The 72,089-nt window shown below is 42.1% G+C and overlaps 2 pseudogenes; both read right to left on the bottom strand.

Moving 5' to 3' along the window:
* Nucleotides 1–358: 358 nt before the first annotated feature.
* On the bottom strand, nucleotides 359–2,847 carry LOC137765401 (protein CDV3 homolog pseudogene; annotated as a pseudogene).
* A 12,723-nt stretch (nucleotides 2,848–15,570) lies between these two features.
* Nucleotides 15,571–18,059, bottom strand: LOC137765400 (protein CDV3 homolog pseudogene; annotated as a pseudogene).
* Nucleotides 18,060–72,089: the final 54,030 nt, after the last annotated feature.

The following is a 72,089-nucleotide window of genomic DNA, read 5'->3' as shown; positions in this document are numbered from 1 at the left end:
TTTTTTTTTTACATATTTACTTTTTATTGAATTTGTTAATGTTACAGAGTTTTTGCACTGCCAAACCATGCCTGAGAATTCAAAGAAAGAAATGGTACAATGGACAGCCTCATCCACCCATCATACAGCATATTAAAACTTGATTCATGTGCATTTTGATAATTTCACAATCTTTTAAAAAGTTATAACAAGGGTTGGAATTTTTAAATCTCCTGCAGGTCTTCAGATTTCTATGCCATTAAGTAACATTTCCACATATTCATCTCATTCCTCAATAACATAACCCCCAACAAAGTTTTGCTGGAAAAAAATGCATACTTTTTAGGGGAAATATGTGGCTCAAGGTCCAAGAGGTTACTTGTTAAAAGGTTTCTGGTTCTCAAATGAAGTCTTCAGATTAACCAAGAATCCTTTCTCACTCATCCAACCTCTCCTTGGCTGGCTCAGCTACTCACCCAAGTACACCAGAACGTAGGCATCCTGCCTGCCACTTCAAATAATGCCAACATTATTGCCCAGATATGGTTTGCATCTGACAGCAGATGACTCTGTAACACTCCTAGGAGTGCGATTCCTGCACTGACACTTATCAAGACTGAACTCCTAGAGGAAAATGCTCCCACATCAGGAGTTTTACTCACCCATTTGCTTCACTCTTGCCAGTAGCAAGTCTGCAACTCCTACATTTGGCAAAGGGATTTTATTATAGAGAAACCCAGACTCTGCATCAAGTGGTCACAAGCCACTTTGAAATATTTCTATTGAACCGAAGATACAAAACTAGGAAATTACCAGACTATCTCATTAGATGGAAAGACTTTTCAGTAATCCTGGGTAGCGTCCTGATGTCCTTTTCCAGGACTAAAAATTACTGGATAGTTTAAGCTGTAATCATTAAAAACAGAAGTGCTACATCACCTGTCTTTCGCCCCCGACTCTCCAAATGAACACCATAAAAAGACACACCAGGAGGTTGATGACAGAGCTAGGCTGGGACAATCACTGCGTCTAATACCTTAAACGTTTGGGCACAAGTGCATCTGGAATTCTTGTCAGAGATCATGCAAGATCCATGAAACTTCAGTGGGTTTTAGGTTGAGGTTCTGCTCTCACTGCTTTGAATTTATAAGGACACATCTGTGACTCCCTTGGCCTGAGCAGAAAATATACTCTTTCCACCAGTTTACTATACAACTTAGACCTGATTAGAGGAAGCTTTAGCAGCACCTGAAGTAGAGCCCCCTGCATCTACTGCCCTTTACATCAAAGGCCATCTGGTTCTGCTCTAGGGATTGGCAAATTCACGAGACGTTTCACAATTCCAATGCATATTTCAGGTTACTTAGCCAAGCAATATGCTCTGTCAAAGAACTATTCCAAGTCAAAGCAAAAAAAAGAAAGAAAAAAAAGAAAGAAAAAAAAAAGCCTTAATATGGAACACAGAAAAAGCACTACCCAAATAAAAAATTACTAAAAAAAATAAGATTATTCCCTCCCCACCCCTTTTCCCACTTGGTGACCCGAGTTTGGTTGAATTTAATTTGTGGTTACCTCAGAATACAACTCAAAGTTTAAATTATAAATCACAGCCCTACACAGATTATCTGAACACATCAGTTCTTTTGAGAGCGGCATGTTCCGGGAAGTCTAATACCCACTACAGAGTGTTCCTTATGAATGGGGCACAGGACAGGTTAATTAAGGTCACTTAAATCTTCATCTTTTACAGCAGATCAGAACCCAGATGGCTGACTTTCTGCAGAATTTCTGATAGGAATCCAGTAGAGCTGGTTTCAAGTTTCACATCGACACTTAAAAGCTGTAACCTTCTTATCCAGAAGTTGTGATCCACATGAAGTCCACAATGAATGCAGCAAATCTGAGGTAGTCAACCCTTACGAAGGCTCAGTATTTCCGGCTTTCTACATGCTTGGCAGTGGACTGCAGGGATGGGAACTGTGTATCACTGTAGATTTCTGGTGGTCCTTGGGGGGCTTTCCTTGTTGTGGTCAACCTGGCCCCAGGAGGCCTATACACGCCACTAGTCATTGTCGGTTCTGGGGTTTCTGTAACAACTACTGGAGCAGGAGGTGCTTGTACCGAAGCTGTTTTATTCCAGGGACCTGAAGATTTTTCTACACCACCACCACCTCCTCCGCCTTCTTCCCAGTTATCACCTGGATCTTCTCTTTTTTCATTTTCATCTTCTTCCTTTTCACTTATTTGCATTGCTTGAACTCTTAGGCCGCTGTAATCAACCTCTTTTTGCTCAAATTCTTTCCACTCATCTTCATCCTTTGTCACAACCTTGGTGGCGGCCCCAGGGCCCGTGGCCCCCGCGCCCGCGGTCCCGCTGTCGCCCGGCCGGGTCCCCGCGCCCGCCCCACCGCCCGCCGCGCCCGCGGCTCCGCTGCTCCCGCCGGCGCCGCCCGCCGAGCCCGTGGCGCTCGCCGCCCGGTTGCTCCGCTCCTTCTTCTTCTTCTTGTCTCTCTTGGCGAAGAAGTTGTCCAGGCTCCGCTCCTCCATCTCAGCCATGGTCGCGGCCTCCTCGGCCCGGATGGGTGGGGCCGGCGGCGGGCGCTGCCCGCGGGGCTCCGAGCTCGGGGTCGAGGCCGGCTCGGCGCTCAAGCTCCCGGGCGCGGCGACGCCTCAGCCCCGCGGGGTCGCCGAGGCGTTTGCGTTGGGGCGAGCGGCTCCCCCCGCGTGCTGGCGAACGGTGGTACGGCCCTCCTTGGGGCTCGCGTGCCGCTGCCGCCGCCCCGCCCGCCCGGGCTGCAGCGACAGCGGTGCAGGATCCCGCCCGCTCCGCAGCCGGAGGGCAAAGGGAACGTGCGGGCCAGAGGTTCCAGTCAGCACTCGTGTTTTAAGGAACAGGTTAAAAAGAGAATCCTAATGTGATTTCTTTGTAATGGGTGTGTTCCTTGTCTTATCCTAATGTCTAAACTCTTCTACATGGCTAGACCCCAAATAATATTCTTTATGTGCTAAGTGGTATCTAGAGAGTGGGATAGGTTTAATAAATACCCTAAACCTAATGCGTACACTAACCCTAACCCCTACCCTAACCCTAACACCTACACTAATCCTAATTCGTACCCTAAACCGAGCCCTAACCCTAAAACTAACCCTAACCCTAACCCTAACCCTAACCCATACTCGAACCCGTTCCCGAATCCGTACCCTAAGCCGTACCCTAACACTAACCCTATCCCTAACACTAACCCAAAGCTACCCTTGACTGCTTATGCCTCAAATAGATTTCCTAAGCCCTAGTGTTTTAAGGAACAGGTAAAAAAGAGAATCCTAATGTGATTTCTTTATAATGGGTTTGTTCCTTATCTTTTGCTACTGTCTAAACACTTCTCCATGGCTGGAACCCAAATAATATTCCTTTACGTGCTAAGTGTTATCTAGAGTGTGGGATAGGTTTAATAAATACACTAAACCTAATGCGTACCCTAACCATAACCCCTACCCTAACCCTAACACGTACCCTAATACTAAGCCGTACCCTAAACTGAGCCCTAACCCTAAAACTAACGCTAACCCTAACTCTAACCAATACCCTATGCCGTACCCGAATCCGTACCCTAAGCCGTACCCTAACCATATGCCTAACCCTAACCGTAAGCTAGCCTTGACTGCTGCTGCCTCCAATAGATTTCCTAAGCCCTAGTGTTTTAAGAAACAGGTTAAAAAGAGAATCCTAATGTGATTTCTTTATAATGGGTGTGTTCCTTATCTTATCCTAGTGTCTAAACTCTTCTCCATGGGGGAACCACAAATAATATTCCTTTACATGCTAAGTGGTATCGAGAGAGTGGGATATGTTTAATAAATACCCTAATCCTAAAGTGTACCCTAACCCTAAACCGTACCCTAACCCTAACAAGTACACTAATCTTAAACCGTATCCGAAACTGAGCCCTAACCCTAAAACTAACCCTAACACTAACCCATACCCTACGCCGTACCCGAACCAGTACCCGAATCCGTACCCTAAGCCGTAACCTAACACTAACCCTAACACTAACCCTAACCCGAAGCTACCCTTGACTCCTTCTGCCTCCAATAGGTTTCCTAAGCACTAGTGTTTTATGGAACAGGTTAAAAAGATAATCGTAATGTGATTCCTTTATAACGGGTGTGTTCCTTATCTTATACTAGTGTCTAAACTCCTCTCCATGGCTGGACCCGAAATAATATTCCTTTACGTGCTAAGTGGTATCTAGAGAGTGGGATAGGTTTAATAAACACCCTAACCCTAACGCGTACCTTAACCCTAACCCCTACCCTAACCCTAACACGTAACCTAATCCTAACCCGTACCAAAAAACCGAGCTCTAACTCTAAAACTAACCCTAAACCTAACACTAACCCATACGGCACGACGTACCCAAACCCGTACCCTAAATAGTACCCTAGCCCTAACCCTAACCCTAAGCTACCCTTGACTGCTTCTGACTCCAATAGATTTCCTAAGCACTAGTGTTTTAAGGAACAGGTTAAAAAGAGAATCCTAATGTGATTTCTTTATAATGGGTGTGTTCCTTCTGTTATCCTAATGTCTAAAGTCTTATACATGGCTGGACCCCAAATAATATTCCTTTACGTGCTAAGTGGTATCTAGAGAGTGGGATAGGTTTAATAAATAGCCTAACCCTAACGCGTACCCTAACCCTATCTCCTACCGTTACCCTAACACGTAGCCTAATCCTAACCTGTACCCTAAAACCGAGCCCTAACGGTAAAACTAACCCTAAACCTAACCCTAAACCATAACCTACGACATACCCACACCCGACCCGAACCCGTACCATGAGCCGTACCCTATACCTAACCCTAACCCTAAGGTACCCTTGACTGCTTCTGCCTCCAATACATTTCCTAAGCACTAGTGTTGTAAGGAACAGGTTAAAAAGTTAATTGTAATGTGATTTCTTTATAACGGGTGTGTTCCTTATCTTAACCTAGAGTCTAAACTCTTCTCCATGGCTGGACCCCAAATAATATTCCTTTACGTGCTAAGTGGTATCTAGAGAGTGGGATAGGTTTAATAAATACCCTAACCCTAACGCGTACCTTAACCCTAACCCCTACCCTAATCCTAACACGTAACCTAATCCTAACCCGTACCCAAAACCGAGCCCTAACTGTAAAACTAACCCTAACCCTAACCCTAACCCATACTCTGCACCGTACCAGAACCCATACCCTAAGCCGTACACTATCCCTAACCCTAAACCTAAGCTACCCTTGATTGCTTCTGCCTCCAATAGATTTCCTAAGCACTAGTGTTTTAAGGAACAGGTTAAAAAGAGAATCCTAATGTGATTTCTTTGTAATGGGTGTGTTCCTTATCTTATCCTAATGTCTAAACTCTTCTACATGGCTAGACCCCAAATAATATTCTTTATGTGCTAAGTGGTATCTAGAGAGTGGGATAGGTTAAATAAATACCCTAAACCTAATGCGTACACTAACCCTAACCCCTACCCTAACCCTAACACCTACACTAATCCTAATTCGTACCCTAAACCGAGCCCTAACCCTAAAACTAACCCTAACCCTAACCCTAATGCTAACCCATACTCGAACCCGTTCCCGAATCCGTACCCTAAGCCGTACCCTAACACTAACCCTATCCCTAACACTAATCCGAAGCTACCGTTGACTGCTTATGCCTCAAATAGATTTCCTAAGCCCTAGTGTTTTAAGGAACAGGTAAAAAAGAGAATCCTAATGTGATTTCTTTATAATGGGTTTGTTCCTTATCTTTTGCTACTGTCTAAACACTTCTCCATGGCTGGAACCCAAATAATATTCCTTTACGTGCTAAGTGTTATCTAGAGTGTGGGATAGGTTTAATAAATACCCTAACCCTAACGCGTACCCAAATCCTAACCCCTACCTTAACCCTAACACCTACACTAATCCTAACCTGTACCCTAAACCGAGCCCTAACCCTAAAACTAAACATAACCCTAACCCATACCCGAACCCGTACCCGAATCCGTACCCTAAGCCGTACCCTAACACTAACCCTAACCCTAACTGTAACCTGAAGCTACCCTGGACTGATTATTCCTCAAAAAGATTTCGTAAGCACTATTGTTTTAAGGAACACGTTAAAAAGATAATCGTAATGTGATTTCCTTATATTGGGTGTGTTCCTTATCTTATCCTAGTGTCTAAACTCTTCTCCATGGCTGGACACCAAATAATATTCCTTTACGTGCTAAGTGATATCTACAGTGTGGGACAGGTTTAATAAATACCCTAACCCTAACGTGTACCCTAATCCTATCCCCTACCTTAACCCTAACACATACCCCAATCCTAACCCGTACTCTAAACCAAGCCCTAACCCTAAAACTAACCCTAGCCCTAACCCTAAACCATACCCTATGCCGTATTCTAACCCGTGCCCGAACCCGTACCCTAAGCCATACCCTAACACTAACCCTAACCCTAACCCTAAGCTATCCTTGACTGCTTCTGCTTCCAATAGATTTCCTAAACACTAGTGTTTTAAGGAACAGATTAAAAAGAGAATCCCAATGTGATTTCTTTATTACGGGTGTGTACATTATCTTATCCTAGTGTCTAAACTCTTCTCCATGGCTGGACCCAAAATAATATTCCTTTATGTGCTAAGTGGTATCTAGACAGTGGCATAGGTTTAATAAATAACCTAACCTTAAAGTGTACCCTAACCCTATCCACTACCCTAAGCCTAACACGTAGCCTAATCCTAACCCGTACCCTAAACCGAGCCCTAACCCTAAAACTAACCCTAATCCTAACCCTAAGACAAAACCTACGCCATACCCAAACCCGTACCCTAAGACGTACCCTAACCCTAATGCTAACCCTAAGCTACCCTTGACTGCTTCTACCTCCATTAGATTTCCTAAGCACTAGTGTTTTAAGGAACAGGTTAAAAAGAGAATCCTAATGTCACTTCCTTATTATAAGTGTGTTCCTTATGTTATCCTAGTGTGTAAACTATTCTCAATGGCTGGATCCCAATTAATATTCCTTTACTTGCTAAGTGGTATCTAGAGATTGGGATAGGTTTAATAAATACCCTAATCCTAACGCGTACCCTAACACTAACCCCTACCCTAACCCTAACAGGTACACCTATCCTAACCCGTACCCTAAACTGATCCCTAACCCTAAAACTAACCCTAACCCTAACCCTAAACCATACCCTATGCCGTACCCGAACCCGTACCCGAAACCTTACCATAAGCAGTACCCTAACCCTAATCCTAACCCTAACCCTAAGCTACCCTTGACTGCTTCTGCATCCAATAGATTTCCTAAGCCTTAGTGTTTTAAGGAAGAGGTTTAAAAGAGAATCCTATTGTGATTTCTTTATAATGGGTGTGTTCCTTATCTTTTCCTACTGTCTAAACTCTTCTCCATGGCTGCACCCCAAATAATATTCCTTTACGTCCTAAGTGTTATCTAGGGTGTGGGATAGGTTTAAAAAATACCCTAAACCTAATGCGCACCCTAAGACTAACCCCTACCCTAACCCTAACACGTACCCTAATCCTAACCCGTACCCTAAACTGAGCCCTAAACCTACAACTAACTCTAACCCAACCCTAACCCATGCCCTATGCCGTACCCGAATCCATACCCTAAGCCGTACCCTAACCCTAACCCTAACCCTAAGCTACCCTTGACTGCTTCTGCCTCCAATAGATTTCCTAAACACTAGTGTTTTAAGGAACAGATTAAAAAGAGAATCCCAATGTGATTTCTTTATTATGGGTGTGTTCCTTATCTTATACTAGTGTCTCAACTCTTCTCCATGGCTGGACCCAAAATAATATTCCTTTATGTGCTAAGTGGTATCAAGAGAGTGGGATAAGTTTAATAACTAACCTAACCTAAACGCGTACCCTAACCCTATCCCCTACCCTAACACTAACACGTAACCTAATCCTAACCTGTACCCTAAACCGAGCCCTAACCCTAAAACTAACACTAATCCTAACCCTAACACAAAACCTAAGCCATACCCGAACCCGTACCCTAACCCTAACAATAACCCTAATCTACCCTTGACTGCTTCTACCTCCATTAGATTTCGTAAGCACTAGTGTTTTAAGGAACAGGTTAAAAAGATAATCCTAATGTCATTTCTTTATAATAGGTGTGTTCCTTATGTTATCCTAGTCTGTAAACTATTCTCTGTGGCTGGACCCCAAATAATATTCCTTTACATGCTAAGTGGTATATAGAGATTGGGATAGGTTTAATAAATACCCTAACCCTAATGCATACCCTAACCCTAACCCCTACCGTAACACTAACACGTACCCGAGTACTAACCCGTACCCTAAACCGATCCCTAACCCTAAAACTAAACCTAACCCTAACCTATACCCTACGCCGTACCCGAACCAGTACCCGAAACTTTACCATAAGCAGTACCCTAACCCTATCCCTTACCCTAAGGTATCCTTGACTGCTTCTGCCTCCAATAGATTTCCTAAGCACTAGTGTTTTAAGGAACAGGTTAAAAAGAATTCTAATGTGATTACTTTATAATGGGTGTGTTCCTTATCTTTTCCTACTGTCTAAACACTTCTCCATTGCTGGACCCAAAATAATATTCCTTTATGTGCTAAGTGGTATCTAGAGAGTGGGATAGGTTTAATAAATAACCTAACCTTAACGCGTACCCTAACCCTAACCCTAACCCATACTCTACGCCGTTATCGAACCCGTACCCGAAACTTTACCATAAGCAGTACCCTAACCCTATCCCTAACCCTAAGGTACCCTTCACTGCTTCTGCCTCCAATAGATTTCCTAAGCACTAGTGTTTTATGGAACAGGTTAAAAAGATAATCGTAATGTGATTTCTTTATAATGGGTGTGTTCCTTCTGTTATCCTAATGTCTAAAGTCTTATACATGGCTGGACCCCAAATAATATTCCTTTACGTGCTAAGTGGTATCTAGAGAGTGGGATAGGTTTAATAAATAGCCTAACCCTAACGCGTACCCTAACCCTATCTCCTACCGTTACCCTAACACGTAGCCTAATCCTAACCTGTACCCTAAAACCGAGCCCTAACGGTAAAACTAACCCTAAACCTAACCCTAAACCATAACCTACGACATACCCACACCCGACCTGAACCCGTACCATGAGCCGTACCCTATACCTAACCCTAACCCTAAGGTACCCTTGACTGCTTCTGCCTCCAATACATTTCCTAAGCACTAGTGTTGTAAGGAACAGGTTAAAAAGTTAATCGTAATGTGATTTCTTTATAACGGGTGTGTTCCTTATCTTAACCTAGAGTCTAAACTCTTCTCCATGGCTGGACCCCAAATAATATTCCTTTACGTGCTAAGTGGTATCTAGAGAGTGGGATAGGTTTAATAAATACCCTAACCCTAACGCGTACCTTAACCCTAACCCCTACCCTAATCCTAACACGTAACCTAATCCTAACCCGTACCCAAAACCGAGCCCTAACTGTAAAACTAACCCTAACCCTAACCCTAACCCATACTCTGCACCGTACCAGAACCCATACCCTAAGCCGTACACTATCCCTAACCCTAAACCTAAGCTACCCTTGATTGCTTCTGCCTCCAATAGATTTCCTAAGCACTAGTGTTTTAAGGAACAGGTTAAAAAGAGAATCCTAATGTGATTTCTTTGTAATGGGTGTGTTCCTTATCTTATCCTAATGTCTAAACTCTTCTACATGGCTAGACCCCAAATAATATTCTTTATGTGCTAAGTGGTATCTAGAGAGTGGGATAGGTTTAATAAATACCCTAAACCTAATGCGTACACTAACCCTAACCCTAACACCTACACTAATCCTAATTCGTACCCTAAACCGAGCCCTAACCCTAAAACTAACCCTAACCCTAACCCTAACCCATACTCGAACTCGTTCCCGAATCCGTACCCTAAGCCGTACCCTAACACTAACCCTATCCCTAACACTAACCCGAAGCTACCCTTGACTGCTTATGCCTCAAATAGATTTCCTAAGCCCTAGTGTTTTAAGGAACAGGTAAAAAAGAGAATCCTAATGTGATTTCTTTATAATGGGTTTGTTCCTTATCTTTTGCTACTGTCTAAACACTTCTCCATGGCTGGAACCCAAATAATATTCCTTTACGTGCTAAGTGTTATGTAGAATGTGGGATAGGTTTAATAAATACACTAATCCTAATGCGTACCCTAACCATAACCCCTACCCTAACCCTAACACGTACCCTAATACTAAGCCGTACCCTAAACCGAGCCCTAACCCTAAAACTAACGCTAACCCTAACTCTAACCCGTACCCTATGCCGTACCCGAATCCGTACCCTAAGCCGTACCCTAACCATATGCCTAACCCTAACCGTAAGCTAGCCTTGACTGCTGCTGCCTCCAATAGATTTCCTAAGCACTAGTGTTTTAAGAAACAGGTTAAAAAGAGAATCCTAATGTGATTTCTTTATAATGGGTGTGTTCCTTATCTTATCCTAGTGTCTAAACTCTTCTCCATGGGGGAACCACAAATAATATTCCTTTACATGCTAAGTGGTATCGAGAGAGTGGGATACGTTTAATAAATACCCTAATCCTAAAGTGTACCCTAACCCTAAACCGTACCCTAACGCTAACAAGTACACTAATCTTAAACCGTATCCTAAACTGAGCCCTAACCCTAAAACTAACCCTAACACTAACCCATACCCTACGCCGTACCCGAACCATTACCCGAATCCGTACCCTAAGCCGTACCCTAACACTAACCCTATCCCTAACACTAACCCGAAGCTACCCTTGACTGCTTATGCCTCAAATAGATTTCCTAAGCCCTAGTGTTTTAAGGAACAGGTAAAAAAGAGAATCCTAATGTGATTTCTTTATAATGGGTTTGTTCCTTATCTTTTGCTACTGTCTAAACACTTCTCCATGGCTGGAACCCAAATAATATTCCTTTACGTGCTAAGTGTTATGTAGAGTGTGGGATAGGTTTAATAAATACCCTAACCCTAACGCGTACCCAAATCCTAACCCCTACCTTAACCCTAACACCTACACTAATCCTAACCTGTACCCTAAACCGAGCCCTAACCCTAAAACTAAACATAACCCTAACCCATACCCGAACCCGTACCCTAAGCCGTACCCTAACACTAACCCTAACCCTAACTGTAACCCGAAGCTACCCTGGACTGATTATTCCTCAAAAAGATTTCGTAAGCACTATTGTTTTAAGGAACACGTTAAAAAGATAATCGTAATGTGATTTCCTTATATCGGGTGTGTTCCTTATCTTATCCTAGTGTCTAAACTCTTCTCCATGGCTGGACACCAAATAATATTCCTTTACGTGCTAAGTGATATCTACAGTGTGGGACAGGTTTAATAAATACCCTAACCCTAACGTGTACCCTAATCCTATCCCCTACCTTAACCCTAACACGTACCCCAATCCTAACCCGTACTCTAAACCAAGCCCTAACCCTAAAACTAACCCTAACCCTAACCCTAAACCATACCCTATGCCATACTCTAACCCGTGCCTGAAACCGTACCCTAAGCCATACCCTAACACTAACCCTAACCCTAACCCTAAGCTATCCTTAACTGCTTCTGCCTCCAATAGATTTCCTAAACACTAGTGTTTTAAGGAACAGATTAAAAAGAGAATCCCAATGTGATTTCTTTATTACGGGTGTGTACATTATCTTATCCTAGTGCCTAAACTCTTCTCCATGGCTGGACCCAAAATAATATTCCTTTATGTGCTAAGTGGTATCTAGACAGTGGCATAGGTTTAATAAATAACCTAACCTTAAAGTGTACCCTAACCCTATCCACTACCCTAAGCCTAACACGTAGCCTAATCCTAACCCGTACCCTAAACCGAGCCCTAACCCTAAAACTAAACCTAATCCTAACCCTAACACAAAACCTAAGCCATACCCGAACCCGTACCCTAAGACGTACCCTAACCCTAACGCTAACCCTAAGCTACCCTTGACTGCTTCTACCTCCATTAGATTTCCTAAGCACTAGTGTTTTAAGGAACAGGTTAAAAAGAGAATCCTAATGTCACTTCCTTATTATAAGTGTGTTCCTTATGTTATCCTAGTGTGTAAACTATTCTCCATGGCTGGACCCCAATTAATATTCCTTTACGTGCTAAGTGGTATCTAGAGATTGGGATAGGTTTAATAAATACCCTAACCCTAATGCGTACCCTAACCCTAACCCCTACCCTAACCCTAACACGTACACCTATCCTAACCCGTACCCTAAACTGATCCCTAACCCTAACCCTAACCCTAAACCATACCCTATGCCGTACCCGAACCCGTACCGGAAACCTTACCATAAGCAGTACCCTAACCCTAATCCTAACCCTAACCCTAAGCTACCCTTGACTGCTTCTGCATCCAATAGATTTCCTAAGCATTAGTGTTTTAAGGAAGAGGTTTAAAAGAGAATCCTATTGTGATTTCTTTATAATGGGTGTGTTCCTTATCTTTTCCTACTGTCTAAACTCTTCTCCATGGCTGGACCCCAAATAATATTCCTTTACGTCCTAAGTGTTATCTAGGGTGTGGGATAGGTTTAAAAAATACCCTAAACCTAATGCGCACCCTAAGACTAACCCCTACCCTAACCCTAACACGTACCCTAATCCTAACCCGTACCCTAAACTGAGCCCTAAACCTACAACTAACTCTAACCCAACCCTAACCCATGCCCTATGCCGTACCCGAATCCATACCCTAAGCCGTACCCTAACCCTAACCCTAACCCTAACCCTAAGCTACCCTTGACTGCTTCTGCCTCCAATAGATTTCCTAAACACTAGTGTTTTAAGGAACAGATTAAAAAGAGAATCCCAATGTGATTTCTTTATTATGGGTGTGTTCCTTATCTTATACTAGTGTCTCAACTCTTCTCCATGGCTGGACCCAAAATAATATTCCTTTATGTGCTAAGTGGTATCTAGAGAGTGGGATAAGTTTAATAACTAACCTAACCTAAACGCGTACCCTAACCCTATCCCCTACCCTAACCCTAACACGTAACCTAATCCTAACCTGTACCCTAAACCGAGCCCTAACCCTAAAACTAACCCTAATCCTAACCCTAACACAAAACCTAAGCCATACCCGAACCCGTACCCTAAGCCGTACCCTAACCCTAACAATAACCCTAATCTACCCTTGACTGCTTCTACCTCCATTAGATTTCGTAAGCACTAGTGTTTTAAGGAACAGGTTAAAAAGATAATCCTAATGTCATTTCTTTATAATAGGTGTGTTCCTTATGTTATCCTAGTCTGTAAACTATTCTCCATGGCTGGACCCCAAATAATATTCCTTTACATGCTAAGTGGTATATAGAGATTGGGATAGGTTTAATAAATACCCTAACCCTAATGCATACCCTAACCCTAACCCCTACCGTAACCCTAACACGTACCCCAGTACTAACCCGTACCCTAAACCGATCCCTAACCCTAAAACTAAACCTAACCCTAACCCATACCCTACGCCGTACCCGAACCCGTACCCGAAACTTTACCATAAGCAGTACCCTAACCCTATCCCTTACCCTAAGGTACCCTTGACTGCTTCTGCCTCCAATAGATTTCCTAAGCACTAGTGTTTTAAGGAACAGGTTAAAAAGAATTCTAATGTGATTACTTTATAATGGGTGTGTTCCTTATCTTTTCCTACTGTCTAAACACTTCTCCATTGCTGGACCCAAAATAATATTCCTTTATGTGGTATCTAGAGAGTGGGACAGGTTTAATAAATAACCTAACCTTAACGCGTACCCTAACCCTAACCCTAACCCATACTCTACGCCGTACCCGAACCCGTACCCGAAACTTTACCATAAGCAGTACCCTAACCCTATCCCTAACCCTAAGGTACCCTTCACTGCTTCTGCCTCCAATAGATTTCCTAAGCACTAGTGTTTTATGGAACAGGTTAAAAAGATAATCGTAATGTGATTCCTTTATAACGGGTGTGTTCCTTATCTTATACTAGTGTCTAAACTCCTCTCCATGGCTGGACCCGAAATAATATTCCTTTACCTGCTAAGTGGTATCTAGAGAGTGGGATAGGTTTAATAAATACCCTAACCCTAACACGTACCTTAATCCTAACCCCTACCCTAACCCTAACACGTAACCTAATCCTAACCCGTACCAAAAAACCGAGCTCTAACTCTAAAACTAACCGTAAACCTAACACTAACCTATACTGCACGACGTACCCAAAACCGTACCCTAAATAGTACCCTAGCCCTAACCCTAACCCTAAGCTACCCTTGACTGCTTCTGACTCCAATAGATTTCCTAAGCACTAGTGTTTTAAGGAACAGGTTAAAAAGAGAATCCAAATGTGATTTCTTTATAATGGGTGTGTTCCTTCTGTTATCCTAATGTCTAAAGTCTTATACATGGCTGGACCCCAAATAATATTCCTTTACGTGCTAAGTGGTATCTAGAGAGTGGGATAGGTTTAATAAATAGCCTAACCCTAACGCGTACCCTAACCCTATCTCCTACCGTTACCCTAACACGTAGCCTAATCCTAACCTGTACCCTAAAACCGAGCCCTAACGGTAAAACTAACCCTAAACCTAACCCTAAACCATAACCTACGACATACCCACACCCGACCCGAACCCGTACCATGAGCCGTACCCTATACCTAACCCTAACCCTAAGGTACCCTTGACTGCTTCTACCTCCAATACATTTCCTAAGCACTAGTGTTGTAAGGAACAGGTTAAAAAGTTAATCGTAATGTGATTTCTTTATAACGGGTGTGTTCCTTATCTTAACCTAGAGTCTAAACTCTTCTCCATGGCTGGACCCCAAATAATATTCCTTTACGTGCTAAGTGGTATCTAGAGAGTGGGATAGGTTTAATAAATACCCTAACCCTAACGCGTACCTTAACCCTAACCCCTACCCTAATCCTAACACGTAACCTAATCCTAACCCGTACCCAAAACCGAGCCCTAACTGTAAAACTAACCCTAACCCTAACCCTAACGCATACTCTGCACCGTACCAGAACCCATACCCTAAGCCGTACACTATCCCTAACCCTAAACCTAAGCTACCCTTGATTGCTTCTGCCTCCAATAGATTTCCTAAGCACTAGTGTTTTTTTTTTTTTGTTTTTTTTTTTTACATATTTACTTTTTATTGAATTTGTTAATGTTACAGAGTTTTTGCACTGCCAAACCATGCCTGAGAATTCAAAGAAAGAAATGGTACAATGGACAGCCTCATCCACCCATCATACAGCATATTAAAACTTGATTCATGTGCATTTTGATAATTTCACAATCTTTTAAAAAGTTATAACAAGGGTTGGAATTTTTAAATCTCCTGCAGGTCTTCAGATTTCTATGCCATTAAGTAACATTTCCACATATTCATCTCATTCCTCAATAACATAACCCCCAACAAAGTTTTGCTGGAAAAAAATGCATACTTTTTAGGGGAAATATGTGGCTCAAGGTCCAAGAGGTTACTTGTTAAAAGGTTTCTGGTTCTCAAATGAAGTCTTCAGATTAACCAAGAATCCTTTCTCACTCATCCAACCTCTCCTTGGCTGGCTCAGCTACTCACCCAAGTACACCAGAACGTAGGCATCCTGCCTGCCACTTCAAATAATGCCAACATTATTGCCCAGATATGGTTTGCATCTGACAGCAGATGACTCTGTAACACTCCTAGGAGTGCGATTCCTGCACTGACACTTATCAAGACTGAACTCCTAGAGGAAAATGCTCCCACATCAGGAGTTTTACTCACCCATTTGCTTCACTCTTGCCAGTAGCAAGTCTGCAACTCCTACATTTGGCAAAGGGATTTTATTATAGAGAAACCCAGACTCTGCATCAAGTGGTCACAAGCCACTTTGAAATATTTCTATTGAACCGAAGATACAAAACTAGGAAATTACCAGACTATCTCATTAGATGGAAAGACTTTTCAGTAATCCTGGGTAGCGTCCTGATGTCCTTTTCCAGGACTAAAAATTACTGGATAGTTTAAGCTGTAATCATTAAAAACAGAAGTGCTACATCACCTGTCTTTCGCCCCCGACTCTCCAAATGAACACCATAAAAAGACACACCAGGAGGTTGATGACAGAGCTAGGCTGGGACAATCACTGCGTCTAATACCTTAAACGTTTGGGCACAAGTGCATCTGGAATTCTTGTCAGAGATCATGCAAGATCCATGAAACTTCAGTGGGTTTTAGGTTGAGGTTCTGCTCTCACTGCTTTGAATTTATAAGGACACATCTGTGACTCCCTTGGCCTGAGCAGAAAATATACTCTTTCCACCAGTTTACTATACAACTTAGACCTGATTAGAGGAAGCTTTAGCAGCACCTGAAGTAGAGCCCCCTGCATCTACTGCCCTTTACATCAAAGGCCATCTGGTTCTGCTCTAGGGATTGGCAAATTCACGAGACGTTTCACAATTCCAATGCATATTTCAGGTTACTTAGCCAAGCAATATGCTCTGTCAAAGAACTATTCCAAGTCAAAGCAAAAAAAAGAAAGAAAAAAAAGAAAGAAAAAAAAAAGCCTTAATATGGAACACAGAAAAAGCACTACCCAAATAAAAAATTACTAAAAAAAATAAGATTATTCCCTCCCCACCCCTTTTCCCACTTGGTGACCCGAGTTTGGTTGAATTTAATTTGTGGTTACCTCAGAATACAACTCAAAGTTTAAATTATAAATCACAGCCCTACACAGATTATCTGAACACATCAGTTCTTTTGAGAGCGGCATGTTCCGGGAAGTCTAATACCCACTACAGAGTGTTCCTTATGAATGGGGCACAGGACAGGTTAATTAAGGTCACTTAAATCTTCATCTTTTACAGCAGATCAGAACCCAGATGGCTGACTTTCTGCAGAATTTCTGATAGGAATCCAGTAGAGCTGGTTTCAAGTTTCACATCGACACTTAAAAGCTGTAACCTTCTTATCCAGAAGTTGTGATCCACATGAAGTCCACAATGAATGCAGCAAATCTGAGGTAGTCAACCCTTACGAAGGCTCAGTATTTCCGGCTTTCTACATGCTTGGCAGTGGACTGCAGGGATGGGAACTGTGTATCACTGTAGATTTCTGGTGGTCCTTGGGGGGCTTTCCTTGTTGTGGTCAACCTGGCCCCAGGAGGCCTATACACGCCACTAGTCATTGTCGGTTCTGGGGTTTCTGTAACAACTACTGGAGCAGGAGGTGCTTGTACCGAAGCTGTTTTATTCCAGGGACCTGAAGATTTTTCTACACCACCACCACCTCCTCCGCCTTCTTCCCAGTTATCACCTGGATCTTCTCTTTTTTCATTTTCATCTTCTTCCTTTTCACTTATTTGCATTGCTTGAACTCTTAGGCCGCTGTAATCAACCTCTTTTTGCTCAAATTCTTTCCACTCATCTTCATCCTTTGTCACAACCTTGGTGGCGGCCCCAGGGCCCGTGGCCCCCGCGCCCGCGGTCCCGCTGTCGCCCGGCCGGGTCCCCGCGCCCGCCCCACCGCCCGCCGCGCCCGCGGCTCCGCTGCTCCCGCCGGCGCCGCCCGCCGAGCCCGTGGCGCTCGCCGCCCGGTTGCTCCGCTCCTTCTTCTTCTTCTTGTCTCTCTTGGCGAAGAAGTTGTCCAGGCTCCGCTCCTCCATCTCAGCCATGGTCGCGGCCTCCTCGGCCCGGATGGGTGGGGCCGGCGGCGGGCGCTGCCCGCGGGGCTCCGAGCTCGGGGTCGAGGCCGGCTCGGCGCTCAAGCTCCCGGGCGCGGCGACGCCTCAGCCCCGCGGGGTCGCCGAGGCGTTTGCGTTGGGGCGAGCGGCTCCCCCCGCGTGCTGGCGAACGGTGGTACGGCCCTCCTTGGGGCTCGCGTGCCGCTGCCGCCGCCCCGCCCGCCCGGGCTGCAGCGACAGCGGTGCAGGATCCCGCCCGCTCCGCAGCCGGAGGGCAAAGGGAACGTGCGGGCCAGAGGTTCCAGTCAGCACTCGTGTTTTAAGGAACAGGTTAAAAAGAGAATCCTAATGTGATTTCTTTGTAATGGGTGTGTTCCTTGTCTTATCCTAATGTCTAAACTCTTCTACATGGCTAGACCCCAAATAATATTCTTTATGTGCTAAGTGGTATCTAGAGAGTGGGATAGGTTTAATAAATACCCTAAACCTAATGCGTACACTAACCCTAACCCCTACCCTAACCCTAACACCTACACTAATCCTAATTCGTACCCTAAACCGAGCCCTAACCCTAAAACTAACCCTAACCCTAACCCTAACCCTAACCCATACTCGAACCCGTTCCCGAATCCGTACCCTAAGCCGTACCCTAACACTAACCCTATCCCTAACACTAACCCAAAGCTACCCTTGACTGCTTATGCCTCAAATAGATTTCCTAAGCCCTAGTGTTTTAAGGAACAGGTAAAAAAGAGAATCCTAATGTGATTTCTTTATAATGGGTTTGTTCCTTATCTTTTGCTACTGTCTAAACACTTCTCCATGGCTGGAACCCAAATAATATTCCTTTACGTGCTAAGTGTTATCTAGAGTGTGGGATAGGTTTAATAAATACACTAAACCTAATGCGTACCCTAACCATAACCCCTACCCTAACCCTAACACGTACCCTAATACTAAGCCGTACCCTAAACTGAGCCCTAACCCTAAAACTAACGCTAACCCTAACTCTAACCAATACCCTATGCCGTACCCGAATCCGTACCCTAAGCCGTACCCTAACCATATGCCTAACCCTAACCGTAAGCTAGCCTTGACTGCTGCTGCCTCCAATAGATTTCCTAAGCCCTAGTGTTTTAAGAAACAGGTTAAAAAGAGAATCCTAATGTGATTTCTTTATAATGGGTGTGTTCCTTATCTTATCCTAGTGTCTAAACTCTTCTCCATGGGGGAACCACAAATAATATTCCTTTACATGCTAAGTGGTATCGAGAGAGTGGGATATGTTTAATAAATACCCTAATCCTAAAGTGTACCCTAACCCTAAACCGTACCCTAACCCTAACAAGTACACTAATCTTAAACCGTATCCGAAACTGAGCCCTAACCCTAAAACTAACCCTAACACTAACCCATACCCTACGCCGTACCCGAACCAGTACCCGAATCCGTACCCTAAGCCGTAACCTAACACTAACCCTAACACTAACCCTAACCCGAAGCTACCCTTGACTCCTTCTGCCTCCAATAGGTTTCCTAAGCACTAGTGTTTTATGGAACAGGTTAAAAAGATAATCGTAATGTGATTCCTTTATAACGGGTGTGTTCCTTATCTTATACTAGTGTCTAAACTCCTCTCCATGGCTGGACCCGAAATAATATTCCTTTACGTGCTAAGTGGTATCTAGAGAGTGGGATAGGTTTAATAAACACCCTAACCCTAACGCGTACCTTAACCCTAACCCCTACCCTAACCCTAACACGTAACCTAATCCTAACCCGTACCAAAAAACCGAGCTCTAACTCTAAAACTAACCCTAAACCTAACACTAACCCATACGGCACGACGTACCCAAACCCGTACCCTAAATAGTACCCTAGCCCTAACCCTAACCCTAAGCTACCCTTGACTGCTTCTGACTCCAATAGATTTCCTAAGCACTAGTGTTTTAAGGAACAGGTTAAAAAGAGAATCCTAATGTGATTTCTTTATAATGGGTGTGTTCCTTCTGTTATCCTAATGTCTAAAGTCTTATACATGGCTGGACCCCAAATAATATTCCTTTACGTGCTAAGTGGTATCTAGAGAGTGGGATAGGTTTAATAAATAGCCTAACCCTAACGCGTACCCTAACCCTATCTCCTACCGTTACCCTAACACGTAGCCTAATCCTAACCTGTACCCTAAAACCGAGCCCTAACGGTAAAACTAACCCTAAACCTAACCCTAAACCATAACCTACGACATACCCACACCCGACCCGAACCCGTACCATGAGCCGTACCCTATACCTAACCCTAACCCTAAGGTACCCTTGACTGCTTCTGCCTCCAATACATTTCCTAAGCACTAGTGTTGTAAGGAACAGGTTAAAAAGTTAATTGTAATGTGATTTCTTTATAACGGGTGTGTTCCTTATCTTAACCTAGAGTCTAAACTCTTCTCCATGGCTGGACCCCAAATAATATTCCTTTACGTGCTAAGTGGTATCTAGAGAGTGGGATAGGTTTAATAAATACCCTAACCCTAACGCGTACCTTAACCCTAACCCCTACCCTAATCCTAACACGTAACCTAATCCTAACCCGTACCCAAAACCGAGCCCTAACTGTAAAACTAACCCTAACCCTAACCCTAACCCATACTCTGCACCGTACCAGAACCCATACCCTAAGCCGTACACTATCCCTAACCCTAAACTTAAGCTACCCTTGATTGCTTCTGCCTCCAATAGATTTCCTAAGCACTAGTGTTTTAAGGAACAGGTTAAAAAGAGAATCCTAATGTGATTTCTTTGTAATGGGTGTGTTCCTTATCTTATCCTAATGTCTAAACTCTTCTACATGGCTAGACCCCAAATAATATTCTTTATGTGCTAAGTGGTATCTAGAGAGTGGGATAGGTTAAATAAATACCCTAAACCTAATGCGTACACTAACCCTAACCCCTACCCTAACCCTAACACCTACACTAATCCTAATTCGTACCCTAAACCGAGCCCTAACCCTAAAACTAACCCTAACCCTAACCCTAATGCTAACCCATACTCGAACCCGTTCCCGAATCCGTACCCTAAGCCGTACCCTAACACTAACCCTATCCCTAACACTAATCCGAAGCTACCGTTGACTGCTTATGCCTCAAATAGATTTCCTAAGCCCTAGTGTTTTAAGGAACAGGTAAAAAAGAGAATCCTAATGTGATTTCTTTATAATGGGTTTGTTCCTTATCTTTTGCTACTGTCTAAACACTTCTCCATGGCTGGAACCCAAATAATATTCCTTTACGTGCTAAGTGTTATCTAGAGTGTGGGATAGGTTTAATAAATACCCTAACCCTAACGCGTACCCAAATCCTAACCCCTACCTTAACCCTAACACCTACACTAATCCTAACCTGTACCCTAAACCGAGCCCTAACCCTAAAACTAAACATAACCCTAACCCATACCCGAACCCGTACCCGAATCCGTACCCTAAGCCGTACCCTAACACTAACCCTAACCCTAACTGTAACCTGAAGCTACCCTGGACTGATTATTCCTCAAAAAGATTTCGTAAGCACTATTGTTTTAAGGAACACGTAAAAAGATAATCGTAATGTGATTTCCTTATATTGGGTGTGTTCCTTATCTTATCCTAGTGTCTAAACTCTTCTCCATGGCTGGACACCAAATAATATTCCTTTACGTGCTAAGTGATATCTACAGTGTGGGACAGGTTTAATAAATACCCTAACCCTAACGTGTACCCTAATCCTATCCCCTACCTTAACCCTAACACATACCCCAATCCTAACCCGTACTCTAAACCAAGCCCTAACCCTAAAACTAACCCTAGCCCTAACCCTAAACCATACCCTATGCCGTATTCTAACCCGTGCCCGAACCCGTACCCTAAGCCATACCCTAACACTAACCCTAACCCTAACCCTAAGCTATCCTTGACTGCTTCTGCTTCCAATAGATTTCCTAAACACTAGTGTTTTAAGGAACAGATTAAAAAGAGAATCCCAATGTGATTTCTTTATTACGGGTGTGTACATTATCTTATCCTAGTGTCTAAACTCTTCTCCATGGCTGGACCCAAAATAATATTCCTTTATGTGCTAAGTGGTATCTAGACAGTGGCATAGGTTTAATAAATAACCTAACCTTAAAGTGTACCCTAACCCTATCCACTACCCTAAGCCTAACACGTAGCCTAATCCTAACCCGTACCCTAAACCGAGCCCTAACCCTAAAACTAACCCTAATCCTAACCCTAAGACAAAACCTACGCCATACCCAAACCCGTACCCTAAGACGTACCCTAACCCTAATGCTAACCCTAAGCTACCCTTGACTGCTTCTACCTCCATTAGATTTCCTAAGCACTAGTGTTTTAAGGAACAGGTTAAAAAGAGAATCCTAATGTCACTTCCTTATTATAAGTGTGTTCCTTATGTTATCCTAGTGTGTAAACTATTCTCAATGGCTGGATCCCAATTAATATTCCTTTACTTGCTAAGTGGTATCTAGAGATTGGGATAGGTTTAATAAATACCCTAATCCTAACGCGTACCCTAACACTAACCCCTACCCTAACCCTAACAGGTACACCTATCCTAACCCGTACCCTAAACTGATCCCTAACCCTAAAACTAACCCTAACCCTAACCCTAAACCATACCCTATGCCGTACCCGAACCCGTACCCGAAACCTTACCATAAGCAGTACCCTAACCCTAATCCTAACCCTAACCCTAAGCTACCCTTGACTGCTTCTGCATCCAATAGATTTCCTAAGCCTTAGTGTTTTAAGGAAGAGGTTTAAAAGAGAATCCTATTGTGATTTCTTTATAATGGGTGTGTTCCTTATCTTTTCCTACTGTCTAAACTCTTCTCCATGGCTGCACCCCAAATAATATTCCTTTACGTCCTAAGTGTTATCTAGGGTGTGGGATAGGTTTAAAAAATACCCTAAACCTAATGCGCACCCTAAGACTAACCCCTACCCTAACCCTAACACGTACCCTAATCCTAACCCGTACCCTAAACTGAGCCCTAAACCTACAACTAACTCTAACCCAACCCTAACCCATGCCCTATGCCGTACCCGAATCCATACCCTAAGCCGTACCCTAACCCTAACCCTAACCCTAAGCTACCCTTGACTGCTTCTGCCTCCAATAGATTTCCTAAACACTAGTGTTTTAAGGAACAGATTAAAAAGAGAATCCCAATGTGATTTCTTTATTATGGGTGTGTTCCTTATCTTATACTAGTGTCTCAACTCTTCTCCATGGCTGGACCCAAAATAATATTCCTTTATGTGCTAAGTGGTATCAAGAGAGTGGGATAAGTTTAATAACTAACCTAACCTAAACGCGTACCCTAACCCTATCCCCTACCCTAACACTAACACGTAACCTAATCCTAACCTGTACCCTAAACCGAGCCCTAACCCTAAAACTAACACTAATCCTAACCCTAACACAAAACCTAAGCCATACCCGAACCCGTACCCTAACCCTAACAATAACCCTAATCTACCCTTGACTGCTTCTACCTCCATTAGATTTCGTAAGCACTAGTGTTTTAAGGAACAGGTTAAAAAGATAATCCTAATGTCATTTCTTTATAATAGGTGTGTTCCTTATGTTATCCTAGTCTGTAAACTATTCTCTGTGGCTGGACCCCAAATAATATTCCTTTACATGCTAAGTGGTATATAGAGATTGGGATAGGTTTAATAAATACCCTAACCCTAATGCATACCCTAACCCTAACCCCTACCGTAACACTAACACGTACCCGAGTACTAACCCGTACCCTAAACCGATCCCTAACCCTAAAACTAAACCTAACCCTAACCTATACCCTACGCCGTACCCGAACCAGTACCCGAAACTTTACCATAAGCAGTACCCTAACCCTATCCCTTACCCTAAGGTATCCTTGACTGCTTCTGCCTCCAATAGATTTCCTAAGCACTAGTGTTTTAAGGAACAGGTTAAAAAGAATTCTAATGTGATTACTTTATAATGGGTGTGTTCCTTATCTTTTCCTACTGTCTAAACACTTCTCCATTGCTGGACCCAAAATAATATTCCTTTATGTGCTAAGTGGTATCTAGAGAGTGGGATAGGTTTAATAAATAACCTAACCTTAACGCGTACCCTAACCCTAACCCTAACCCATACTCTACGCCGTTATCGAACCCGTACCCGAAACTTTACCATAAGCAGTACCCTAACCCTATCCCTAACCCTAAGGTACCCTTCACTGCTTCTGCCTCCAATAGATTTCCTAAGCACTAGTGTTTTATGGAACAGGTTAAAAAGATAATCGTAATGTGATTTCTTTATAATGGGTGTGTTCCTTCTGTTATCCTAATGTCTAAAGTCTTATACATGGCTGGACCCCAAATAATATTCCTTTACGTGCTAAGTGGTATCTAGAGAGTGGGATAGGTTTAATAAATAGCCTAACCCTAACGCGTACCCTAACCCTATCTCCTACCGTTACCCTAACACGTAGCCTAATCCTAACCTGTACCCTAAAACCGAGCCCTAACGGTAAAACTAACCCTAAACCTAACCCTAAACCATAACCTACGACATACCCACACCCGACCTGAACCCGTACCATGAGCCGTACCCTATACCTAACCCTAACCCTAAGGTACCCTTGACTGCTTCTGCCTCCAATACATTTCCTAAGCACTAGTGTTGTAAGGAACAGGTTAAAAAGTTAATCGTAATGTGATTTCTTTATAACGGGTGTGTTCCTTATCTTAACCTAGAGTCTAAACTCTTCTCCATGGCTGGACCCCAAATAATATTCCTTTACGTGCTAAGTGGTATCTAGAGAGTGGGATAGGTTTAATAAATACCCTAACCCTAACGCGTACCTTAACCCTAACCCCTACCCTAATCCTAACACGTAACCTAATCCTAACCCGTACCCAAAACCGAGCCCTAACTGTAAAACTAACCCTAACCCTAACCCTAACCCATACTCTGCACCGTACCAGAACCCATACCCTAAGCCGTACACTATCCCTAACCCTAAACCTAAGCTACCCTTGATTGCTTCTGCCTCCAATAGATTTCCTAAGCACTAGTGTTTTAAGGAACAGGTTAAAAAGAGAATCCTAATGTGATTTCTTTGTAATGGGTGTGTTCCTTATCTTATCCTAATGTCTAAACTCTTCTACATGGCTAGACCCCAAATAATATTCTTTATGTGCTAAGTGGTATCTAGAGAGTGGGATAGGTTTAATAAATACCCTAAACCTAATGCGTACACTAACCCTAACCCTAACACCTACACTAATCCTAATTCGTACCCTAAACCGAGCCCTAACCCTAAAACTAACCCTAACCCTAACCCTAACCCATACTCGAACTCGTTCCCGAATCCGTACCCTAAGCCGTACCCTAACACTAACCCTATCCCTAACACTAACCCGAAGCTACCCTTGACTGCTTATGCCTCAAATAGATTTCCTAAGCCCTAGTGTTTTAAGGAACAGGTAAAAAAGAGAATCCTAATGTGATTTCTTTATAATGGGTTTGTTCCTTATCTTTTGCTACTGTCTAAACACTTCTCCATGGCTGGAACCCAAATAATATTCCTTTACGTGCTAAGTGTTATGTAGAATGTGGGATAGGTTTAATAAATACACTAATCCTAATGCGTACCCTAACCATAACCCCTACCCTAACCCTAACACGTACCCTAATACTAAGCCGTACCCTAAACCGAGCCCTAACCCTAAAACTAACGCTAACCCTAACTCTAACCCGTACCCTATGCCGTACCCGAATCCGTACCCTAAGCCGTACCCTAACCATATGCCTAACCCTAACCGTAAGCTAGCCTTGACTGCTGCTGCCTCCAATAGATTTCCTAAGCACTAGTGTTTTAAGAAACAGGTTAAAAAGAGAATCCTAATGTGATTTCTTTATAATGGGTGTGTTCCTTATCTTATCCTAGTGTCTAAACTCTTCTCCATGGGGGAACCACAAATAATATTCCTTTACATGCTAAGTGGTATCGAGAGAGTGGGATACGTTTAATAAATACCCTAATCCTAAAGTGTACCCTAACCCTAAACCGTACCCTAACGCTAACAAGTACACTAATCTTAAACCGTATCCTAAACTGAGCCCTAACCCTAAAACTAACCCTAACACTAACCCATACCCTACGCCGTACCCGAACCATTACCCGAATCCGTACCCTAAGCCGTACCCTAACACTAACCCTATCCCTAACACTAACCCGAAGCTACCCTTGACTGCTTATGCCTCAAATAGATTTCCTAAGCCCTAGTGTTTTAAGGAACAGGTAAAAAAGAGAATCCTAATGTGATTTCTTTATAATGGGTTTGTTCCTTATCTTTTGCTACTGTCTAAACACTTCTCCATGGCTGGAACCCAAATAATATTCCTTTACGTGCTAAGTGTTATGTAGAGTGTGGGATAGGTTTAATAAATACCCTAACCCTAACGCGTACCCAAATCCTAACCCCTACCTTAACCCTAACACCTACACTAATCCTAACCTGTACCCTAAACCGAGCCCTAACCCTAAAACTAAACATAACCCTAACCCATACCCGAACCCGTACCCTAAGCCGTACCCTAACACTAACCCTAACCCTAACTGTAACCCGAAGCTACCCTGGACTGATTATTCCTCAAAAAGATTTCGTAAGCACTATTGTTTTAAGGAACACGTTAAAAAGATAATCGTAATGTGATTTCCTTATATCGGGTGTGTTCCTTATCTTATCCTAGTGTCTAAACTCTTCTCCATGGCTGGACACCAAATAATATTCCTTTACGTGCTAAGTGATATCTACAGTGTGGGACAGGTTTAATAAATACCCTAACCCTAACGTGTACCCTAATCCTATCCCCTACCTTAACCCTAACACGTACCCCAATCCTAACCCGTACTCTAAACCAAGCCCTAACCCTAAAACTAACCCTAACCCTAACCCTAAACCATACCCTATGCCATACTCTAACCCGTGCCTGAAACCGTACCCTAAGCCATACCCTAACACTAACCCTAACCCTAACCCTAAGCTATCCTTAACTGCTTCTGCCTCCAATAGATTTCCTAAACACTAGTGTTTTAAGGAACAGATTAAAAAGAGAATCCCAATGTGATTTCTTTATTACGGGTGTGTACATTATCTTATCCTAGTGCCTAAACTCTTCTCCATGGCTGGACCCAAAATAATATTCCTTTATGTGCTAAGTGGTATCTAGACAGTGGCATAGGTTTAATAAATAACCTAACCTTAAAGTGTACCCTAACCCTATCCACTACCCTAAGCCTAACACGTAGCCTAATCCTAACCCGTACCCTAAACCGAGCCCTAACCCTAAAACTAAACCTAATCCTAACCCTAACACAAAACCTAAGCCATACCCGAACCCGTACCCTAAGACGTACCCTAACCCTAACGCTAACCCTAAGCTACCCTTGACTGCTTCTACCTCCATTAGATTTCCTAAGCACTAGTGTTTTAAGGAACAGGTTAAAAAGAGAATCCTAATGTCACTTCCTTATTATAAGTGTGTTCCTTATGTTATCCTAGTGTGTAAACTATTCTCCATGGCTGGATCCCAATTAATATTCCTTTACGTGCTAAGTGGTATCTAGAGATTGGGATAGGTTTAATAAATACCCTAACCCTAATGCGTACCCTAACCCTAACCCCTACCCTAACCCTAACACGTACACCTATCCTAACCCGTACCCTAAACTGATCCCTAACCCTAAAACTAACCCTAACCCTAACCCTAAACCATACCCTATGCCGTACCCGAAACCGTACCCAAAACCTTACCATAAGCAGTACCCTAACCCTAATCCTAACCCTAACCCTAAGCTACCCTTGACTGCTTCTGCATCCAATAGATTTCCTAAGCATTAGTGTTTTAAGGAAGAGGTTTAAAAGAGAATCCTATTGTGATTTCTTTATAATGGGTGTGTTCCTTATCTTTTCCTACTGTCTCAACTCTTCTCCATGGCTGGACCCCAAATAATATTCCTTTACGTCCTAAGTGTTATCTAGGGTGTGGGATAGGTTTAATAAATACCCTAAACCTAATGCGTACACTAACCCTAACCCCTACCCTAACCCTAACACATACAGTAATCCTAATTCTTACCCTAAACCGAGCCCTAAGCCTAAAACTAACCCTAACCCTAACCCTAAACCATACCTGAACCCGTACTCGAATCCGTACCCTAAGCCGTACCCTAACACTAACCCTAACCCTAACACTAACCCGAAGCTACCCTTGACTGCTTATGCCTCAAATAGATTTTCTAAGCCCTAGTGTTTTAAGGAACAGGTAAAAAAGAGAATCCTAATGTGATTTCTTTATAATGGGTTTGTTCCTTATCTTTTGCTACTGTCTAAACACTTCTCCATGGCTGGAACCCAAATAATATTCCTTTACGTGCTAAGTGTTATCTAGAGTGTGGGATAGGTTTAATAAATACCCTAACCCTAACGCGTACCCAAATCCTAACCCCTACCTTAACCCTAACACCTACACTAATCCTAACCTGTACCCTAAACCGAGCCCTAACCCTAAAACTAAACATAACCCTAACCCATACCCGAACCCGTACCCTAAGCCGTACCCTAACACTAACCCTAACCCTAACTGTAACCCGAAGCTACCCTGGACTGATTATTCCTCAAAAAGATTTCGTAAGCACTATTGTTTTAAGGAACACGTTAAAAAGATAATCGTAATGTGATTTCCTTATATCGGGTGTGTTCCTTATCTTATCCTAGTGTCTAAACTCTTCTCCATGGCTGGACACCAAATAATATTCTTTTACATGCTAAGTGGTATCTAGAGATTGGGATAGGTTTAATAAATACCCTAACCCTAACGTGTACCCTAATCCTATCCCCTACCCTAAATCTAACACGTACCCTAATCTTAACCCGTACCCTAAACCGATCCCCAACCTTAAAACTAACCCTAACCCTAAACCATACCCTACGCCGTACCCGAACCCGTACCCGAACCCATACCCTATGACATACCCTAACACTAACCCTAACCTTAACCCTAGCCCTAAGCTATCCTTGACTGCTTCTGCCTCCAATAGATTTCCTGAACACTAGTGTTTTAAGGAACAGATTAAAAAGAGAATCTCAATGTGATTTTTTTATTATGGGTGTGTTCCTTATCTTATCCTAGTGTCTAAACTCTTCTCCATGGCTGGACACCAAATAATATTCCTTTACGTGCTAAGTGATATCTACAGTGTGGGATAGGTTTAATAAATACCCTAACCCTAACGTGTACCCTAATCCTATCCCCTACCTTAAACCTAACACGTACCCCAATCCTAACCCGTACCCTAAACCAAGCCCTAACCCTAAAACTAACCCTAACCCTAACCCTAAACCATACCCTATGCCGTACTCTAACCCGTGCCCGAACCCGTACCCTAAGCCATACCCTAACACTAACCCTAACACTAACCCTAAGCTATCCTTGACTGCTTCTGCCTCCAATAGATTTCCTAAACACTAGTGTTTTAAGGCACAGATTAAAATGAGAATCCCAATGTGATTTCTTTATTACGGGTGTGTACATTATCTTATCCTAGTGTCTAAACTCTTCTCCATGGCTGGACCCAAAATAATATTCCTTTATGTGCTAAGTGGTATCTAGACAGTGGGATAGGTTTAATAAATAACCTAACCTTAACGCGTACCCTAACCCTATCCACTACCCTAAGCCTAACACGTACCCTAATCCTAACCCGTACCCTAAACCGAGCCCTAACCCTAAAACTAACCCTAATCCTAACCCTAAACTATACCCTATGCCGTACACGAACCCGTACCCGAAACCTTACCATAAGCAGTACCCTAACCCTAATCCTAACCCTAACCCTAAGCTACCCTTGACTGCTTCTGCCTCCAATAGATTTCCTAAGCACTAGTGTTTTAAGGAACAGGTTAAAAAGAGAATCCTAATGTGATTTCTTTATAATGGGTGTGTTCCTGATATTATCCTAGGGCCTAAACAGTTCTCTAAGGCTGGATTACAAATAATATTCCTTTACGTTCTCAGTGGTATCTAGAGAGTGCAATACGGTTAACAAATACCCTAATCCTAACGCGTACCCTAACCCTAACCCCTACCCTAAACGTAACACGTACACTAATCTTAATCCGTAGCCTAAACCGAGCCCTAACGATACAACTAACCCTATACCTAACCCATATCCTACGCCGTACCCAAAACCGTACCCGAATCCGTACCCTAAGCCGTATCCTAACAGTAACCATAACACTAACCCTAACCCGAAGCTACCCTTGACTCCTTCTGACTCCAATAGATTTCCTAAGCACTAGTGTCTTAAGAAACAGGTTAAAAAGAGAATCCTAATGTGATTTCTTTATAATGGGGGTGTTCCTTATCTTATCCTAGTGTCTAAACTCTTCTCCATGGGGGAACCACAAATAATATTCCTTTACATGCTAAGTGTTATCTAGAGAGTGGGATAGGTTTAATAAATACCCTAACAGTAACGCGTAACTTAACCCTAACCCCTACCCTAACCCTAACACGTAACCTAATCCTAACGTGTACCCTAAACTGAGCCCTGACCCTAAAACTAACCCTAACCCTAACCCTAAACCATACCCTACGACGTACCCGAACCCGTACCCGAACCCGTACCATAAGCCGTACCCTAACCCTAACCCTAACCCTAAGGTACCCTTGACTGCTTCTGCCTCCAATAGATTTCCTAAACACTAGAGTTTTAAGAACACGTTAAAAAGATAATCGTAATGTGATTCCTTTATAACGGGTGTGTTCCTTATCTTATTCTAATGTTTAAACAATTCTACATGGCTGGGTCCCAAATAATATTCTTTACGTGCTAAGTGGTATCTAGAGAGTGGGATAGGTTTAATAAATACCCTAATCCTAACGCGTACCCTTACCCTATCCCCTACCGTTACCCTAACACGTACCCTAATCCTAACCTGTACCCTAAACCGAGCCCTAACCCTATAACTAACCCTAACACTAACCCTAAACCATACACTACGACGTACCCGAACCCGTACCATAAGCCGTACCCTAACCCTAATCATAACCCTAAGGTACCCTTGACTGCTTCTGCCTCCAATAGATTTCCTAAGCACTAGTGCTTGAAGGAACAGGTTAAAAAGAGAATCCTAATGTGATTCCTTTATAACGGGTGTCTTCCTTATCTTATCCTAGTGTCTAAACACTTCTCCATGGCTAGACCCAAATAATATTCCTTTACATGCTATGTGGTATCTAGAGAGTGGGATAGGTTTAATAAATACCCTAAACCTAACTCGTACGTTAAGCCTAACCCCTACCCTAACCCTAAATCGTAACCTAATCCTAACCCGTACCAAAAAACCGAGCCCTAACTCTAAAACTAACCCTAAACCTAACCGTAACCCATACTCCATGACGTAATCGAACCCGTACCCTAAATCGTACCCTAATCCTAACCCTAAGCTACCCTTGACTGCTTCTGCCTCCAATAGATTTCCTAAGCACTAGTGTTTTAAGGAACAGGTTAAAAAGAGAATCCTAATGTGATTTGTTTATAATGGGTGTGTTCCTTATCTTATCCTTATGTCTAAATTCTTCTACATGGCTGGACCCCAAATAATATTCCTTTACGTGTTAAGTGGTATCTAGAGAGTGGGATAGGTTTAACAAATACCCTAACCCTAACACGTACGCTTACCCTATCCCCTACCATTACCCTAACACGTACCCTAATCCTAACCTGTACCCTAAACCGAGCCCTAACCGTAAAACTAACCCTAACTTAACCCTAAACCATAACTATGACGTACCCGAAACTGTACCCGAACCCGTACCATAAGCCGAACCATATACCTATCCCTAACCCTAAGGTACCCTTGACTGCTTCTGCCTCCAATTGATTTCCTAAGCCCTAGTGTTTTAAGGAATAGTTTAAAAAGGTAATCGTAATGTGATTTCTTTATAACGGGTGTGTTCCTTATCTTTACCTAGTGTCTAAACTCTTCTCCATGGCTAGACCCCAAATAATATTCCTTTACGTGCTCAGTGCTATCTAGAGAGTGGGATAGTTTTAATAAATACCCTAACCCTATCGCGTACCCTAACCCTAACCACTACCTTAACCCTAACACGTAACCCAATCCTAACCCGTAACCTAAACTGATCCCTAACCCTAAAACTAAACCTAACACTAACCCTAACCCATACCGTACGCCGTACCTGAACCCTTACCCGAACCCGTACCATAAGCAGTACCCTAACCCTAACCCTAACCCTAAGCTACCCTTGACTGCTTCTGCTTCCAGTAGATTTCCTAAGCACTAGTGTTTTAAGGAACAGGTTAAAAAGAGAATCCTAATGTGATTTCTTTATAATGGGTGTGTTCCTTATCTTATCCTAGTGTCTAAACTCTTTTACATGGCTGGATTCCAAATAATATTCTTTTACGTTCTAAGTGGTATCTAGAGAGTGGGATAGGTTTAATAAATACCCTAACCCTAACGCGTACCCAAATCCTAAACCCTACCCTAACCCTAACACCTACACTAATCCTAACCTGTACCCTAAACCGAGCCCTAACCCTAAAACTAAACGTAACCCTAACCCATACCCGAACGCGTACCCGAATCCGTACCCTAAGCCGTACTCAAACACTAACCCTAACCCTAACTGTAACCCGAAGCTACCCTTGACTGATTATGCCTCAAATAGATTTCCTAAGCACTAGTGTTTTAAGAAACAGGTAAAAAAGATAATCGTAATGTGATTTCTTTATAACGGGTGTGTTCCTTATCTTATCCTAGTGTCTAAACTCTTCTCCATGGCTGGACCCCAAATAATATTCATTTTCGTGCTAAGTGTTATCTAGAGTGTGGGATAGGTTTAATAAATACCCTAACCCTAAGGCGTACCCTAACCCTAACACATACCCTAACCCTAACACGTACCTTAATCCTAACCCGTACACTAAACCGAGACCTAACCCTAAAACTAAACCTAAACCTAACCCTACCCCATACCCTACACCTTATCTGAACCCGTACCCGAACCCGTACCATAAGCAGTACCCTAACGCTAACTCTAATCCTAAGCTACCCTTGACTGCTTCTGCTTCCAATAGATTTCCTAAGCACTAGTGTTTTAAGGAACAGGTTAAAAAGAGAATACTAATGTGATTTCTTTATAATGGGTGTGTTCCTTATCTTATCCTAGTCTCTAAACTCTTTTCCATGGATGGATTCGAAATAATATTCTTTTAAGTTCTAAGTGGTATCTGGAGAGTGGGATAGGTTTAATAAATACCCTAACCCTAACGCGTACCCAAATCCTAACCCCTACCCTAAACCTAACACCTACACAAATCCTACCCTGTACCCTAAACCGAGCCCTAACCCTAAAACTAAACCTAACCCTAACCCATACCCAAACCCGTACCCGAATCCGTACACTAAGCCATACCCTAACACTAACCCTAACCCTAACTGTAACCCGAAGCTACCCTGGACTGATTATGCCTCAAATAGATTTCCTAAGCACTAGTGATTTATGGAACAGGTTAAAAAGATAATCGTAATGTGATTTCTTTATATCGGGTGTGTTCCTGATCTTATCCTAGTGTCTAAACTCTTCTCCATGCCTGGACAGCAAATAATATTCCTTTACGTGCTAAGTGTTATCTAGAGTTTGGGATAGGTTTAATAAATACCCTAAACCTAAGGAGTACCTTAACACTAACCCCTACCCTAAACCTAACAAGTACCCTAATCCTAACCCATACCCTAAACTGAGCCCTAACCCTAAAACTAACTCTAACCCTAACCCTAACACATATCCTATGCCGTACCCGAATCCGTACCCTAAGCCATACCCTAACCCTAACCCTAAGCCTAACACTAAGCTAGCCGTGACTTCTTCTGCCTCCAATAGATTTCCTAAGCATTAGTGTTTTAAGGAACAGATTAAAAAGAGATTCCCAAAGTGATTTCTTTAATATGGGTGTGTTCTTTATCTTATCCTAGTGTCTAAACTCTTCTCCATGGCTGGACCCCAAATAATATTCCTTTACGTGCTAAGTGGTATCTAGACAGTGGGATAGGTTTAATAAATACCCTAACCCTAACGCGTACCTTAACCTTAACCCCTACCCTAATCCTAACACGTAACCTAATCCTAACCCGTACCCAAAACCGAGCCCTAACTGTAAAACTAACCGTAACCCTAACCCTAACCCATTCTCTTCACCATACCCGAACCCATACCCTAAGCTGTACACTATCCCTAACCCTAAAGCTAAGCTACCCTTGATTGCTTCTGCCTCCAATAGATTTCCTAAGCACTAGTGCTTTAAGGAACAGGTTAAAAAGAGAATCCTAATGTGATTTCTTTGTAATGGGTGTGTTCCTTATCTTATCCTAATGTCTAAACTCTTCTACATGGCTAGACGCCAAATAATATTCTTTATGTGCTAAGTGGTATCTAGAGAGTGGGATAGGTTTAATAAATACCCTAACCCTAACGCGTACCCTAACCCTATCCCCTACCATTACCCTAACACGTACCCTAATCCTAACCTTTACACTAAACCGAGCCCTAACCCTAAAACTAACCCTAAACCATACCCTACGCCGTACCCGAACCCGTAACCGAACCCGTACCATAAGCCGTACACTAACCCTAACCCTAACCCTAAGGTACCCTTGAATGCTTCTGCCTCCAATAGATTTCGTAAGCACTAGTGTTTTAAGGAACAGGTTAAAAAGTTAATCGTAATGTGATTTCTTTATATCGGGTGTGTTCCTTATCTTATCCTAGTGTCTAAACTCTTCTCCATGACTGGACACCAAATAATATTCCTTTACGTGCTAAGTGTTATCTACAGTGTGGGATAGGTTTAATAAATACCCTAAAGCTAAGGCATACCCTAACCCTAACCCCTACCCTAACCCTAACACGTACCCTAATCCTAACCCATACCCTAAACCGAGCCCTAATCCTACAACTAACTCTAACCCAACCCGAACACATACCCTATGCCGTACCCGAATCCGTACCCTAAGCCATACCCTAACCCTAACCCTAAGCCTAACTCAAGCTATCCTTGACTGCTTCTGCCTCCAATAGATGTCCTAAGCACTAGTGTTTTATGGAACAGGTTAAAAAGAGAATCCTAATGTGATTTCTTTATAATACGTGTGTTCCTTATCTTATCCTAGTGTCTAAACTCTTCTCCATGGCTGGACCCAAAATAATATTCCTTTATGTGATAAGTGGTATCTAGAGAGTGGGATAGGTTTAATAACTAACCTAACCTTAACGCGTACCCTAACCCTATCCACTACCCTAACACTAACACGTACCCAAATCCTAAAACGTACCCTAAATCGAGCCCTAACCCTAAAACTAACCCTAATCCTAACCCTAACACAAAACCTAAGCCATACCCGAACCCGTACCCTAAGCCGTACCCTAACCCTAACGCTAACCCTAAGCTACCCTTGACTGCTTCTACCTCCATTAGATTTCCTAAGCACTAGTGTTTTAAGGAACAGGTTAAAAAGAGAATCGTAATGTCATTTCTTTATAATAGGTGTGTTCCTTATGTTATCATAGTGTGTAAACTCTTCTCCATGGCTGGACCCCAAATAATATTCCTTTACGTGCTAAGTGGTATCTAGAGATTGGGATAGGTTTAATAAATACCCTAACCCTAACGCATAACCTAACCCTAACCCCTTCCCTAACCCTAACACGTACCCCAATCCTAACCCGTACTTTAAAGCGATCCCTAACCCTAAAACTAACCATAACCCTAACCCTAAACCACACCCTACGCCGTACCCGAACCCGTACCAGAAATCTTACCATAAGCAGTTCCCTAACCGTAACCCTAACACTAACCCTAAGCTACCTTTGACTGCTTCTGCTTCCAATAGATTTCCTAAGCACTAGTGTTTTAAGGAACAGGTTAAAAAGAGAATCCTAATGTGATTTCTGTATAATGGCTGTGTTGCTGATATTATCCTAGTGCCTAAACTCTTCTCCAAGGCTGGATTCCAAATAATAATCCTTTACGTTCTAAGTCGTATCTAGAGAGTGGGATATGTTTAATAAATACCCTAATCCTAACGCGTACCCTAACACTAACCCATACCCTAACCCTAACACGTAAACTAATCTTAACCCGTACCCTAAACCGAAACCTAACCCTAAAACTAACCCTAACCCTAACCCATACCCTACGCCGTACCCGAACCCGTACCCGAATCCATACCCTAAGCCGTATCCTAACACTAACCCTAACACTAACCCTAACCCGAAGCTACCCTTGACTCCTTCTGCCTCCAATAGATTTCCTAAGCACTAGTGTTTTAAGGAACAGGTTAAAAAGAGAATCCTAATGTGATTCCTTTATAATGGGTGTGTTCCTTATCTTTTCCTACTGTCTAAACTCTTCTCCAAGGCTGGACCCCAAATAATATTCCTTTACGTGTTAAGTGTTATCTAGAGTGTGGGATAGGTTTAATAAATACACTAAACCTAATGCGTACCCTAACCATAACCCCTACCCTAACCCTAACACGTACCCTAATACTAAGCCATACCCTAAACCGAGCCCTAACCCTAAAACTAACTCTAACCCATACCCTATACCGTACCCGAATCCGTACCCTAAGCCGTACACTAACACTAACCCTAACACTAACCATAACCCGAAGCTACCCTTGACTCCTTCTGCTTCCAATAGATTTCCTAAGCACTAGTGTTTTAAGGAACAGGTTAAAAAGAGCATCCTAATGTGATTTCTTTATAATGGGTGTGTTCCTATCTTATCCTAGTGTCTAAACTCTTCTCCATGGCTGGACCCAAATAATATTCCTTTACATGCTAAGTGGTATCTAGAGAGTGGGATAGGTTTAATAAATACCCTAAACCTAACACGTACCTTAACCCTAACGCCTACCCTAACCCTAACACGTAACCTAATCCTAACCTGTACCCTAAACCGAGCCCTAACCCTATAACTAACCCTAACCCTAACCCTAAACCATACACTATGACATACCCGAACAAGTTTCATAAGCCTTACCCTAACCCTAATCATAACCCTAAGGTACCCTTGACTGCTTCTGCCTCCAATAGATTTCCTAAGCAATAGTATTTTAAGAAACAGGTTAAAAAGGTAATCGTAATGTGATTCCTTTATAACGGGTGTCTTCCTTATCTTATCCTAGTGTCTAAATTCTTCTCCATGGCTGGACTCAAATAATATTCCTTTACATGCTAAGTGGTATCTAGAGAGTGGGATAGGTTTAATAAATACCCTAAACCTAACACGTACCTTAACCCTAACCCCTACCCTAACCCTAACACGGAACCTAATCCTAACCCGTACCAAAAAACCGAGCCCTAACTCTAAAACTAACCCTAAACCTAACCATAACCCATACTCCACGACGTAACCGAACCCGTACCCTAAATCGTACCCTAACCCTAACCCTAAGCTACCCTTGACTGCTTCTGCCTCCAATAGATTTCCTAAGCACTAGTGTTTTAAGGAACAGGTTAAAAAGAGAATCCTAATGTGATTTGTTTTTAATGGGTGTGTTCCTTATCTTATCCTTAAGTCTAAATTCTTCTACATGGCTGGACCCCAAATAATATTTCTTTATGTGCTAAGTGGTATCTAGAGAGTGGGATAGGTTTAATAACTAACCTAACCTTAACGCGTACCCTAACCCTATCAACTACCCTAACCCTAACACGTACCCTAATCCTAACACGTACCCTACACCGAGCCCTAACCCTAAAACTAACCCTAATCCTAACCCTAAACCATACCCTACGCCGTACCCGAATCCGTACCCGAAACCTTAGCATAAGAAGTACCCTAACCCTAACCCTAACCCTAAGCTACCCTTGACTGCTTCTGCTTCCAATACATTTCCTAAGCACTAGTGTTGTAAGGAACAGGTTAAAAGGACAATCCTAATGTGATTTCTTTATAATGGGTATGTTCCTGATATTATCCTAGTGCCTAAACTCTTCTCCAAGGCTGGATTCCAAATAATATTCCTTTACGTTTTAGTCGTATCTAGAGAGTGGGATATGTTTAATAATTACCCTAATCCTAACACGTACCCTAACCCTAACCCATACCCTAACCGTAACAAGTAAACTAATCTTAACCCGAACCCTAAACCGAGCCCTAACCATAAAACTAACCCTAACCCTAACCCATACCCTACGCCGTACCCGAACCCGTACCCGAATCCGTACCCTAAGCCGTACCCTAACACTAACCCTAACACTAACCCTAACCCGAAGCTACCCATGACTCCTTCTGCCTCCAATAGATTTCCTAAGCACTAGTGTTTTAAGTAACAGGTTAAAAAGACAATCCTAATGTGATTTCTTTATAATGGGTGTGTTCCTTATCTTATCCTAGTGTCTAAACTCTTCTCCATGGGGAACCACAAATAATATTCCTTCACATGCTAAGTGGTATCTAGAGAGTGGGATAGGTTTAATAAATGCCCTAGCTCTAACGCGTACCTTAACCCTAACCCCTACCCTAATCCTAACACGTAACCTAATCCTATCCCGTACCCAAAACTGAGCCCTAACTGTAAAACTAACCCTAACCCTAACGCTAACCCATTCTCTGCACCGTACCCGAACCCATACCCTAAGCCTAACACTATCCCTAACCCTAAACCTAAGCTACCCTTGATTGCTCCTGCCTCCAATAGATTCCCTAAGCACTAGTGTTTTAAGGAACAGGTTAAAAAGAGAATCCTAATGTGATTTCTTTGTAATGGTTGTGTTCCTTATCTTATCCTAATGTCTAAACTCTTCTACATGGCTAGACCCCAAATAATATTCTTTATGTGCTAAGTGGTATGTAGAGAGTGGGATAGGTTTAATAAATACCCTAACCCTAACGCATATCCTAACCCTATCCCCTACCATTACCCTAACACGTACCCTAATCCTAACCTGTACCCTAAACCGAGCCCTAACCCTAAAATTAACCCTAAAACTAACCCTAAACTATACCATACGCCATACCCGAACCCGTAACCGAACCCGTACCATAAGCCGTACACTAACCCTAACCCTAAACCTAAGGTACCCTTGAATGCTTCTGCCTCCAATAGATTTCCTAAGCACTAGTGTTTTAAAGAACAGATTAAAAAGAGAATCCTAATGTGATTTCTTTACAATGGGTGTGTTCCTTATCCTATCCTAGTGTCTAAACTCTTTTCCATCCCTGGATTCCAAATAATTCTCTTTTACGTTCTAAGTGGTATCTAGAGAGTGGGATAGGTTTAATAAATACCCTAAAGCTAACGCGTACACTAACCCTAACCCCTACCCTAACCCTAACACCTACACTAATCCTAATTCCTACCCTAAACCGAGCCCCAACCCTAAAACTAACCCTAACCCTAACCCATACTCGAACCCGTACCCGAATCTGTACCCTAAGCCGTACCCTAACACTAACCCTAACCCTAACACTAACCCGAAGCCACCCTTGACTGCTTATGCCTCAAATAGATTTCCTAAGCCCTAGTGTTTTAAGAAACAGGTTAAAAAGAGAATCCTAATGTGATTCCTTTATAATGGGTGTGTTCCTTATCTTATCCTAGTGTCTAAACTCTTCTCCATGGCAGGACCCCAAATAATATTCCTTTACATGGTAAGTGGTATCTAGAGACTGGGATAGCTTTAATAAATACCCTAACCCTAACGTTTACCTAAACCTATCCCCTACCCTAACTCTAACATGTACCCTAATCTTAACCCGTACCCTAAACCGATCCCCAACCCTAAAACTAACCCTAACCCTAACACTAAACCATACCCTACGCCGTACCCGAACCCGTACCCGAACCCGTACCCTATGCCGTACCCTAACACTAACCCTAACCCTAAGCTATCCTTGACTGCTTCTGCCTCCAATAGATTTCTTAAACACTAGTGTTTTAAGGAACAGATTAATAAGAGAATCCCAATGTGATTTCTTTATTATGGGTGTGTTCCTTATCTTATCCTAGTGTCTAAACTCTTCTGCATGGCTGGACAGAAAATAATATTCCTTTATGTGCTAAGTGGTATCTAGAGAGTGGGATAGATTTAATAAATAACCTAACCTTAAAGCGTACCCTAACCCTAACCCCTACCCTAACCCTAACACGTACCCTAATCCTAATCCGTAACCTAAACTAAGCCCTAACACTACAACTAACTCTAACCCAACCCTAAAACATGCCCTATGCCGTACCCGAATCCTTACCCTAAGCCGTACCCTAAACCTAATCCTAAGCTAGCCTTGACTGCTTCTGCCTCCAATGGATTTCCTAAGCACTAGTGTTTTAATGAACAGGTTAAAAAGAGAATCCTAATGTGATTTCTTTATAATAGGTGTGTTCCTTATGTTATCCTAGTGTGTAAACTCTTCTCCATGGCTGGATCCCAAATAATATTCCTTTACGTGCTAAGTGGTATCTAGAGAGTGGGATAGGTTTAATAAATACCCTAACCCTAATGCGTACCCTAACCGTAACCCCTACCCTAATCCTAACACGTACCCCAATACTAGCCTGTACCCTAAACCGATCCCTAACCCTAAAACTAACCCTAACGCTAACCCTAACCCATAACCTACACCGTATCCGAACCTGTACCCGAAACCTAACCATAAGCAGTACCCTAACCCTAACCCTAACCATAACCCTAACCTACCCTTGACTGCTTCTGCATCCAATAGATTTCCTAAGCACTATTGTTTTAAGGAACAGGTTAAAAAGAGAATCCTAATGTGATTCCTTTATAATGGGTGTGTTCCTTATCTTTTCCTACTGTATAAACTCTTCTCCATGGTTGGACCCCAAATAATATTCCTTTACGTGCAAAGTTTTATCTAGAATGTGGGATAGGTTTAATAAATACCCTTAACCTAATGCGTACCCTTACCCTAACCCCTACCCTAACCCTAACACGTACCCTAATCCTAACCCGTATCCTAAACTGAGCCCTAACTCTAAAACTAACTCTGACCCTAACCCTAACCCATACCCTATGCCGTACCCGAATCCGTACCCTAAGCCGTACCCTAACCCTAACACTAACCCTAACCCTAAGCTAGCCTTGACTGCTTCTGCCTCCAATAGATTTCCTAAGCACTAGTGTTTTAAGGAACAGGTTAAAAAGGGAATCCTAATGTGATTTCTTTATAATAGGTGTGTTCCTTATGTTATCTTAGTGTGTAAACTATTCGCCATGGCTGGACCCCAAATACTATTCCTTTACGTGCTAAGTGGTATCTAGAGAGTGGGATAGGTTTAATAAATATCCTAACCCTAACGCGTACCCTAACGCTAAACCCTACGCTAACCCTAACACGTACCCCAATCCTAACCCGTACCCTAAACCGAGCCGTAACCCTAAAACTAAACTTAATCCTAACCGTAACCCATACACTATGCCGTACCTGAACCCGTACCCGAACCCGTACCATAAGCAGTACCCTAACCCTAACCCAAACCCTAAGCTACCCTTGACTGCTTCTGTTTCCAATAGATTTCCTAAGCACTAGTGTTTTAAGGAACAGGTTAAAAAGAGAATCCTAATGTGTTTTCTTTATAATGAGTGTGTTCCGTATCTTATCCTAGTGTCTAAACTCTTTTCCATGGCTGGATTCCAAATAATATTCTTTTACGTTCTAAGTGGTATCTAGAGAGTGGGAAAGGTTTAATAAATACCCTAACCCTAACGCATACCCAAATCCTAACCCCTACCCTAACCCTAACACTTACACTAATCCTAACCTGTACCCTAAACCGAGCCCTAACCCTAAAACTAAACGTAACCCTAACACATACCCGAACCCGTACTAGAACCCGTACCCGAACCCGTACCCTAAGCCGTACCCTAACACTAACCCTAACCCTAACTGTAACCCGAAGCTACCCTTGACTGATTATGCCTCAAATAGATTTCCTAAGCACTAGTGTTTTAAGGAACAGGTTAAAAAGATAATCATAATGTGATTTCTTTTTAACGGGTGTGTTCCTTATCTTATCCTAGTGTCTAAACTCTTCCCCATGGCTGGACCCCAAATAATATTCATTTACGTGCTAAGTGTTTTCTAGAGGGTGGGATAGGTTTAATAAATACACTAAACCTAAGGTGTACCCTAACCCTAATCCTACCATAACCCTAACACGTAACCTAATCTTAACCCGTACTCTAAAGCGAGCCATAACCCTAAAACTAACCCTAACACTAACCCATACGCTACGCCGTACCCAACCCGTACCCGAATCCGTACCCTAAGCCGTAACCTAACACTAACCCTAACCCGAAGCTACCCTTGACTCCTTCTGCCTCCAATAGATTTGCTAAGCACTAGTGTTTTAAGGAACAGGTTAAAAAGAGAATCCTAATGTGATTTCTTTATAATGGGTGTGTTCCTTATCTTATCCTAGTGTCTAAACTCTTCTCCATGGGGGAACCACAAATAATATTCCTTTACATGCTAAGTGGTATCTAGAGAGTGGGATAGGTTTAATAAATACCCTAAACCTAACACGTACCTTAACCCTAACGCCTACCCTAATCCTAACACGTAAACTAATCCTAACCTGTACCCTAAACCGAGCCCTAACCCTAAAAGTAACCCTAACCCTAACCCTAAACCGTACCCTACGACGTACCCGAACCCGTACCCGAACCCGTACCATAAGCCGTACCCTAACCCTAATCATAACCCTAAGGTACCCTTGACTCCTTCTGCCTCCAATAGGTTTCCTAAGCACTAGTGTTTTAAGGAACAGGTTAAAAAGAGAATCCTAATGTGATTTCTTTATAATGGGTGTGTTTTTTATCTTATCCTAGTGTCTAAACTCTTCTCCATGGGGGAACCAGAAATAATATTCCTTTACATGCTAAGTGGTATCTAGAGAGTGGGATAGGTTTAATAAATACCCTAACCCTAACGCATACCCCAACCCTATCTCCTACCATTACCCTAACACGTAGCCTAATCCTAACCTGTACCCTAAAACCGAGCCCTAACCGTAAAACTAACCCTAAACCTAACCCTAAACCATAACCTACGACATACCCACACCCGACCCGAACCCGTACCATAAGCCGTACCCTATACCTAACCCTAACCCTAAGATACCCTTGACTGCTTCTGCCTCCAATATATTTCGTAAGCACTAGTGTTTTAAGGAACAGGTTAAAAAGTTAATCGTAATGTGATTTCTTTATAACGGGTGTGTTCCTTATCTTAACCTAGTGTCTAAACTCTTTTCCATGGCTGGACCCCAAAAAATATCCCTTTACGTGCTAAGTGGTATCTAGAGTGTGGGATAGTTTTAATAACTAACCTAACCCTAACGCGTACACTAAACCTAACTCCTCCCTTAATCCTAACACGTACCCCAATCCTAACCCGTACCATAAACTGATCCCTAACCCTAAAACTAAACCTAACCCTAACCCTAACCCATACACTACGCCGTACCTGAACCCGTACCCGAACCCGTACTATAAGCAGTAGCCTAACCCTAACCCTAACTCTAACCCTAAGCTACCCTTGACTGCTTCTGCTACCAATAGATTTCCTAAGCACTAGTGTTTTAAGGAACAGATTAAAAAGAGAATCCTAATGTGATTTCTTTATAATGGGTGTGTTCCTTATCTTATCCTAGTGTCTAAACTCTTTTCCATGGCTGGATTCCAAATAATATTCTTTTACGTTCTAAGTGGTATCTAGAGAGTGGGATAGGTTTAATAAATACCCTAACCCTAACGCGTACCCAAATCCTAACCCCTACCCTAACCCTAACACCTACACTAATCCTAACCTGTACCCTAAACCGAGCCCTAACCCTAAAACTAAACATAACCCTAACCCATACCCGAACCCGTACCCGAATCTGTACCCTAAGCCGTACCCTAACACTAACCCTAACCCTAAATGTAACCCGAAGCTACCCTGGACTGATTATGCCTCAAATAGATTTCCTAAGCACTAGTGTTTTAAGGAACACGTTGAAAAGACAATCGTAATGTGATTTCTTTATATCGGGTGTGTTCCTTATCTTATCCTAGTGTCTAAACTCTTCTCCATGACTGGACACCAAATAATACTCCTTTACGTGCTAAGTGTTATCTACAGTGTGGGATAGGTTTAATAAATACCCTAAAGCTAAGGCATACCCTAACCCTAACTCCTACCCTAACCCTAACACGTACCCTAATCCTAACCCATACCCTAAACCGAGCCCTAATCCTACAACTAACTCTAACCCAACCCTAACACATACCCTATGCCGTACCCGAATCCGTACCCTAAGCCATACCCTAACCCTAACCCTAAGCCTAACTCAAGCTATCCTTGACTGCTTCTGCCTCCAATAGATGTCCTAAGCACTAGTGTTTTATGGAACAGGTTAAAAAGAGAATCCTAATGTGATTTCTTTATAATACGTGTGTTCCTTATCTTATCCTAGTGTCTAAACTCTTCTCCATGGCTGGACCCAAAATAATATTCCTTTATGTGATAAGTGGTATCTAGAGAGTGGGATAGGTTTAATAACTAACCTAACCTTAACGCGTACCCTAACCCTATCCACTACCCTAACACTAACACGTACCCAAATCCTAAAACGTACCCTAAATCGAGCCCTAACACTAAAACTAACCCTAATCCTAACCCAAACACAAAACCTAAGCCATACACGAACTCGTACCCTAAGCCGTACCATAACCCTAACGCTAACCCTAAGCTCCCCTTGACTGCTTCTACCTCCATTAGATTTCCTAAGCACTAGTGTTTTAAGGAACAGGTTAAAAAGAGAATCGTAATGTCATTTCTTTATAATAGGTGTGTTCCTTATGTTATTATAGTGTGTAAACTCTTCTCCATGGCTGGACCCCAAATAATATTCCTTTACGTGCTAAGTGGTATCTAGAGATTGGGATAGGTTTAATAAATACCCTAACCCTAACGCATAACCTAATCCTAACACCTTCCCTAACCCTAACACGTACCCCAATCCTAACCCGTACTTTAAAGCGATCCCTAACCCTAAAACTAACCATAACACTAAGCCTAAACCACACCCTACGCCGTACCCGAACCCGTAGCAGAAATCTTACCATAAGCAGTTCCCTAACCCTAACCCTAACACTAACCCTAAGCTACCTTTGACTGCTTCTGCTTCCAATAGATTTCCTAAGCACTAGTGTTTTAAGGAACAGGTTAAAAAGAGAATCCTAATGTGATTTCTGTATAATGGCTGTGTTCCTGATATTATCCTAGTGCCTAAACTCTTCTCCAAGGCTGGATTCCAAATAATAATCCTTTACGTTCTAAGTCGTATCTAGAGAGTGGGATATGTTTAATAAATACCCTAATCCTAACGCGTACCCTAACCCTAACCCATACCCTAACCCTAACACGTAAACTAATCTTAACCCGTATCCTAAACCGAGCCCCAACCCTAAAACTAACCCTAGCCCTAACCCATACCCTACGCCGTACCCGAACCCGTAACCGAACCCGTGCCCTAAACCGTACCCTAACACTAACCCTAACACTAACCCTAACCCGAAGCTACGCTTGACTCCTTCTGCCTGCAATAGATTTCCTAAGAACTAGTGTTTTAAGGAACAGGTTAAAAAGAGAATCTTAATGTGATTTCTTTATAATGGGTGTGTTCCTTATCTTATCCTAGTGTCTAAACTCTTCTCCATGGGTGAACCACAAATAATATTCCTTTACAGGCTAAGTGGTATCTAGAGAGTGGGATAGGTTTAATAAATACCCTAACCCTAACGCGTACCCTAACCCTAACACGTAACCTAATCCTAACCCGTACCCAAATCTGAGCCTTAACTGTAAAACTAACACTAACCCTAACCCATACTCTGCACCGTATCCGAACCCGTACCCGAATCCGTACCCTAAGCCGTACCCTAACACTAACCCTAACCCTAACACTAACCCGAAGCTACCCTTGACTGCTTATGCCTCAAATAGATTTCCTAAGCCCTAGTGTTTTAAGGAACAGGTAAAAAAGAGAATCATAATGTGATTTCCTTATAATGGGTTTGTTCCTTATCTTTTGCTACTGTCTAAACACTTCTCCATGGCTGGAACCCAAATAATATTCCTTTACGTGTTAAGTGTTATCTAGAGTGTGGGATAGGTTTAATAAATACACTAAACCTAATGCGTACCCTAACCATAACCCCTACCCTAACCCTAACACGTACCCTAATACTAAGCCATACCCTAAACCGAGCCCTAACCCTAAAACTAACTCTAACCCTAACTCTAACCCATACCCTATACCGTACCCGAATCCGTACCCTAAGCCGTACACTAACACTAACCCTAACACTAACCATAACCCGAAGCTACCCTTGACTCCTTCTGCTTCCAATAGATTTCCTAAGCACTAGTGTTTTAAGGAACAGGTTAAAAAGAGCATCCTAATGTGATTTCTTTATAATGGGTGTGTTCCTATCTTATCCTAGTGTCTAAACTCTTCTCCATGGCTGGACCCAAATAATATTCCTTTATATGCTAAGTGGTATCTAGAGAGTGGGATAGGTTTAATAAATACCCTAAACCTAACACGTACCTTAACCCTAACGCCTACCCTAACCCTAACACGTAACCTAATCCTAACCTGTACCCTAAACCGAGCCCTAACCCTATAACTAACCCTAACCCTAACCCTAAACCATACACTATGACATACCCGAACAAGTTTCATAAGCCTTACCCTAACCCTAATCATAACCCTAAGGTACCCTTGACTGCTTCTGCCTCCAATAGATTTCCTAAGCACTAGTATTTTAAGGAACAGGTTAAAAAGGTAATCGTAATGTGATTCCTTTATAACGGGTGTCTTCCTTATCTTATCCTAGTGTCTAAATTCTTCTCCATGGCTGGACTCAAATAATATTCCTTTACATGCTAAGTGGTATCTAGAGAGTGGGATAGGTTTAATAAATACCCTAAAGCTAACACGTACCTTAACCCTAACCCCTACCCTAACCCTAACACGTAACCTAATCCTAACCCGTACCAAAAAACCGAGCCCTAACTCTAAAACTAACCCTAAACCTAACCATAACCCATACTCCACGACGTAACCGAACCCGTACCCTAAATCGTACCCTAACCCTAACCCTAACCCTAAGCTACCCTTGACTGCTTCTGCCTCCAATAGATTTCCTAAGCACTAGTGTTTTAAGGAACAGGTTAAAAAGAGAATCCTAATGTGATTTGTTTTTAATGGGTGTGTTCCTTATCTTATCCTTAAGTCTAAATTCTTCTACATGGCTGGACCCCAAATAATATTTCTTTATGTGCTAAGTGGTATCTAGAGAGTGGGATAGGTTTAATAACTAACCTAACCTTAACGCGTACCCTAACCCTATCAACTACCCTAACCCTAACACGTACCCTAATCCTAACACGTACCCTACACCGAGCCCTAACCCTAAAACTAACCCTAATCCTAACCCTAAACCATACCCTACGCCGTACCCGAATCCGTACCCGAAACCTTAGCATAAGCAGTACCCTAACCCTAACCCTAACCCTAAGCTACCCTTGACTGCTTCTGCTTCCAATACATTTCCTAAGCACTAGTGTTGTAAGGAACAGGTTAAAAGGACAATCCTAATGTGATTTCTTTATAATGGGTATGTTCCTGATATTATCCTAGTGCCTAAACTCTTCTCCAAGGCTGGATTCCAAATAATATTCCTTTACGTTTTAGTCGTATCTAGAGAGTGGGATATGTTTAATAATTACCCTAATCCTAACACGTACCCTAACCCTAACCCATACCCTAACCGTAACAAGTAAACTAATCTTAACCCGAACCCTAAACCGAGCCCTAACCATAAAACTAACCCTAACCCTAACCCATACCCTACGCCGTACCCGAACCCGTACCCGAATCCGTACCCTAAGCCGTACCCTAACACTAACCCTAACACTAACCCTAACCCGAAGCTACCCATGACTCCTTCTGCCTCCAATAGATTTCCTAAGCACTAGTGTTTTAAGTAACAGGTTAAAAAGACAATCCTAATGTGATTTCTTTATAATGGGTGTGTTCCTTATCTTATCCTAGTGTCTAAACTCTTCTCCATGGGGAACCACAAATAATATTCCTTCACATGCTAAGTGGTATCTAGAGAGTGGGATAGGTTTAATAAATGCCCTAGCTCTAACGCGTACCTTAACCCTAACCCCTACCCTAATCCTAACACGTAACCTAATCCTATCCCGTACCCAAAACTGAGCCCTAACTGTAAAACTAACCCTAACCCTAACGCTAACCCATTCTCTGCACCGTACCCGAACCCATACCCTAAGCCTAACACTATCCCTAACCCTAAACCTAAGCTACCCTTGATTGCTCCTGCCTCCAATAGATTCCCTAAGCACTAGTGTTTTAAGGAACAGGTTAAAAAGAGAATCCTAATGTGATTTCTTTGTAATGGTTGTGTTCCTTATCTTATCCTAATGTCTAAACTCTTCTACATGGCTAGACCCCAAATAATATTCTTTATGTGCTAAGTGGTATGTAGAGAGTGGGATAGGTTTAATAAATACCCTAACCCTAACGCGTATCCTAACCCTATCCCCTACCATTACCCTAACACGTACCCTAATCCTAACCTGTACCCTAAACCGAGCCCTAACCCTAAAATTAACCCTAAAACTAACCCTAAACTATACCATACGCCATACCCGAACCCGTAACCGAACCCGTACCATAAGCCGTACACTAACCCTAACCCTAAACCTAAGGTACCCTTGAATGCTTCTGCCTCCAATAGATTTCCTAAGCACTAGTGTTTTAAAGAACAGATTAAAAAGAGAATCCTAATGTGATTTCTTTACAATGGGTGTGTTCCTTATCCTATCCTAGTGTCTAAACTCTTTTCCATCCCTGGATTCCAAATAATTCTCTTTTACGTTCTAAGTGGTATCTAGAGAGTGGGATAGGTTTAATAAATACCCTAAAGCTAACGCGTACACTAACCCTAACCCCTACCCTAACCCTAACACCTACACTAATCCTAATTCCTACCCTAAACCGAGCCCTAACCCTAAAACTAACCCTAACCCTAACCCATACTCGAACCCGTACCCGAATCTGTACCCTAAGCCGTACCCTAACACTAACCCTAACCCTAACACTAACCCGAAGCCACCCTTGACTGCTTATGCCTCAAATAGATTTCCTAAGCCCTAGTGTTTTAAGAAACAGGTTAAAAAGAGAATCCTAATGTGATTCCTTTATAATGGGTGTGTTCCTTATCTTATCCTAGTGTCTAAACTCTTCTCCATGGCTGGACCCCAAATAATATTCCTTTACATGGTAAGTGGTATCTAGAGACTGGGATAGCTTTAATAAATACCCTAACCCTAACGTTTACCCTAAACCTATCCCCTACCCTAACTCTAACATGTACCCTAATCTTAACCCGTACCCTAAACCGATCCCCAACCCTAAAACTAACCCTAACCCTAACCCTAAACCATACCCTACGCCGTACCCGAACCCGTACCCGAACCCGTACCCTATGCCGTACCCTAACACTAACCCTAACCCTCACCCTAACCCTAAGCTATCCTTGACTGCTTCTGCCTCCAATAGATTTCTTAAACACTAGTGTTTTAAGGAACAGATTAAAAAGAGAATCCCAATGTGATTTCTTTATTATGGGTGTGTTCCTTATCTTATCCTAGTGTCTAAACTCTTCTGCATGGCTGGACAGAAAATAATATTCCTTTATGTGCTAAGTGGTATCTAGAGAGTGGGATAGATTTAATAAATAACCTAACCTTAAAGCGTACCCTAACCCTAACCCCTACCCTAACCCTAACACGTACCCTAATCCTAATCCGTAACCTAAACTAAGCCCTAACACTACAACTAACTCTAACCCTAACCCTAAAACATGCCCTATGCCGTACCCGAATCCTTACCCTAAGCCGTACCCTAAACCTAATCCTAAGCTAGCCTTGACTGCTTCTGCCTCCAATGGATTTCCTAAGCACTAGTGTTTTAATGAACAGGTTAAAAAGGGAATCCTAATGTGATTTCTTTATAATAGGTGTGTTCCTTATGTTATCCTAGTGTGTAAACTATTCTCCATGGCTGGACCCCAAATAATATTCCTTTACGTGCTAAGTGGTATCTAGAGAGTGGGATAGGTTTAATAAATACCCTAACCCTAATGCGTACCCTAACCGTAACCCCTACCCTAATCCTAACACGTACCCCAATACTAGCCTGTACCCTAAACCGATCCCTAACCCTAAAACTAACCCTAACGCTAACCCTAACCCATAACCTACACCGTATCCGAACCTGTACCCGAAACCTAACCATAAGCAGTACCCTAACCCTAACCCTAACCATAACCCTAACCTACCCTTGACTGCTTCTGCATCCAATAGATTTCCTAAGCACTATTGTTTTAAGGAACAGGTTAAAAAGAGAATCCTAATGTGATTCCTTTATAATGGGTGTGTTCCTAATCTTTTCCTACTGTATAAACTCTTCTCCATGGTTGGACCCCAAATAATATTCCTTTACGTGCAAAGTTTTATCTAGAATGTGGGATAGGTTTAATAAATACCCTTAACCTAATGCGTACCCTTACCCTAACCCCTACCCTAACCCTAACACGTACCCTAATCCTAACCCGTACCCTAAACTGAGCCCTAACTCTAAAACTAACTCTGACCCTAACCCTAACCCATACCCTATGCCGTACCCGAATCCGTACCCTAAGCCGTACCCTAACCCTAACACTAACCCTAACCCTAAGCTAGCCTTGACTGCTTCTGCCTCCAATAGATTTCCTAAGCACTAGTGTTTTAAGGAACAGGTTAAAAAGGGAATCCTAATGTGATTTCTTTATAATAGGTGTGTTCCTTATGTTATCTTAGTGTGTAAACTATTCGCCATGGCTGGACCCCAAATACTATTCCTTTACGTGCTAAGTGGTATCTAGAGAGTGGGATAGGTTTAATAAATATCCTAACCCTAACGCGTACCCTAACGCTAAACCCTACGCTAACCCTAACACGTACCCCAATCCTAACCCGTACCCTAAACCGAGCCGTAACCCTAAAACTAAACTTAATCCTAACCGTAACCCATACACTATGCCGTACCTGAACCCGTACCCGAACCCGTACCATAAGCAGTACCCTAACCCTAACCCAAACCCTAAGCTACCCTTGACTGCTTCTGTTTCCAATAGATTTCCTAAGCACTAGTGTTTTAAGGAACAGGTTAAAAAGAGAATCCTAATGTGTTTTCTTTATAATGAGTGTGTTCCGTATCTTATCCTAGTGTCTAAACTCTTTTCCATGGCTGGATTCCAAATAATATTCTTTTACGTTCTAAGTGGTATCTAGAGAGTGGGAAAGGTTTAATAAATACCCTAACCCTAACGCATACCCAAATCCTAACCCCTACCCTAACCCTAACACTTACACTAATCCTAACCTGTACCCTAAACCGAGCCCTAACCCTAAAACTAAACGTAACCCTAACACATACCCGAACCCGTACTAGAACCCGTACCCGAACCCGTACCCTAAGCCGTACCCTAACAGTAACCCTAACCCTAACTGTAACCCGAAGCTACCCTTGACTGATTATGCCTCAAATAGATTTCCTAAGCACTAGTGTTTTAAGGAACAGGTTAAAAAGATAATCATAATGTGATTTCTTTTTAACGGGTGTGTTCCTTATCTTATCCTAGAGTCTAAACTCTTCCCCATGGCTGGACCCCAAATAATATTCATTCACGTGCTAAGTGTTTTCTAGAGGGTGGGATAGGTTTAATAAATACACTAAACCTAAGGTGTACCCTAACCCTAATCCTACCATAACCCTAACACGTAACCTAATCTTAACCCGTACCCTAAAGCGAGCCATAACCCTAAAACTAACCCTAACACTAACCCATACGCTACGCCGTACCCAACCCGTACCCGAATCCGTACCCTAAGCCGTAACCTAACACTAACCCTAACCCGAAGCTACCCTTGACTCCTTCTGCCTCCAATAGATTTGCTAAGCACTAGTGTTTTAAGGAACAGATTAAAAAGAGAATCCCAATGTGATTTCTTTATAATGGGTGTGTTCCTTATCTTATCCTAGTGTCTAAACTCTTCTCCATGGGGGAACCACAAATAATATTCCTTTACATGCTAAGTGGTATCTAGAGAGTGGGATAGGTTTAATAAATACCCTAAACCTAACACGTACCTTAACCCTAACGCCTACCCTAATCCTAACACGTAAACTAATCCTAACCTGTACCCTAAACCGAGCCCTAACCCTAAAAGTAACCCTAACCCTAACCCTAAACCGTACCCTACGACGTACCCGAACCCGTACCCGAACCCGTACCATAAGCCGTACCCTAACCCTAATCATAACCCTAAGGTACCCTTGACTCCTTCTGCCTCCAATAGGTTTCCTAAGCACTAGTGTTTTAAGGAACAGGTTAAAAAGAGAATCCTAATGTGATTTCTTTATAATGGGTGTGTTTTTTATCTTATCCTAGTGTCTAAACTCTTCTCCATGGGGGAACCAGAAATAATATTCCTTTACATGCTAAGTGGTATCTAGAGAGTGGGATAGGTTTAATAAATACCCTAACCCTAACGCATACCCCAACCCTATCTCCTACCATTACCCTAACACGTAGCCTAATCCTAACCTGTACCCTAAAACCGAGCCCTAACCGTAAAACTAACCCTAAACCTAACCCTAAACCATAACCTACGACATACCCACACCCGACCCGAACCCGTACCATAAGCCGTACCCTATACCTAACCCTAACCCTAAGGTACCCTTGACTGCTTCTGCCTCCAATATATTTCGTAAGCACTAGTGTTTTAAGGAACAGGTTAAAAAGTTAATCGTAATGTGATTTCTTTATAACGGGTGTGTTCCTTATCTTAACCTAGTGTCTAAACTCTTTTCCATGGCTGGACCCCAAAAAATATCCCTTTACGTGCTAAGTGGTATCTAGAGTGTGGGATAGTTTTAATAACTAACCTAACCCTAACGCGTACACTAAACCTAACTCCTCCCTTAATCCTAACACGTACCCCAATCCTAACCCGTACCATAAACTGATCCCTAACCCTAAAACTAAACCTAACCCTAACCCTAACCCATACACTACGCCGTACCTGAACCCGTACCCGAACCCGTACTATAAGCAGTAGCCTAACCCTAACCCTAACTCTAACCCTAAGCTACCCTTGACTGCTTCTGCTACCAATAGATTTCCTAAGCACTAGTGTTTTAAGGAACAGATTAAAAAGAGAATCCTAATGTGATTTCTTTATAATGGGTGTGTTCCTTATCTTATCCTAGTGTCTAAACTCTTCTGCATGGCTGGACAGAAAATAATATTCCTTTATGTGCTAAGTGGTATCTAGAGAGTGGGATAGATTTAATAAATAACCTAACCTTAAAGCGTACCCTAACCCTATCCCCTACCCTAACCCTAACACGTACCCTAATCCTAATCCGTAACCTAAACTAAGCCCTAACACTACAACTAACTCTAACCCTAACCCTAAAACATGCCCTATGCCGTACCCGAATCCTTACCCTAAGCCGTACCCTAAACCTAATCCTAAGCTAGCCTTGACTGCTTCTGCCTCCAATGGATTTCCTAAGCACTAGTGTTTTAATGAACAGGTTAAAAAGGGAATCCTAATGTGATTTCTTTATAATAGGTGTGTTCCTTATGTTATCCTAGTGTGTAAACTATTCTCCATGGCTGGACCCCAAATAATATTCCTTTACGTGCTAAGTGGTATCTAGAGAGTGGGATAGGTTTAATAAATACCCTAACCCTAATGCGTACCCTAACCGTAACCCCTACCCTAATCCTAACACGTACCCCAATACTAGCCTGTACCCTAAACCGATCCCTAACCCTAAAACTAACCCTAACGCTAACCCTAACCCATAACCTACACCGTATCCGAACCTGTACCCGAAACCTAACCATAAGCAGTACCCTAACCCTAACCCTAACCATAACCCTAACCTACCCTTGACTGCTTCTGCATCCAATAGATTTCCTAAGCACTATTGTTTTAAGGAACAGGTTAAAAAGAGAATCCTAATGTGATTCCTTTATAATGGGTGTGTTCCTTATCTTTTCCTACTGTATAAACTCTTCTCCATGGTTGGACCCCAAATAATATTCCTTTACGTGCAAAGTTTTATCTAGAATGTGGGATAGGTTTAATAAATACCCTTAACCTAATGCGTACCCTTACCCTAACCCCTACCCTAACCCTAACACGTACCCTAATCCTAACCCGTACCCTAAACTGAGCCCTAACTCTAAAACTAACTCTGACCCTAACCCTAACCCATACCCTATGCCGTACCCGAATCCGTACCCTAAGCCGTACCCTAACCCTAACACTAACCCTAACCCTAAGCTAGCCTTGACTGCTTCTGCCTCCAATAGATTTCCTAAGCACTAGTGTTTTAAGGAACAGGTTAAAAAGGGAATCCTAATGTGATTTCTTTATAATAGGTGTGTTCCTTATGTTATCTTAGTGTGTAAACTATTCGCCATGGCTGGACCCCAAATACTATTCCTTTACGTGCTAAGTGGTATCTAGAGAGTGGGATAGGTTTAATAAATATCCTAACCCTAACGCGTACCCTAACGCTAAACCCTACGCTAACCCTAACACGTACCCCAATCCTAACCCGTACCCTAAACCGAGCCGTAACCCTAAAACTAAACTTAATCCTAACCGTAACCCATACACTATGCCGTACCTGAACCCGTACCCGAACCCGTACCATAAGCAGTACCCTAACCCTAACCCAAACACTAAGCTACCCTTGACTGCTTCTGTTTCCAATAGATTTCCTAAGCACTAGTGTTTTAAGGAACAGGTTAAAAAGAGAATCCTAATGTGTTTTCTTAATAATGAGTGTGTTCCGTATCTTATCCTAGTGTCTAAACTCTTTTCCATGGCTGGATTCCAAATAATATTCTTTTACGTTCTAAGTGGTATCTAGAGAGTGGGAAAGGTTTAATAAATACCCTAACCCTAACGCATACCCAAATCCTAACCCCTACCCTAACCCTAACACTTACACTAATCCTAACCTGTACCCTAAACCGAGCCCTAACCCTAAAACTAAACGTAACCCTAACACATACCCGAACCCGTACTAGAACCCGTACCCGAACCCGTACCCTAAGCCGTACCCTAACACTAACCCTAACCCTAACTGTAACCCGAAGCTACCCTTGACTGATTATGCCTCAAATAGATTTCCTAAGCACTAGTGTTTTAAGGAACAGGTTAAAAAGATAATCATAATGTGATTTCTTTTTAACGGGTGTGTTCCTTATCTTATCCTAGTGTCTAAACTCTTCCCCATGTCTGGACCCCAAATAATATTCATTTACGTGCTAAGTGTTTTCTAGAGGGTGGGATAGGTTTAATAAATACACTAAACCTAAGGTGTACCCTAACCCTAATCCTACCATAACCCTAACACGTAACCTAATCTTAACCCGTACCCTAAAGCGAGCCATAACCCTAAAACTAACCCTAACACTAACCCATACGCTACGCCGTACCCAACCCGTACCCGAATCCGTACCCTAAGCCGTAACCTAACACTAACCCTAACCCGAAGCTACCCTTGACTCCTTCTGCCTCCAATAGATTTGCTAAGCACTAGTGTTTTAAGGAACAGGTTAAAAAGAGAATCCTAATGTGATTTCTTTATAATGGGTGTGTTCCTTATCTTATCCTAGTGTCTAAACTCTTCTCCATGGGGGAACCACAAATAATATTCCTTTACATGCTAAGTGGTATCTAGAGAGTGGGATAGGTTTAATAAATACCCTAAACCTAACACGTACCTTAACCCTAACGCCTACCCTAATCCTAACACGTAAACTAATCCTAACCTGTACCCTAAACCGAGCCCTAACCCTAAAAGTAACCCTAACCCTAACCCTAAACCGTACCCTACGACGTACCCGAACCCGTACCCGAACCCGTACCATAAGCCGTACCCTAACCCTAATCATAACCCTAAGGTACCCTTGACTCCTTCTGCCTCCAATAGGTTTCCTAAGCACTAGTGTTTTAAGGAACAGGTTAAAAAGAGAATCCTAATGTGATTTCTTTATAATGGGTGTGTTTTTTATCTTATCCTAGTGTCTAAACTCTTCTCCATGGGGGAACCAGAAATAATATTCCTTTACATGCTAAGTGGTATCTAGAGAGTGGGATAGGTTTAATAAATACCCTAACCCTAACGCATACCCCAACCCTATCTCCTACCATTACCCTAACACGTAGCCTAATCCTAACCTGTACCCTAAAACCGAGCCCTAACCGTAAAACTAACCCTAAACCTAACCCTAAACCATAACCTACGACATACCCACACCCGACCCGAACCCGTACCATAAGCCGTACCCTATACCTAACCCTAACCCTAAGGTACCCTTGACTGCTTCTGCCTCCAATATATTTCGTAAGCACTAGTGTTTTAAGGAACAGGTTAAAAAGTTAATCGTAATGTGATTTCTTTATAACGGGTGTGTTCCTTATCTTAACCTAGTGTCTAAACTCTTTTCCATGGCTGGACCCCAAAAAATATCCCTTTACGTGCTAAGTGGTATCTAGAGTGTGGGATAGTTTTAATAACTAACCTAACCCTAACGCGTACACTAAACCTAACTCCTCCCTTAATCCTAACACGTACCCCAATCCTAACCCGTACCATAAACTGATCCCTAACCCTAAAACTAAACCTAATCCTAACCCTAACCCATACACTACGCCGTACCTGAACCCGTACCCGAACCCGTACTATAAAAGGTAGCCTAACCCTAACCCTAACTCTAACCCTAAGCTACCCTTGACTGCTTCTGCTACCAATAGATTTCCTAAGCACTAGTGTTTTAAGGAACAGATTAAAAAGAGAATCCTAATGTGATTTCTTTATAATGGGTGTGTTCCTTATCTTATCCTAGTGTCTAAACTCTTTTCCATGGCTGGATTCCAAATAATATTCTTTTACGTTCTAAGTGGTATCTAGAGAGTGGGATAGGTTTAATAAATACCCTAACCCTAACGCGTACCCAAATCCTAACCCCTACCCTAACCCTAACACCTACACTAATCCTAACCTGTACCCTAAACCGAGCCCTAACCCTAAAACTAAACATAACCCTAACCCATACCCGAACCCGTACCCGAATCTGTACCCTAAGCCGTACCCTAACACTAACCCTAACCCTAAATGTAACCCGAAGCTACCCTGGACTGATTATGCCTCAAATAGATTTCCTAAGCACTAGTGTTTTAAGGAACACGTTGAAAAGACAATCGTAATGTGATTTCTTTATATCGGGTGTGTTCCTTATCTTATCCTAGTGTCTAAACTCTTCTCCATGACTGGACACCAAATAATACTCCTTTACGTGCTAAGTGTTATCTACAGTGTGGGATAGGTTTAATAAATACCCTAAAACTAAGGCGTACCCTAACCCTAACCCCTACCCTAACCCTAACACGTACCCTAATCCTAACCCATACCCTAAACCGAGCCCTAATCCTACAACTAACTCTAACCCAACCCTAACACATACCCTATGCCGTACCCGAATCCGAACCCTAAGCCATACCCTAACCCTAACCCTAAGCCTAACTCAAGCTATCCTTGACTGCTTCTGCCTCCAATAGATGTCCTAAGCACTAGTGTTTTATGGAACAGGTTAAAAAGAGAATCCTAATGTGATTTCTTTATAATACGTGTGTTCCTTATCTTATCCTAGTGTCTAAACTCTTCTCCATGGCTGGACCCAAAATAATATTCCTTTATGTGATAAGTGGTATCTAGAGAGTGGGATAGGTTTAATAACTAACCTAACCTTAACGCGTACCCTAACCCTATCCACTACCCTAACACTAACACGTACCCAAATCCTAAAACGTACCCTAAATCGAGCCCTAACCCTAAAACTAACCCTAATCCTAACCCAAACACAAAACCTAAGCCATACACGAACTCGTACCCTAAGCCGTACCATAACCCTAACGCTAACCCTAAGCTCCCCTTGACTGCTTCTACCTCCATTAGATTTCCTAAGCACTAGTGTTTTAAGGAACAGGTTAAAAAGAGAATCGTAATGTCATTTCTTTATAATAGGTGTGTTCCTTATGTTATCATAGTGTGTAAACTCTTCTCCATGGCTGGACCCCAAATAATATTCCTTTACGTGCTAAGTGGTATCTAGAGATTGGGATAGGTTTAATAAATACCCTAACCCTAACGCATAACCTAATCGTAACCCTAACACGTACCCCAATCCTAACCCGTACTTTAAAGCGATCCCTAACCCTAAAACTAACCATAACCCTAACCCTAAACCACACCCTACGCCGTACCCGAACCCGTACCAGAAATCTTACCTTAAGCAGTTCCCTAACCCTAACCCTAACACTAACCCTAAGCTACCCTTGACTGCTTCTGCTTCCAATAGATTTCCTAAGCACTAGTGTTTTAAGGAACAGGTTAAAAAGAGAATCCTAATGTGATTTCTGTATAATGGCTGTGTTCCTGATATTATCCTTGTACCTAAACTCTTCTCCAAGGCTGGATTCCAAATAATAATCCTTTACGTTCTAAGTCGTATCTAGAGAGTGGGATATGTTTAATAAATACCCTAATCCTAACGCGTACCCTAACACTAACCCATACCCTAACCCTAACACGTAAACTAATCTTAACCCGTACCCTAAACCGAAACCTAACCCTAAAACTAACCCTAACCCTAACCCATACCCTTCGCCGTACCCGAACCCGTACCCGAATCCATACCCTAAGCCGTACCCTAACACTAACCCTAACACTAACCCTAACCCGAAGCTACCCTTGACTCCTTCTGCCTCCAATAGATTTCCTAAGCACTAGTGTTTTAAGGAACAGGTTAACAAGAGAATCATAATGTGATTTCTTTATAATGGGTGTGTTCCTTATCTTATCCTAGTGTCTAAACTCTTCTCCATGGGGGAACCACAAATAATATTCCTTTACAGGCTAAGTGGTATCTAGAGAGTGGGATAGGTTTAATAAATACCCTAACCCTAACGCGTACCCTAAACCTAACACATAACCTAATCCTAACCCGTACCCAAATCCGAGCCCTAACTGTAAAACTAACACTAACCCTAACCCATACTCTGCACCGTACCCGAACCCGTACCCGAATCCGTACCCTAAGCCGTACCCTAACACTAACCCTAACCCTAACACTAACCCAAAGCTACCCTTGACTGCTTATGCCTCAAATAGATTTCCTAAGCCCTAGTGTTTTAAGAAACAGGTTAAAAAGAGAATCCTAATGTGATTTCTTTTTAATGGGTTTGTTCCTTATCTTTACCTACTGTCTAAACACTTCTCCATGGCTTGACCCCAAATAATATTGCTTTACGTGTTAAGTGTTATCTAGAGTGTGGGATAGGTTTAATAAATACACTAAACCTAATGCGTACCCTAACCATAACCCATACCCTAACCCTAACACGTACCCTAATACTAAGCCGTACCCTAAACTGAGCCCTAACCCTAAAACTAACTCTAACCCTAACTCTAACCCATACCCTATACCATACCCGAATCCGTACCCTAAGCCGTACCCTAACCATAACCCTAACCCTAACCGTAAGCTAGCCTTGACTGCTTCTGCTTCCAATAGATTTCTTAAGCACTAGTGTTTTAAGGAACAGGTTAAAAAGAGCATCCTAATGTGATTTCTTTATAATGGGTGTGTTCCTATCTTATCCTAGTGTCTAAACTCTTCTCCATGGCTGGACCCAAATAATATTACTTTACATGCTAAGTGGTATCTAGAGAGTAGGATAAGTTTAATAAATACCCTAAACCTAACACGTACCTTAACCCTAACGCCTACCCTAACCCTAACACGTAACCTAATCCTAACCTGTACCCTAAACCGAGCCCTAACCCTATAACTAACCCTAACCCTACCCTAAACCATACACTATGACGTACCCGAACCCGTACCATAAGCCGTACCCTAACCCTAATCATAACCCTAAGGTACCCTTGACTGCTTCTGCCTCCAATAGATTTCCTAAGCACTAGTGTTTTAAGGAACAGGTTAAAAAGGTAATCGTAATGTGATTCCTTTATAACGGGTGTCTTCCTTATCTTATCCTAGTGTCTAAACTCTTCTCCATGGCTGGACCCAAATAATATTCCTTTACATGCTAAGTGGTATCTAGAGAGTGGGATAGGTTTAATAAATACCCTAAACCTAACACGTACCTTAACCCTAACCCCTACCCTAACCCTAACACGTAACCTAATCCCAACCCGTACCAAAAAACCGAGCCCTAACTCTAAAACTAACCCTAAACCTAACCATAACCCATACTCCACGACGTGACCGAACCCGTACCCTAAATCGTACCCTAACCCTAACCCTAACCCTAAGCTACCCTTGACTGCTTCTGCCTCCATAGATTTCCTAAGCACTAGTGTTTTAAGGAATAGGTTAAAAAGAGAATCCTAATGTGGTTTGTTTTTAATGGGTGTGTTCCTTATCTTATCCTTATGTCTAAATTCTTCTACATGGCTGGACCCCAAATAATATTTCTTTACGTGCTAAGTGGTATCTAGAGAGTGGGATAGGTTTAATAACTAACTTAACCTTAACGCGTACCCTAACCCTATCAACTACCCTAACCCTAACACGTACCCTAATCCTAACACGTACCCTAAACCGAGCCCTAACCCTAAAACTAACCCTAATCCTAACCCTAAACCATACCCTACGCCGTACCCGAATCTGTACCCGAAACCTTAGCATAAGCAGTACCCTAACCCTAACCCTAACCCTAACCCTAACCCTAAGCTACCCTTGACTGCTTCTGCTTCCAATACATTTCCTAAGCAGTAGTGTTGTAAGGAACAGGTTAAAAGGACAATCCTAATGTGATTTCTTTATAATGGGTGTGTTCCTTATCTTTTCCTACTGTATAAACTCTTCTCCATTGTTGGACCCCAAATAATATACCTTTACGTGCAAAGTGTTATCTAGAGTGTGGGATAGATTTAATAAATACCCTTAACCTAATGCGTACCCTTACCCTAACCCCTACCCTAACCCTAACACGTACCCTAATTCTAACCCGTACCCTAAACTGAGCCCTAACCCTAAAACTAACTCTGACCCTAACCCTAACCCATACCCTATGCCGTACCCGAATCCGTACCCTAAGCCGTACCCTAACCCTAACACTAACCCTAACCCTAAGCTAGCCTTGACTGCTTCTGCCTCCAATAGATTTCCTAAGCACTAGTGTTTTAAGGAACAGGTTAAAAAGAGAATCCTAATGTGATTTGTTTATAATAGGTGTGTTCCTTATGTTATCCTAGTGTGTAAACTATTCTCCATGGCTGGACCCCAAATACTATTCCTTTACGTGCTAAGTGGTATCGAGAGAATGGGATAGGTTTAATAAATAACCTAACTCTATCGCGTACCCTAACGCTAAACCCTACCCTAACCCTAACAGGTACCCCAATCCTAACCCGTACCCTAAACCGAGCCCTAACCCTAAAACTAACCCTAATCCTAACCCTTACCCTACGCCGTACCCCAACCCGTACCCGAACCCGTACCATAAGCAGTACCCTAACAGTAACCCTAACCCTAACCCTAAGCTACCCTTGACTGCTTCTGCTTCCAATAGATTTCCTAAGTACTAGTGTTTTAAGGAACATGTTAAAAAGAGAATCCTAATGCGATTACTTTATAATGGGTGTGTTCCTTATCTTATCCTAATGTTTAAACAATTCTACATGGCTGGATCCCAAATAATATTCTTTACGTGCTAAGTGGTATCTAGAGAGTGGGATAGGTTTAATAAATACCCTAACCCTAACGCGTACCCTAACCCTATCCATTACCGTTAACCTAACACGTAACCTAATCCTAACCTGTACCCTAAAACGAGCCCTAACCCTAAAACTAACCCTAAACCTAACCCTAAACCATACCCTACGACGTACCCAAACCCGTAACCGAACCCGAACCATAAGCCGTACCCTAACCCTAAGGTACCCTTGACTGCTTCTGCCTCCAATAGATTTCCTAAGCACTAGTGTTTTAAGGAACAGGTTAAAAAGAGAATCCTAATGTGATTTCTTTATAATGGGTGTGTTCCTTATCTTATCCTAGTGTCTAAACTCTTCTCCATGGCTGGACCCAAATAATATTCCTTTACATGCTAAGTGGTATCTAGAGAGTGGGATAGGTTTAATAAATACCCTAACCCTAACGCGTACCCTTACCCTATGCCCACCGTTACACTAACACGTACACCAATCCTAACCCGTACCCTAAACCGAGCCCTAACCCTAAAACTAAACTTAATCCTAACCCTAACCCATACACTATGCCGTAACTGAACCCGTACCCGAACCCGTACCATAAGCAGTACCCTAACCCTAACCCTAACCCTAAGCTACCCTTGACCACTTCTGCTTCCAATAGACTTCCTAAGCGCTAGTGTTTTAAGGAACAAGTTAAAAAGAGCATCCTAATGTGATTTCTTTATAATGGGTGTGTTCCTGATATTATCCTAGTGCCTAAACTCTTCTCCAAGGCTGGATTCCTAATAATATTCCTTTACGTTCTAAGTGGTATCTAGAGAGTGGGATACGTTTAATAAATACCCTAATCCTACTGCGTACCCTAACCCTAAACCCTACCATAACTCTAACAAGTACACTAATCTTAACCCGTAACCTAAACCGAGCCCTAACTCTAAAACTAACCCTAAACCTAACACTAACCCATACTCCACGACATACGCGAACCCGTAACCTAAATCGTACCCTAACCCTAACCCTAAGCTACCCTTGACTGCTTCGGCCTCCAATAGATTTCCTAAGCACTAGTGTTTTAAAGAACAGGTTAAAAAGAGAATCCTAATGTGATTTCTTTATAATGGGTGTGTTCCTTATCTTATCCTAGTGTCTAAACTCTTCTCCATGGGGGAACCACAAATAATATTCCTTTACATGCTAAGTGGTATCTAGAGAGTGGGATAGGTTTAATAAATACCCTAACCCTAATGTGTACCTTAACCCTAACCCCTACCCTAACCCTAACACGTAACCTAATCCTAACCTGTACCCTAAACCCAGCCCTAACCCTAAAAGTAACCCTAACCCTAACCCTAAACCGTACCCTACGACATAACCGAACCCGTACCCGAACCCGTACCATAAGCCGTAGCCTAATCCTAATCATAACCCTAAGGTACCCTTGACTGCTTCTGCCTCCAATAGATTTCCTAAGCACTAGTGTTTTAAGGAACAGGTTAAAAAGATAATCGTAATGTGATTCCTTTATAACGGGTGTGTTCCTTATCTTATCCTTGTGTCTAAACTCTTCGCCATGGCTGGACCCCAAATAATATTCCTTGACGTACTAAGTGGCATCTAGAGAGTGGGATAGGTTTAATAAATACCCTAACCCTAACGCGTACCTTAACCCTAACCCCTACCCTAACCCTAACACGTAACCTAATCCCAACCCGTACCAAAAAACCAAGCCCTAACTCTAAAACTAACCCTAAACCTAACACTAACCCATACTCCATGACATACGCGAACCCGTACCCTAAATCGTACCCTAACCCTAACCCTAAGCTACCCTTGACTGCTTTGGCCTCCAATACATTTCCTAAGCACTAGTGTTTTAAGGAACAGGTTAAAAAGAGAATCCTAATGTGATTTCTTTATAATGGGTGTGTTCCTTATCTTATCCTAATGTCTAAACTCTTCTCCATGGCTGGACCCCAAATATTATTCCTTTACGTGCTAAGTGGTATCTAGAGAGTGGGATAGTTTTAATAAATACCCTAACCCTAACGCGTAACCTAACCCTAACACCTACCTTAACCCTAACACGTACCCCAATCCTAACCCGTACCCTAAACTGATCCCTAACCCTAAAACTAAACTTAACCCTAACCCTAACCCATACCCTACCCCGTACCTGAACCCGTACCCGAACCCATACCATAAGCAGTACCCTAACCCTAACTCTAATGCTAAGCTACCCTTGACTTCTTCTGCTTCCAATAGATTTCCTAAGCACTAGTGTTTTAAGGAACAGGTTAAAAAGAGAATCCTAATGTGATTACTTTATATTGGGTGTGTTCCTTATCTTTTCCTACTGTCTAAATTTTTCTCCATGGCTGGAACCCAAATAATATTCCTTTACGTGCTAAGTGTTATCTAGAGTGTGGGATAGGTTTAATACATACACTAAACTTAATGCGTACCCTATCCCTAACCCCTACCCTAGCCCTATCACGTACACTAAACCGAGCCATAACTCTAAAACTAACCGTAACCCTAACCCTAACCCATACCCTACGCCGTACCTGAACCCGTACCCTAATCCGTACCCTAACCCTAACCCTAACCCTAAGCTACCCTTGACTGCTTCTGCCTCCAATAGATTTCATAAGCACTAGTGTTTTAAGGAACAGAGTAAAAAGAGAATCCTAATGTGATATCTTTATAATGGGTGTGTTCCTTATCTTATCCTAGTGTCTAAACTCTTCTCCATGGCTGGACACCAAATAATATTCCTTTACGTGCTAAGTGGTATCTAGAGAGTGGGATAGGTTTAATAAATACCCTAACCCTAACGTGTACCCTAATCCTATCCCCTAACCTAACCCTAACACGTACCCTAATCTTAACCCGTACCCTAAAACGAGCCGTAACCCTAAAACTAACCCTAACCCTATCCCTAAAACGTACTGTACGCCGTACTCGAATCCGTACCCGAACCCGTACCCTAAGCCGTACCCTAACACTAACCCTAACCCTAACGCTAACCCTTAGCTACGCTTGACTGCTTCTGCCTCCAATAGATTTCCTAAGCACTAGTGTTTTAAGGAACAATTAAAAAGAGAATCCCAATGTGATTTCTTTATAATGGGTGTGTTCCTTATCTTATCCTACTGTCTAAAGTCTTCTCCATGGCTGGACCCAAAATAATATTCCTTTATGTGCTAAGTGGTATCTAGAGAGTGGGATAGGTTTAATAAATACCCTAACCCTAACGTGTACCCTAATCCTATCCCCTAACCTAACCCTAACACGTACCCTAATCTTAACCCGTACCCTAAAACGAGCCGTAACCCTAAAACTAACCCTAACCCTATCCCTAAAACGTACCGTACGCCGTACTCGAATCCGTACCCGAACCCGTACCCTAAGCCGTACCCTAACACTAACCCTAACCCTAACGCTAACCCTTAGCTACGCTTGACTGCTTCTGCCTCCAATAGATTTCCTAAGCACTAGTGTTTTAAGGAACAATTAAAAAGAGAATCCCAATGTGATTTCTTTATAATGGGTGTGTTCCTTATCTTATCCTACTGTCTAAAGTCTTCTCCATGGCTGGACCCAAAATAATATTCCTTTATGTGCTAAGTGGTATCTAGAGAGTGGGATAGGTTTAATAAATAACCTAACCCTAACGCGTACCCTAACCCTATCCCCTACCCTAACCCTAACACGTAACCTAATCCTAACCCGTACCTTAAACCGAGCCCTAACCCTAAAACTAACCCTAACCCTAACACAAAACCTTCGCCGTACCCGAACCCGTACCCTAAGTCGTAACCTAACCCTAACGCCAACCCTAAGCTACCCTTGACTGCTTCTGCCTCCATTAGATTTCCTAAGCACTAGTGTTTTAAGGAACAGGTTAAAAAGAAAATCCTAATGTGATTTCTTTATAATGGGTTTGTTCCTTCTCTGATCCTAGTGTCTAAACTCTTCTTCATGGCTGGACCCCAAATAATATTCCTTTATGTGCTAAGTGGTATCTAGAGAGTGGGATAGGTTTAATAAATACCCTAACCCTAATGCGTAGCCTAACCCTGACCCCTACCCTAACCCTAACACATACCCTAATCCTAACCCTTATCCTAAACTGAGCCCTAACCCTAAAACTAAGCCTAACCCTATCCCTAACACATACCCCATGCCATACCCGAACCCGTACCCGAACCCGTACCCTAAGCCGTACCCTAACCCTAACCCTAACCTTAAGCTACCCTTGATTGCTTCTGCCTCCAATAGATTTCCTAAGCACTAGTGTTTTAAGGAACAGGTTAAAAAGTATGTATTAAAGTATGCAAAAAGTATGTATAAAAGTATTAAAATATGAAAAATATGTATATATGTATGTATATATATATATGAATCACTTTGCTGTGCAGCAGAAATTAACACAATATTGTAAGTCAACTATACTTCAGTATCAATTAGTTTGAAGGCACTTTTATAAATTAGGCCTTATTTCTCTTTTCCTTTTATACTGGGAAAAATGTATAACAGAAACTAACCTGGATTACTCCAGGATGAATTCATATCACAGGGAACTTTAATTTTTGAACAAACCATTAATCCCTGTTACACCATGGGATGTCCTGATCCAATATGAAGTTTCTAAACCTTGTATCAAGCCTGCAGAATGCACTAAATTTGGAAATTCAAACTGCAATGAAGCCAAGTATCCCATGACTTCTCCACAACTAGTTATACAACATCAATTGGAAACCATATACAATCAAATGAATGTAGACAGAAGCAACTATAGCCTTCCTTTTTTTCCTTTTAGATGAAGACGGTATTTAAGGTGATGTCTTGGGCCGTTTCAGGGTGTTACTCAATTTCCTGGGTATCTCCCATGCACACAGGAGGTACACATGTTAGTTAACTTGTTTGTGCAACTATATGAAGGTAGTTAATACCACAAATCTGTATACGTAAAAAGAATTAAATGTTAAAGTCATGTTTTGTATTTTTAATGACAATGAAAAAAAGTGTAGTGCTGATATTTGTTACAAAAATGAACATTAAAAACATTCTTCGTGAAAAAAAGCCATACAGAAAAGGCAACCTAGATCCCATGCTCATCTTGTCTGCTTCAAATCCATCAAGGCTGTCTAAATGAGGGGGAAACTCAGTAATGGTTGCAGAAAAAGAAAACTGGATCAGGATGGAAAAAGACATTTTCATACAGTTGGGACAGCAGGTGAAAGTTGAAGTGGGGCTGAGTATTAAATTATAATGTAGACATCAGGATTTCCTCATTTAGGGGTTATGTGCTGGTTCCTTGGGCAAAACACACTGAGCATTTTGTGTGAGGTGGCAAATGTGAGTACTTTTGGCCATTACTGAAACTTTTCTGTACATTTTAAATTACTGGTAAGTAAATTACTTTTCTAGACAACCGTGTCAGTATCATGCCAGAAAATCAGACAAGACAGACATCAAATTTTGTTATAGAGGCCAAGACTTACCCAGACCAAGTTCAACCAAAGTTGTGATACTTATTTCCCTTGTAGGAGTCCACATGGTATTAAGAGGCACCGTGGGAAGAGTATATTAGTAGCTACCATGTCTTGGGTCTTGTGGATTACCTGGGGTGCAGTAGAAACTGTGAGATTTTAGTATTGCAATTTTTCACATTACTTCAAAAAATATGTTAAAAAATAAATTCAGTAAAGTTGCAAAATATGGAATCAATATACACAAATCAGTTTTGTTTCTATACACTAATAATGAACACCAACAAGAAAAATTAAGAAAACAATCCCATTTACAATTCCATCAAAAAGAACAAACTATTTAGGAATAAATTTAACCAAGGGCATGAAAGACCTATACTCAGAAAACTATAAAGCACTGATAAAGAAATTGAAGACACAATAGAAAACAATATTCCATGCTCATGCATCAGAAAAATTACAATTATTAAAATGTTTATTCTATCCAAAGCCATCAACAAACAGTGCCAGGAAAACTAGACACCAGACCCCAAAGAACGACACTGGTCACCATCTACACTGCACATAAAACTAACTAAAAGTGCACAGTATTCCACATTAAACCCTTTCTCTCCTGAGTCCCCTGAAGAAGCACCCCACCCACCCAGCAGTCAGCTGCACAGGAAGATTCTCCACACTTGCTCGTTTTTTCCTCTTGTGGCGTCTCCTCACCAGTGGTTCCTGAGAAAACCCAGCTGCTGTCAGTGTGGACAATGCCTCATGGTCCAGAAGCCTAAGCCCTGACAGGAGACAAAGCTCCTGTCTGCTTGTCACAGAGCAAAGTCTGTGGGCAGGGTGCACCTGTGCCCCCAGGGTCAGACAGGTGGGTTCGGCGCCCCCTGTGGGACGTCAGAGAAGTGCCGGGAGTGCCGCACTCACAAACCCAGAGGCCTCATCCGGAAGGCAGTTCTGCTGTATATACTAAGTTTGGAAATCCAAACTGAAATGGAGCCAAGTATCTCACTGTATCTTCTCAAAAGATGGTTAAGGAGCAATTAATTACAAACCACATGTAATGAAATGAATTTAGACACAAACTTTACAACTTAAACCAAAATTCACTCAAAATTGCCCATAGACAAATTTAAATTACCAAACTATAAAAAATCCTAGAAAAAAAAAGATAATCTACATGACTTTGGGTCTGGTGACCTTATTCAGAAAACCGGAAGACAAACCACAAACTGCAAGAAACTATTTCCAAAGCACATATCTGATAAAGGATTTGTACTCAAATTATGCCAACGCCATTAAAATTTGGTAAAGATTGAAACACACACCTGGCCCAAGAAGATAAACAGGCAGTAAATAAGCATACAAGAATATACTCAAGATGCTGGTGGAATGCATGTACAACCAACTTTGGAAGACAGTTTGGCAATTTTTTCCAAATCTAAAAAGTCTCACCTTAGGATCCAAGAAGTGTACCACTTGTATTTAGACAACTGCTTTGAAAAACTGTGTTCAAACCCAAACTAGCATCAAGTAATGTACAGCAGCTCTATTCATAATGGCTAAAAACTTAAAGATATCAGGATGTCCTTCTGTAGGTGAACTCATAAGCAAATTAGGGCACATACATGTCAAGGAGAGCAGAATACACCACCCCAAAATATGCCCATTTGACAAAAGGATTATTTTGGACTGATTAATAAGAAACAGCAGACCCAGGAGAATCTTTCAAAGCCAAGTAGAAAATGCCCTTTTATGAGGTAAATTTACATTTATTAAGGATATCTCCATTTGTAAGGGTTTGTCCCTCTCTGGACCAGGAATTGAATGATGACTAAATATCAAGAAAAGCTTGTTGGGACTTCCCTGCTGGTCCAGTGGCTAAGGCTCCATGCTCCCAATGCAGGGGGCCAGGGTTCAACTCCTGGTCATGGAACTAGATCCCGCATGCTGCAACTAAGAGCCCACATGCCACAACTAAAGATTCCACAGGCCGCAACTAAGACCTGGCACAGCCAAATAAATAAATGTTTTTTATAAAAAAACCTTGTCAATGAAATAGGCCTGGATGTAAATCTGTGTAACAACCATACCCTTGTTTACTGTGCTCTGCCTAATAACCTCCTTTAAATGGCTTCTTCCATTCCCTAACATCTTTCTTTTGTTCTCAGCAGAAGATAGCATTTAAGGTAACGGCTTGGGCCAATTCAGGGAGTGACTCAGTTTTCCTGGGTATCTTTCAAGTATACAGGAGGTATGCATGGTATATATTAAACTTCTGATTGTTTTCTCTAGTTCCTCTCTTTTTCATTACAAGGGAGATCTCAATAAAGAACATAGAAGGGTAGAGGGGAAATTATTTTTCCTCTAATATACATGCAATGCAATAGTATTCAGAGATATAAAGGAATGGACCATCAACCCATGCAAAAAAAAATAGATACATCTAACTTACATTGCTAAGTGAAAGAATCCAGTCTGAAGTGCTACACACTGTATGGCCTCATTTATATGACATTCTAGAAAAGGCAAAACTGACATGGTAAACAATGTATAGAATATGTGGTTGAAATAGTCCATATGATACTTTAGTGGTGAATACCTGTCACTATGCATTTGTCTATACCCACAGATTTTTACAACCCAACAAGTAAATTACAATCTATTCAAACTTAGCTGCTTAGGATATGGGAGTGTCAAAGACTGGAATACAGAATGTAACAAAGAATCTGATTCAGAAATGTATGAAAAAACTCACTGTTGGTAGTGGGACAAATGGGTTGACCTAAGTTAACTTTGGAAATGTACAGAATCTGTAGGCCAAAGACAAAATGTGTCCTACATACACAGTGGACTCTATGTTCTTTCCATGAGGGGTAGTAGCTAATACTACTGAAACTACTATATCAGTAATTGAATGGAACAAGCACTGAATTTAATAAATGACAAATGGTGGAAGCCAGGTTTCTTACCACTGGAGTGGGATGTTACAGTCAAACAAAGAGAGAAGGTTACAATATCCATGTCATAACAGATCCGGTTGGAGATATCAGTATAAACTATCTTTAGCCTGCACATAGTTCCACATGGAAATCTTTATAATTATGTGTGTATGCATAGGCTGGGATACATGCATATATTTCCATGCACTGTCAGCTGAGCATATTTAGCTCCCACATGTACGTTTTTAATACCATTCTCTAATAAAAGGAACAAGGGCTCTTTGAAGAAAGGGCTGATACTAGGACTGAGACAGTAAATATATGAAGCAGGATAATCTTAAAATATCAGAAAGTAAAGAAGTACCAAAAATTTTAAAAACCCACAAAAGAGAAATTATGTAAAATGAAAACAGGAGCAAATGGAAAAAGCTCTCAGCAGCCAAAGCAAGAATTAACTAAGCAGTCTTATAATGTAGCGCTGGATTATAACCAAAAGTTTACAATAATTATTCACGTGCCCAAACTGGTAAAAATAAATTACATAGTTTTTGATGAACGGTGTTAAATAGAAATCTCCTATGCAGAAAGCTTCTAAACAATTTATATAGCCACTCAGCTGTCCATCAAGGATGTGAAGCTAACCCCTCTCTCCTCAAGTGTGGGTTCTGCATTATGACTTCCTCCTAAATAAGACACACAGGATGGACATGGGAAAAAAATTAACTTCACTGTGGGAACACTTGACAAACACTACCTCAGCTAGGTGACCAAAGTTGAGAATATAAGTGAGAAGTTCCCTTGAGAGCCTGTCCTCTTGACATACAGTGAAGAGGAAGCACTTCACCTCTGTGATCTGCTTTTTCAAAGCCAAGTCTAACCACAACAAAAACATCAAGCAAATCCCAGTGCCCGGCAGTCTATAAAATACCTGACCAGTCCTCCTCCACACTGTCAAGGTCATGGAAACAAGGAGAGTCTGAGCAACTGTCAAAGCCCAGAAGAGACTAAATAGATATGATGACCCCATGTCCTTTGAGATCCTGGAACAAGGAAAGGTATAACAAAGGGAACATGAATAGGGACTTCAGTTAATAATAGAGTATCAATATTTGTTCATTATTTGTCATGATTCTGTAGAAAATTAGACAGGAAAAATTAAACGTCAAATAAGAGAAACCTACTGTAACAAACTGGAAATCTAGAAGAAACGGGTGATTTCTTTGTAAAAACACATTACCAAAATGAACACTAAATTAAGGAAAATACAAAAAGACCAATTAATCACTGAGGAACCTCTTCCCCATACTGGTTATCCTATCACTGTTCCAGGGTTTCCCTCTCCCGGGACAGGGAAGGAACAGGGGCAGAGCTGTTTGGCAGCTCCACTGATATCTGGTCCCACCCAGAATCTTCATCTCCCCCAGCTATGCCTACCCAGTGAGGACACCTGAGGAAGGATCAGGGATTATTGATTCAGATGTATCAACTACGAATTTTTCTTTTCCCAACGACTGGACACACTTACTGAAGTAAAATAAGTTAGTATTTATTGTAAGGGTAGAAATAAATTAATACTTGCAAGTGGCAAGTTAAAGAATGGGTTTGGACCTGGTAGGTCCAGTGGCTCACACTATCTCAGTGTGACCTTGCTTCTCTCAAAAACTTTGTCCTGCTCAGTGCCTTTGGGGGACCCCATTCACAGGCACAGGCTCTCTCATTGCCCTTGGGCCAACAGCAATTCTAGGCTGACAACCACTCACCATCCATTTTCCAAGAAAGAATTTCTC

This window comes from Eschrichtius robustus, chromosome 5 (genome assembly GCF_028021215.1).
Source record: "Eschrichtius robustus isolate mEscRob2 chromosome 5, mEscRob2.pri, whole genome shotgun sequence".
NCBI classification, from domain to species: Eukaryota; Metazoa; Chordata; class Mammalia; order Artiodactyla; family Eschrichtiidae; genus Eschrichtius; species Eschrichtius robustus.
The sequence above is the reverse complement of the archived record's forward strand: the minus strand, read 5'-3'. Positions and strand labels throughout refer to the sequence as shown.